The sequence below is a fragment of the Camellia sinensis genome, chromosome 14, assembly GCF_055761805.1.
Source record: "Camellia sinensis isolate YWXY chromosome 14, ASM5576180v1, whole genome shotgun sequence".
Lineage (NCBI taxonomy): Eukaryota > Viridiplantae > Streptophyta > Magnoliopsida > Ericales > Theaceae > Camellia > Camellia sinensis.
The window spans coordinates 2,797,649-2,869,737 of record NC_138974.1 but is presented as its reverse complement, the minus strand read 5'-3'; the positions used below and the strand labels follow the sequence as shown (position 1 = coordinate 2,869,737).

The following is a 72,089-nucleotide window of genomic DNA, read 5'->3' as shown; positions in this document are numbered from 1 at the left end:
AATGGAGGCTTACATCGACGATATGGTGGTCAAAAGCAAGGATGAGAATGACCATCTTAAAGATCTAGGCGAGATGTTCCAGATCCTGAAGAAACACAAGTTGCGCCTCAATGCGTCCAAATGCGCATTCGGAGTTGGATCTGGCAAATTCTTGGGCTTCTTGGTGACCAACCGAGGTATAGAAGCAGACCCCTCTCAGATTAAAGCAATCCAGGAGTTGGAGAGACCAAACTCAGTCAAAGAAGTGCAGCATCTCACTGGCATGGCGGCTGCACTCAACTGGTTCATAAGCAGGTCGTCAGACAGACTACGACCATTCTTCCAAGCCTTAAAAACCAAGTTTGAGTGGGATGAAGAATGCGACCGAGCTCTGGAAAGCTTGAAGGAGTACATGTCTTCCCCACCACTACTTGTTACTCCAGTGCCTGGTGAAGAACTCTTTTTGTACCTAGCAGTCTCTCAGCACGCAGTAAGCGCAGTGTTGGTTCGTGCAGAAGGAATACAACACTTGCCCATCTTTTATGTCAGCAAGACATTGCTGGGAGCCGAAACAAGGTACTTGCCCTTAGAAAAACTAGCATTAGCATTAATGATGGCATCCAGAAAATTGGCACACTACTTTCATGCCCACACCATAGTCGTCCTCACAGCCTTTCCACTGAAAGCTCTGTTTGAAAGGGCGAACTTTAGTGGGCGAATTTTGAAATGGGCAGTAGAGTTGGGAAAATTCGACATCAAGTTCCAACCCAAGACCGCAATAAAAGCCCAATCCTTGGCAGACTTCGTCGCAGAATTTACTCCTGGAAGTCATCATATCTGCCCAGTCGACCTAACTGACACAACCGAACTAGGGACGGACGTTGACGCCGGAATAGCGCAACCCCTAGTAGAAGGCAGTCAATCAAGCACCAAGGCAGACCATACTAAGGACAACAAGAAAGAGACAAACAAAGGCTCATCAACAGTTCAAACAGAGGACGAAGGACAGATAGCCAACATGGACCTTGAAGAAAACACCATCCTTGACCCCACGGCATCATCTGATCCTTCCACCTGCTGGAAGTTATTCGTTGGAGAGATGTGGAAGCTCTTTGTGGATGGAGCATCCAACCGACATGGTGCAGGACTTGGCATAGTCCTCATCTCTCCAGACGGCCTGGTTGTAGAGCAAGCAATCAACCTTGGCTTCCCAGCATCCAACAATGAAGCGGAGTATGAGGCGCTTCTCGCAGGACTCAAGTCGGCACACTTCATGAAAACAACCGAACTAATGGTATACAGTGACTCTCTGCTGGTGGTCAACCAAATTTCTGGCGAATACAAAGCAAAGGACGACAGAATGGCCAAGTACCAAGAGTTGGTCAGAACAGAAATCAAGAAGTTTGATGTGGTAAGGATAGAACAAATTGGCAGGGAGGAAAACAGCCGAGCGGATGAGCTAGCAGGCCTGGCCTCAATGGCAGATACATCAATCCCTCATCCATTACTCATCGACTTCTTACCAAGACCAAGCATAGAAGACCCCGAAGCAGAAGAAGTATGTTGCACAGAATTAGGCCCTTCTTGGATGGATCCCATCATCCTGTTCCTGAAAGACGGCATCCTACCAGAAGAGAAAAAAGAAGCCAACAAAATAAGGGCAAAGTCGCAGCGATTTTGGCTATCTCCATCTTTGGCATTATACAAAAAGTCATTCTCAGGGCCTTACCTCAAGTGCGTTCATCCCAGCAAAGTAGAAGCATTCCTGTTCGAAATACACGAAGGGGTATGTGGAAGTCATCAAGGGGGAAGATCGCTCGCTTACAGGGCTATTTCACAAGGATATTGGTGGCCATATATGCAAGCAGACTCAGAGAAATATGTGAAGAAGTGTGAAAAATGCCAGAAATTCGCGCACCAAATACATCAACCAGCAAGAGAACTCCTACCCTTAACTAGCCCATGGCCTTTCGCAATGTGGGGCTTGGACATAGTAGGACCACTTCCAACAGCACCCGGGGGCAGAAAATTCTTTCTCGCAGCAACAGACTACTTTACAAAGTGGGTGGAAGCCGAAGCATTGGCATCAATCAAAGAAAAAGACGTAAAGAAGTTTGTTTGGCAGAATATCATCACTCGGTTTGGCATACCAAAAGCATTGATCTCAGACAATGGTACTCAGTTCGACGGCAGAATTTTCAGAAGCTTTTGTGAAGAATACAAGATAGAGTTCTACAATTCCACACCGGCATATCCTCAAGCAAATGGGCAGGCCGAAGCATCAAATAAAATCGTCTTGGATGGACTAAAGAAAAGGCTAGAGAAAGCAAAAGGCAGGTGGGCAGATGAACTTCCTCATGTTTTATGGGCTTACCGCACCACACCTCGGCGCTCAACAGGAGAAACACCATTCTCCCTAGCCTATGGAATGGAGGCAGTGATCCCATTAGAAGTTGGCCTCCCCACAATTCGAAGCGAGAACTTTGATCCAGACTTAAATGGAGAAGCCATAGCATTAGAACTCGACCTTGCAGAAGAAAGAAGAGAAAGAGCACTTGTCCACATCGCCTCATACCAACGAGAGTTAATCAGAAAATACAGCAAAAAGGTGCATCCAAGACAATTCAAGATTGGGGATTGGGTACTACGCAAAGTAATGGGAAACACCTTGATCCCAGGAGACGGCAAGTTAGGCCCAAATTGGGAAGGTCCTTATAAGGTGGTTGGGTTAGCAGGCAAAGGGGCATACCACCTAGAAGACAAGGATGGCAAGGCAATCCCTAGGCCATGGAATATGGCCAATCTCAAGTTATTTTACTTTTAGCTTTTCTTTTTCAAACAGTTGTAATTTCTTTTCCCTTCAATAAAACGAGAGATTCTTTTTAGCACAAGTTGTTCCTTGTAAAAGTTAACTTTAGTATAGATTAGGAGAATTGCAAGCATATTATTCTAAGTTAGCTGGAAAAACTAACTTAGAGGTTGGCTGGAATAAACCAACACCCCTCCTAAGCCCAGGATGAAGATCCAGGCTGCAGGACATTTGGTCGGAATAACCAAAAATTATAAGTTAGCCGAAAAAACTAACTTCGATGGTTGGCTGGAATAAACCAACACTTGTTACTCTTCAGCCGAAGTAAGTGCATGGCTGAAGAGTGGTTGGCTGGAATAAACCAACTCTTGTTACTCTTTAGCCGAAGTAAGTGCATGGCTGAAGAGTGGTTGGCTGGAATAAACCAACACTTGTTACTCTTCAGCCGAAGTAAGTGCATGGCTGAAGAGTGGTTGGCTGGAATAAACCAACACTTGTTACTCTTCAGCCGAAGTAAGTGCACGGCTGAAGAGTGGTTGGCTGGAATAAACCAACTCTTGTTACTCTTCAGCCGAAGTAAGTGCATGGCTGAAGAGTGGTTGGCTGGAATAAACCAACACTTATTACTCTTCAGCCTAAGTAAGGATACGGCTGAAAAAGGAATGGTTGGCTGGATTAAACCAACACTTAATGTACTCATCAGCCGAAGTAATTATGTCGGCTAAGGAGTGGTTGGCTGGTAAGTATAGTTTAACCAGCCAAAACCGAAATAACAGTTGGAGTAATGGAAGACATTACAAAATACAGGCATACATACCACAACCGGAATAAAAGTTGCGTAAAATTTTCATTCATAGAAAAAGTCATTACAAACGAGCGTAGTTCGGTTACAAAGAAAAAGAATACAAAGTCAAGCGAAAAGATCTTCAATCTCGGCATCAAAGGCAGCATCAGTGTTAGCTGGAAGACCGGTCTCTGGCGGCAGGACTCTTTCAGTCACAATAGTGGTCTCGACCGGAGCCACAGTTTCATTTGGCTATTCAGTAGTCAGATCTTCCACTCTGGACTCCGGCCGATCTATCTGATCCACGTTTTCAACCGGAGTATCCTCAGAGGCAGAATCTTCGTCAGTATCTGAACCTTCAAGGAATTGCTGCTGCATGACATCCGCATACTCCGCAAGGGACTTCGGTATAAAGTACTCTGGAGGGTTGAAGACCTCGGTCTGTTGATCATGACCGAGCTTCTCAACAGCCGCCCTCCAGCCGCACTTGAAGAAAAGCTCCTTGGCGGCGTCGCATTGTTTGACATAGGCATCTTCAGCCTCCTTGTAACCTCGCTTGTACCCCTCCTTTTCGGCCACCTCCACACCCTCTTTTAGTTCGCTTATTTCGGCGTCTTTTCTCTTCTCAAGCTTCAACAACTCCCGCAGATATTTGTCTTTCATTGCAATGGTCGCTTTTTCCCTCTCCGCCTCAGCCGCGCTAACCAGATCGGCAAGTCGACCGTTCTTTGCTTGAAGCTCGGTTATTTTCCTTTCGGCCTCCGCTAGTTCGGCTGCCTTGGCCTCGGCTTCCGCCATTGCTTGCCTTGTGGTTTTTCTTAGTTCTTGAACTTTCTTGTATGTAACATTATTCTTTTGTAAGGCCTGGCAAAACAAAGATTTCCTTTGAGCCGGAGTAAAAGTTGGAAACTTCAAGCAAGAAAAAATGGACAAAGATACTTACCAAAATCATGGACTTGGAAGCAGACCGAATCGACTTCATTTCGGTGTTCAGTTGCTTCAGGTGATGCTCCATGTCCTTGGGGAGGCACACACTTTTGGCCAGATTAAAGGCCAATTGGTGGTCTTTTTCAGCCACGACCGAGTCAGTAGCTTTGATAGTTCGGTCGTTAAAGGTCAGCGGCGGAACCCACTTCGGAGATTCAGCTCGGTCAGTCTGCTCTGGTTGGGGGATAGGTTGAGGACTTTGAGGGACGGATTCGACCTCATCAACAAGTTGCTGTTCGGTTGACGTAGATCGGGCGCGTTTAGAAGGGCGAGATGAAGAAGGCCGTTGTGAAGGAAGGGCCACGACGGCAGGCTGCGCCTCAGTAGTTGGTGTTACTTCGGACCTGGTTGTTGCGGTCAGAAGGGCCCTAACTCTGCTTTTCTTTGCCATTTCTTCTTCAACTGTTAGTGGGACAAGTCGAATTTCGGGTAAGGTTGGGTCCGGTGCTGGTGCTTCCTCAAGAAGGAAATCGGTTACTTTTGCTTTTCGGCGACCGCTATACCGGTAGGTCGGCTCAAAGTTCAGAAGCTTAGCCCAACTCCTTTCTTGACACCGAAGTGCGGCCGCAAAATCGCAAGGTTGGGATAGCTATATAGAGAACGGAGGTGGGCAAAATCTGCAAAAAAGAGAAGTGTTAGTTCGGTCAATGGACTGAAGAACCGAAATAAAATGCAAGGAAGAAGACCGAAGTGAAATTACCAGGCTCTCCCATTTTCCAATTTATAGGTCGGCCAGGAATTTGAGCTTGAAAATCCTCAAAGTTCCCAGAGACCCAAAAGAAATCATCATCATTAAGATCTTTGTCCGGAGTGTGTTTAATTATCTTCTCTCGGCGGCGGCGAATTCTAAGGTAATAGACCCACCCAGCATTCTTTGAGCCAATGGAGTATTGATGAAAGATTTCGGCCAGACCAAGGTTTAGTCCGGTTTGATGGTTCAGTGCGGCTATTCCCATAATAATGTGGTATGTATTGGTGGACAGTTGAGTGGGGCATAACCTAGTCTGCCTAAGAAATTCGCAGATTAGCGGTTGGACAGGAAACCGTAGTCCGGTTTCTATTATGGACTGAAGGGTAAAAGGGACGAAGCCTTCATTGTTCCAGGGAGTAACATCTTTTTCGGCCAACGCCAGATGGACGTCGTCAGGAATTTGGTAATCTTTCCTAAATTCGGCCATACCACCAGGGGTCTCAACTAGATACCTATACTTACCCATCTGGTGTATAATTTACTTATAAATTATATCGGTTCAAAAATCGTGCTCAGTAGCTCGGTCGAGCGCACGCAGGAGTGCCTGGATAGCCTAAGTCTGCAAGGTAGAAAAAGACGGGGTTAAAGCACTGATCAATGGACCGTGCTACAATTTAAAAGCAAGGTATAAGAGCCCTATTTCGGCCTCAAAAGACTATTCCTATCTCGGTTCGTCAAAGGGCTTGGTAGCTCGGCTTGAACTGTTTACTCGGAAGACCGGTTCGATATCTAGGGGCAGCTTTCTGAGTTCGGTCTAAAAAACTAAGAAAGCTGGTTTAGCCCCAGGGCCTAAATCGGTTGAGCTATGTGTCCTGTTACTCCGGTTAAGCCTCTAGGGCCAGCTTTCTGAGATCGGTTTAGAAACTAAGAAAGCTGGCTTGGCCCCAAAGGCTTAGCTCGGTCATTGACTAAAAGTTCCTGGTTTAGTGAGTTCAGACGTCGTTCGGTGATCTTATTTCGGCTAAGGTTGGATTGGAAGTTTATTTTTCAAAACTACAGTCATCCTACAAGTTCTAGTCCGGCCAGTTATCTAAGATGATCTACCGCTAAAGCACAAAAGCAGTTTCCTAGTTCGGTTGGGGCAAGATTTTGGATCAGAAACTAATTTTCTACAATATAGTTCATACACACATGAAGCTCTACTGGTTTTTTCATGAAAGTACGAAAGCAAAGCAACAAATAGAAGAAAGTGTTTGCAAAAAGCATACAAAACAAGATATACAGTTGCATAAAACGAATGTGGAAGCAAAAACAAGAAGGGAAAGTGGATTTGCTCACCTGGTTAAAAGAAGGAAGCTTGGAAATGAAGGCAGTAGCGGCGTTGGAGGCACGAACACGGCAAGAACACAGAAAGAGAAGATGAAGAAATGGCAAAGGTAAAGGGACCTAGCCTCAGGAATGGTTTTTGCCCAAAATTTGGGCGGGACTGTTCAAAATGCACGAAGCACGAAGACGGCGTGACAGCCGTCCTTAGCCAACCAAAACATGCCACGTGTCATAAGAATGGGAAGCGTTACAGTCGCTGTGATTGAAGAGACGTTTTGACCGGATATAGTGGAGCCCGAAGTAAAATTAGCTCGGCTGGAGAGCCCGAGGGTTTTTTTTTTGCTCGGCTGGAGAGGCTAAAGGGTTTTTGGCTCGGCTGGAAAGGCTTAATAAACTCTAGCTCGGCCAGTATGATAATCCCAATCATGTTGCGCAGATGGAATTAAGGGGCAATTGAGAGGGTAATTTTTGGGAAAAATTGGGCCGAACTGCGAGTTGGGCTTTGAGGCCCAAAAACGCGAAGGACTAAGTAAAAAGGCCGTAATGGTTACTCCGGCCCAGGAGAGCAAGGTTACTCCGGCCTAGGAGAGACAAAGTTACTCCGGCCCAGGAAGGTAGATTACTTCGGCTCATAAATGGTGTAAAGCTATTCCGGTCGGGAGGCAGCTTGATGTTAGTCCGGCCTTACGGCTAGTTCATACTTGAGTTAGTCCGGTCTCAAAGTTAGTCCGGTCACAGTGTATTGTTGTTAGATCGGTCAGAACTTGCTACTTGGAAGCTTGGTCTAAACACACCATGGTTGAACAGGAGAAAGCCGAGGTAAGAAATAGGAGAAAACCGAGCTAAGGATAGTTTGGCCTTCTCTGTGGCTCAGCATAGCCAGTGTTATTTCGGTCATGTGGAAGTTCGGCCAAAGGGAAAACCATCCCACTTGGTTTAAGCAGTGGGGGAGGGTGTAAAAGGATAAGCATTATCCTTAGGAGTATGAATCCTAGGAGGACTCTGCCTGGAGAAATACAAGTCCTACCAGGATTGTGCCACGGGAAACTTATAAAAGCCCACAAGTACCACCTTGGAGGAGGTAATTGAACATAAATCTTTTCTGAGAACATAGAGCTTTGTCTATTTGTCAATTTTTCTGACTTAGGCATCGGAGAGGTTTCCGGCACACACCCGCCGGCTAGCTCACGTTTGTGTTTTCAGGTGATAAAGCGACGTCGTACGGAGGAGCGTGGACTTGGTCAACAGGATTATACGAGGAGAATTATTTCCTCCCCGTACAGTAGAGTATAAGTTTATAAATTAGGACTTGTGCGTAAATGTTTTTTTTTAAATATTATAATAATTAAATTATAATTATATATATAAAAAATAAATATTTCTCAAATAGAATCCATATAAAATTGATTATTATAATTGAAATTGAGTTTGTATAAAACTTTATATATAAATAAAAAATACATATTGATGTGGCTTTTTTTTTTTTTAAAAAAAAAAAAAAAGTCTTTAGCATATGTCACATAAAACTATCTTCAATCCTTCATCAGATTTTTTATCAAATTTAAATTTGATGAAAAATTAATAAAAACTGTGCTCTAACATTAATATCAAACCAATATCAAAACTTCATCAAATTAAGAATGCCTAAATCTTTCATCAAATTATTGTAGATAGCCATTGACTTTATAGTTACGCATGAGCATCGAACGACTAGCCAGATGTCCAATTGGTTCTCCTCGGGTCAACCATCTCCTTGCAAAATTTGTTTTAGGATTTTTAAAAATTTACACTAGTCAGTCGACCGACCTGATATCCCCGGTCGTCCTCCTGATCTACTAATAGTTTGATGAAATCCTAAATTACTCCGTTGGAACGCGTGATATCAGATGAGATTTTTATGCAAATTTAATAAAAAAAAAAAAGGGAGTAACTTGAAGATGCTAAAAAAAAAAAAAAATACCTATCTATCTATCTATCTATCTATTATATAAGGAAAAGAGGGTTTTGAGTGAGGGGCCTTGTGAGAGATTTAATATCTCATACTAATTTTCTTGATTTTTTTTTAATTTTAAATAATTAAGAAAATCTCCATTGGCTAGTTTTTATTTGATAATCCCACATCTGGAAAAAAAAGGAAAAAAATGAGTTGTTTTACTCATATAAAATGAATCTTATACCCTCATCCCATTTAATTTAGTGAGGAGTCATGTGAGAGCTTCAATGTCTCATACTAATTTTCTAGATTTTCTTAATTTTAAACAATTAAGAAAATCTCCATTTGCTAGCTTTTATTTGATAATCTCACATCGAGAAAAGAAGGAAAACAATGAGTTATTTTACTCATATAAAATGAATCTTATATTTCCATCTCATTTAATATTGTAGTGTTGTGCATGCTTCAATTTAATATAATTTAAATTTTAAAAGTTTTAATTAATTAATTATGACCTAACCGATTAGGCTAAATGATTTTTAATTTGATTGGTTCGTTGGTTTAACCACGATTTTAGCGGTTTTATCAAAATGTATTGATTAGATTTGTTTGATTCAAAATAAATTAAAGATTGATCTGATTAAAGATTAAAAGACTGAGATTGCTTAATTATAAATAAACTTTCCGTCCAAATAATTGTTAACTTTTATTTTATAATCCCACATCAGAAAAAAAAAAAGTGAGTTGTTTCACTTATATAAAGTGAATCTTAATAGTGTAGTATCTTGTATACTTCAATTCAAGACAGTTTAAATTTTAAAATTAAAATAACATTTAAAAGTTTTAATTAATTAATATTTGTATAAATTGGTTGGTCATTTGACCTAACCGATTAGGCTAAACCATTTTGAGTTTGACCGATTCGCCGGTTTAATCGTGATTTCTCATACTGATTTTATTAATTTTAAACAATTAAAAAAAATTCTATTGGCTAACTTCTACTTAACTATATAAAAATAAAACTCTAATTAGTCTATATTTATTTTATAATCCCACATTAGGAGAAGAAGAAAAATCAAAGTTTATTTTACTATCTATCTATTTATTATATAAGGAAAATGAGATTTTAGGGAGAAGCCTTTTAGGAGCTCCAAACCCTGATTCTAAAATTATTGATTTTTTTTTTTTAATTTTAAACAATTAATAAAATTCTCATTGGTTAGCTTCCATTTATCTTTTATTTTACAATCTCATATCGAAAACAGAAAGAAAAAGTGAATTGTTTCACTTACCTAAATTGAATCTTATGCTCCCATTTATGTAAGCAAAATGAGATTTTTAGTGAGAAGCCCTATGATCAATATCTCATACTCATTTTTTTTTTCTTAATTTTAAACAATTAAAAAAATTCTCATTGGTTAGCTTCCATTTAACTTTTATTTTACAATCCCACATAGACGTTTCGATTTTAAAAATAATTTTGTATGAGATTTTGAAACTCTTATAATATTTAACTTTATAATAATTACAATCCCACATTGAGGAAAAAAAAAAGTGAATTGTTTCACTTATATAAAATGTTACAATCACACATCGAAAAAGAAAGAAAAAATGAGTTGTTTTACTTTTATAAAGTAAATCTTATAAAGGGGAATTTGAGGGAGAAGCCTTCTACAAGCTCCAAACTCTCATTTTAAAATTAATTTTAAACAATTAAGAAAATTTTCATTAGTTAACTTCCATTTACTTTTTATTTTATAATCTCATATCAAGAAAAAAAGAAAAAAATGAATTGTTTCATTTACATAAAGTGAATCTTATTCTCTAATTTATATAAATCATTGAATTTTCTTAATTTAAAACAATTAAGAAAATCCCCATTGGCTAGCTTCTATTTAATTTTTATTTTACAATCCCAAATCGGGAAAAAAAAAGCAAAAAGTGAATTGTTTCACTTATATAAAATGAATCTTATGCTCCAATTTATATAAGCAAAAGGAGATTTTTAGTGAGAAGCCCTATAATCAATACCAATTTTTTTTTATTTTTTAATTTTTTTAATTTTAAACAATTAAGAAAATCTCCATTGGTTAGCTTCAATTTAGCTTTTATTTTTTTTTTGAAACAGCCAAAGCAACCTTTATTAATGATCAACAAACAGAGAAGATACAAAGGAAAACATCAACAAAGTCCAAAGAAGCAAAAGAAGAGGAAGAAAACAACACAGCAACAGGAGGGAGAAGATAAACACAGCAACAAGACAGAACCAATAGAAGAGGAAGAAAAAAGACACAACAACAAGGCAGAGCCACCTTATGGTTGGAGAGATACCAACCAAAAGGAAAAAGAAAGAGACAAGCATAGCAGCAAGATAGAACCAGACAAAAAGAGTTACATACTCCTCCCTCTAATGCAACATCTCACTTGCCTAAGATTAACTAGAAAATCCTGCACTGAAAAGTGGTGCTTAGAATACCTTGGTTTCAGCCATAATGTAATTCTCACCTTAATCACTTCACACAGCTTCGCCAAGTTTGGAACAGATGCATTAAACACTATAGCATTCCTGTGTTCCCAGAGAGACCACAGCACAACCAGAGGCACTCCTCTCCAAATATTCCTCTCTTGACTCCTAAAACATTGTCTTTTCCATCATAATAGAATTCCTTCAACAGATTCAAGTAAAGCCCCCACAACATCCCACCAAAACAACATTGCAGACCACACCTTCCAAGCGAATGGGCAGGAAACCAACACATGATTCACAGTTTCGAATTCAGCATTACAGAAGACACACAAAGTTGAAGCAGAACTATGAAGGACACCAATTCTTTGTAGGTAAACTGCAGTCTTAATTCTATTTTTCCAAGCTATCCAAGTAAAGAATTGAACTTTTGGTGGCATGTAATGAATCCACACTAATTTAGTAGACCTTAACAAAGGGCCTGCTGAAGCCAACAAACCTGTATAAGCAGAGCAGACAGAGAACACTCCGGAGGATGTCGCATTCCACACTGGACAATCTGTTTGATCTGGAACAGGACTTGGTGTTGCTGCAAGGAAGTCTCTAAGTCTGAAAACCTCACTAACCTTCCACTCATACAACTTTCTTCTGAACTGACATACCCAATTTCCTTCAGCAACCTTTTGGTCATGCATTGATCGAAGTGATTCCTCTTTATTCACCACCAAACCACACAGACCCGGAAATTCCTCTGTAAGACTTGTCCTATTCCATCATTTGTTCACCCAGAATCGAACATTATTCTCATCCCCAATCTTAAGCTGAAAGTTATTCATGGAGGTCATACATTATTCTCATCCCCATTTAGCTTTTATTTTACAATCCCACATGGAGGTTTTGATTTTAAAAATAATTTTGTATGAGATTTTGAAACTCTCATAATATTTAATTTTAAAATAATTACAATCTTATATCGAGAAAAGAAAAAAAAAGAGTTGTTTCACTTATATAAATGGAATATTTTATTCTCAATTTAATATTATAGTATTATGTATATTTCAGTTCAAGATGGTTTAAAATTTAAAAGTTTTAATTAATTAATTTTGTTATAAATTGGTTGGTCTTTTGATTTACCAGATCAGGCTGAATTATTTTTGGTTTAACTGATTCACTAATTTAATCGCGGTTTTAATTGTTTTATCAAATATATTGTTTAGATTTGTTTGGCTTGAAATAAATTAAGATTGACTTTATTAAAAATTGAACGACTGAGATTGTTTGATTAGAAATGAACTTCCCGTCCAAACAACTGTTAACTTTTATTTTATAATCCCACGTCAGGAAAAGGAGAGGAAAAAAAGTTGTTTCACTATACAAACCTTATGCTCCCATTTGATATTTTAATGTTGTGTATGTTTCAATTCAAGACAGTTTAAATTTTAAAATTAAAATAAAATTTAAAAGTTTTAATTAATTAATTTTTTGTATAAGTTGGTTGGTCCTTTGACCTAGCTGATAGGGTGAATTGTTTTCGGTTTGACTGATTTACTAGTTTTACTGCGATTTTAGCGTTTTTATCAAAAAATATTGGTTAAATTTGTTTGATTCGAAATAAATTAAAGCTAATTAAATATTAAACTGCTAAGATTGCTTGATTTGAAATAAACTTTATACCCAAACAATTGTTAACTTTTAAACAATTAAGAAAATTCTCATTGGCTAGCTTCCATTTAACTTTTATTTTATAATCTCACATCAAGAAAAGAAGGAAAAAGTGAATTGTTTCATTTACATAAAGTGAATCTTATGCTCCTATTTATATAAGCAAAATGAAATTTTTAGTGAGAAACATTATGTTCAATATCTCATACTAATTTTTTTGATTTTCTTAATTTTAAACAATTAAAAAAATCTCAATTGCCTAGTTTCCATTTAACTTTTATTTTACAATCTCACATAGAGGTTTTGATTTTAAAAATAATTTTGTATGAGATTTTCAAACTCTCATAATATCTCTCTTTAAAAGTATTCTTTTATAAAATATATAAATATATCGATAATCTCAACGCCACTCTTACTGCTCGTTAATACAAAAATTATGAGATAATTATTATAATTTTAAATTTATATTGTGTCGATTTTAAATTTAAATTAATAGATTATTTTCTATATTTAGTGACAGTTTAAATTTTAATAAAATAAAATTTAAAAATTTTAATTAATTAATTTTTGTGTAAATTATTTGGTTTTTTGACCTAATTGATTAAGTTAAACTATTTTTGATTTGAATGATTTGCTGGTTTAACTGTGATTTTAGCGATTTTGTATGTTACGATTATTTTTTCTTACTCATTAAGTTTTTAAATTTTTTTTAATTATTTCCCTTTCAAAAACCAATATGATAATTTTTTAAAATTCATATATTTTTATTCTAAAATAGTAAAGTATTATAACTATATAATTTTTTATAACAAAACATAATTTTAATTATTAATATTCAATACAACAATTTTAATTTATATATACTATATATTATCGTAGAAGAACATTTAAAATAAAATCCTTAAACTTATATATAAAATTTTATTTATAAGAGACAAAATATAAAAAAAAAAATTAAATATAATTATTATATTTTTAATAAATAATATATTATTTTATCTCGTACATGATGCTAGTCACTTTTATATATATATATATATATGATAAGATAAGATGGTCATTCTATTCAACAAAATTGATAAATTTTTTAATAACATACCTGTAATTGGAGTTATATTTCCAGGTCTATTGCACTAATCTCATGGCCTCACTATTTATCCCGCTAATCTCAGTGTGTGGACAAGAGAGAGGATGATATACTTGCGGGGATCGAACAGTGCGCCTTTGTCTACGGTGTTGAGAGAGAAGTCCTGTTCATCGAAATCGCAGAGTCAAGCCCACTTCATCCAGGTAAATGCTTTTATTCAAACCATTAGGAAATAAGTTCTAATAGTTGGGCCACCTCTACAAACCATTAAGAAATTTAGAGTTAAGAGACAAAATAACAATTCTAATTATCGGCCTCTAGAGGTGCTAAATGCTTCATGTGCATCAACTCTATTAGCTACAACAAATGTTAAATAAGGAGAGTGCATCTGCAGCTCAAAATATTCCTTAAATGCATTGCTTGTAACCATCCGAATGGCCAAGCCTGCTCTGAAAGGAGAAGTTGATTTCTGTTTGGGAAGTGGGTTGGCTTTTTGACTTTTTGACTATTTTAGCCTAGGGCTAAAAAGTCTCATTTATGATAGGTTTTTTTGATTTTTGTAAGAAAAAGAATGTAATGATTATCGATTGGATGTGATATTTTGTCTTATTGAGTTAAAAAACTTCTTTTTGTTTTTTTGTGACTATTTTAACCAAAAGAAACCCCAAACCTAACTTTCCAAACAAGCACTTATTCGCCAAAAATCTTCTAAATTCAAATAGAACACTCAGCCTCCGTTTGGGAAGTGAGTTGGCTTTTTGACTTTTTGGCTTTTTTGGCTATTTTAGCCTGGACTTAAAAGCTTGGTTTGGGAAGGGCTTTTTGGCTTTTTGACTTTTTTGAGTTTTTTTGTGAGAGAAGAATGTAATGATTATGGGTTGGATGTGATGTTTTGTTTGTTATGGCTAAAATAGCCTATTTTGTCTTTTGTGGCTAAAATAGCCTAAAAAACCTAAGAACCAACTTGCCAAACAGAGGCTCAGTATTCCTACACCATCTTGCAGCCACGATATGATGATGAAGCCATTCTCAAGTTACTTTCAGTCATTGTTTTCTAATACATGAGTGAGCCGAAAATTGTAACTTTGTAAGTGGTGTTTTGAGGAGTTGGTAAAAAGTTAATTTTTTGACTTTTTTTTAGTTTATTTTTGTTTTTTTGTAGATAAAAAATATGAAAAGTGATGTGACTCAAAATGAGTAAAAAGTTAAAAGCTAACTTTTTATTGACTTTCCAAAATTGTTAGACATAACCAACAATTAAATAACCCAAAAGAAAAGACCCATAATGTTGCCAATCTGGCAGATCTAAAGCCTTTATTTAGACAAGTGAACACACAAGCATAATCCAAAAGATCCATTATATATTGCTTGTAAATTGCAATGTGTTATTCAGGATGCTGCTATCTTATCCAATGTTAAGAAGGGCCTAAATAGCTTATTTAGACAGAACCAATCCCACAAACTCCAACTAACATACAAAAGATAGAGATAAGAGTGAGAGAGAGAGAACCCAAAGTAGCCGACCAATTTTCGTGACTCTGCCAATTTGACAACTTTGTTCCCATTGGGATGGGTTTTTATCTTTATTTCCATTGTAGATGTGGAAGTTTGGAAGATATCAATGTGGGTTAGGGTTAAGATTCTGTGAATTCAAATGTTGATTGGTTGTATTATTGAGTTATTTCTGACAAGATTTTACACAATGGGTGTTTTTTTTGTTTTTTTTTGCTGGATTTCAAATTGGTGGCTTCATCTCTAGAATCATACATAGTGCAAAGTTTTGATTAGAACTACACTCCTTTTCCATTGTGCGAGCTTTGCAAAGTCTAAAATTTTGGTTAGAGCAGTGTTTTTACATTTGCACTGGGCAGCATAAAAAAGTTTAATATGATACGTAAACGTAATTGCTGGTCTTACTCAGTTTTCTGAGTTTATTTGTTTATTTATTTGCGACAAGACTTACATCAAATTTGTAATAAGTTGATTTTCTTATGGTAAGAATACAAGAACCATATAGATTTGATCTTAGATCCGTACCCGTAAATTAACCTGTTCAGAGATGCATAGCATACCCAATCGAAAAGCTTTCTCTAATTCTAAATTTCTAACGAATGAAGAAGAAGAGTCTCATGCTCAAGTGAGTCTCTCAATTAACCAGTCAACCCAAATATTCAGAGACTAGAGAGAGAGAGAGAGAGAGAGAGAGAGAGAATGCTGTGACGACATTGATGGGCGTAGAGTTTAGGGTTTCTGATTCTTCACACTGATACATTCCTCTTCGCCCATGGCTTCCAAGCTCTTCTATATCCTTCTATGCTTCCTCGCTCTCCTTCGCACCTCTCTTTCAGGTGAGACTCACCTGTCTTTGGATCGCTTTTTCTACATTTTGTCTTCTAATTTGATCCTTCCGTTTGGTTCCGGAGAAAATCAAATGCTCAGTCAGTCCACCGCATTCCTGTATTGTTTGTGTACGTGGGTGTATTGAACACAATTTAATCATGGTGTCCCGTATTTACTATCAATTAGTTTTAAAGAATTATTTTTTCGTTTTTCTTAACTTGGCAACTGAATGGAGCATGAATTGGGATTGTCATATGAAAAGGGCTTATCGGATAACTTATCAATTCCATGTTGAATCACAGAGCGTCACACATTTCTGATTAGCTTGTTAAAATAATGGTTAGGAGGAATGTCTGTTTTGTGATATAATTCATTGACTGCTCAAATTTCCAGGGCTTTAGTATTAGTAGGGCACTCCAGCAAATCCAAATCCAAATAAAGAAAAAGACGAAGGACAAATTTCTAGGGTTTTTACCCAGACTGATTAGCTGGAGTTTGGCTTATTTTTATCTTATTTTGAGTTTATGATGTGTGGTCAATACAGAAATGTGAACTTTATATGAGAGAAGCTTGAGAGCCCATTCTTAGTGGTCACTTCTTCACACACACACACAGACTAAAGCAACAACTTCATTTTGGAGAAATTATTGAATTCCCAATCACTCTAGCAGTGCATCAAGTGTCAACTTTAAGTCATTACCTAGGTGTCTTAGTCATGAATGAAGTAACTAAACATATGCAAGATAACATCCCATGGTGTATATTGTTTGTTAATGATATCGTTCCAGTAAATGAAACTAAAAAAGAAATAAAAAATTAGAAATATGAAGAGCATAAATTGAGTCAAAAGAGTTTAAAATAAATAGAAATAAAACTGAATATATGAAATGTAACTTTAGCAATAATAGAAGTTAAAATAGTGTAGAAGTGAACTTGAAGCTATTGCTTCACTCACTAGATTGATGCTAACCTTATTTAGTTATCCAAACAATAAACTTGAAGCTTTTTCTTCTTCTTTAAGATTCCCCCTTAATAATTTTCCTAATTTTTTTTTTGTTCTTTTTGGTAAATTGTAAGAAACATATTTTAGCCAACGTTCTTTGTAGAAGTTTAGGGCATGATTTGATTGTTCTTGGAATTTCAATTTGATTGTGTTTCTTTGCACCAATTTTGGGACTTTAAATCCGCGAGAATTTTTAAATTATACAATTTAAACAATTCTCAACTTTTTATAAGAAACATGTGATTCATCACATCTTGCTCTTGCTCTAGTACTTAGTTTTAGTATATTCTATACAATTGTAATCAATAATAAATAACATCATAAATATAAATTGATTGAGGTTGAATTGTCTTTAACTCTGGATCGTTTCAAATTGTTTTGTTCTTTTTTAAAATAACATTGCATCTCAATGAAATTATTTATTGCTTATTTAAAATTATTTTAGAGTATTTGGAAAATACAAAATATAGAGGTTGGGTGTGATTTGGGTTGATGAGATTTGAGAGAAAACTTATTAAATTCAAATATGTCTATCTACATGGCAATTTTTTACCAGTTTAATTTAAATATACACAGGTTTATTGAGGTAGAGATTTAACTAAATTTATTTGACTGGAATGAACTATTTGAAAATCAGATTATACCCCATATTTAACTGAATTTTAATCAAGTTATCATTTTCTTAATAATTTGAATTTTCATTTATAAAAAATTTAATAGGTGAAGTTTAAAGATTTCTTTTTAGAATTTTAAATGCAATATGTATCTTAATTCCATGGTGAGGGTTTTTAATTTGAATTCCATATTTGTTGCATATTATGGTTTGGGGTCCACCAAATTTCTTAATAGACTAGTCAAATATAGGATAATAATTATTACTCACTTTTATTGTATGCTCTGGAAATTGTAGTGTAATTGTAGTGTTTACTTTCTTACGATATTTATATGTTGGTAAACAATTAATGTCTGAGAAATGTTTATCAAATTGTTAAAATTATTATTGAAAGTAATTATGTTAGAAGAAAAATTAAATAGATTTACCATAATATTAATTGAGAAGGATATTAAAAAAATATAAAAATTAATTTTGCATCTTAACAAGTAAACAAATAAATTTGAAGTAAAAGAATAAAAGTTATAATGTTCAAATTTATAAATGGCCTATTTACAATTTTCATCTTACGCCACTAATATGCTTGAGCTGCTTCTAAGAAGCACAACGGCTATGTGGCAGTGCTTCCTCTTTTTTCCTCCACAGTAGTGAGTAGTACCCCCTCCTCCTATGCAGATTGGTCACGCTTTGAATGAGTGCCAAATGTTATAAATGGCTTTTTCTCCGGTGAGTTATCCAACTAGATAGGGGTTATTAGATTCGTTGGATCATTCTAGGTTCATCTTGATAAGTAAAATTATTAATTTTCTTAGGTCTGTTGGGAAGATAATATAAAAAATTAAGTTGATTAAGTAAATATTTGTCTTAGTCAACTTATTTTCTTATTTGTATTTTTCTCGATAAACATTACAAAATAAATAGTTCGAATTATTCAAATAGATTTCAGATGAGCCTTTGTACCTAAGAGTTGTTTGGTAAATGTTGTACACAGACAAAGAATCAGATACCTTCGTGAGCAAAAAAATGAAAAAATAATGTTAATAATAATAATAATATAGAAATGTGAATATATAATGTAAAAATAAGAGAACTAGGTGGTAGCAATCGAAGATAACCTTAATGTAAGGGGTCCAAAATAAAATCAACCCATATTTCCTTTTTAAGTATTTCCAATTTCATATTTTAATCCTGGATTAACTATTATGTAAAAAAATCCTGGATTAACTAACACATAATAATCAAATTAAAATCCGAATAGAATCAAAATTTGAGATAATATATGCAAGCTACATGTCAATTTTCTATCTATTTATGTAATAAATTATTAGTCGAAGATTTATATTGATACAAATTGATAGTTTTATGTAACAAAGTGTGATAGTTTAAGCAGGTGAAGTGTAATTTGCTTATAGCTGAAAGGGTATTTTCATTATTAAAGTTCAAATTGAAAAGAAAAAAAAAATTAATAGATAAGAGGAGAGGGAGGGGGAAGGGGAGTGTTATTATTTTAAGTTCAATGGGAAAAAAGTGATATGAAGTGTAATTTGGCTAAAGATCATTATGTTACAAAGGTAGGAAGTAAACTTCTTAAAAATTGACTAACAAAATTTGTAATGATAAGTTATTTTAGAGACAATGACAAAAAATATTTTACTTTGTTTTAATTTAACCAAATAATAAAAAATATGTAATTATTTTAAAAAATTATTTTATGTCAAAACAAACCAACATTCTTTATGTGTTGATTTTGATCCCAACTAATAAATTATCTTTTATTTGATTTTCTCGTTTGGCAATTTCATTTTTTAGTTAAAAAGTCAAAAAATTATTAAAAAAAATAAAAAAAGCCAACAAATTATACAAAAAAGTCAAAGATTCTATTTTTTCCCTACTTTTTATAAGTTTTTTTCTTAAAAAGTCAAAAAATATCCAAAACATAATAATTTTTTAACTCATATTTTAATTAAAAAATCAATAATGATTGTTGGATTACAATTAATGATTACTTAAATAAAGTTCTTGACTCACAAGCAATTGTAATTGAATGAGTTAAAATCCATATAATTCTTTTAGAAGTAAAATGCAATATAAGTATATTGTTAATATTTTAAGTTTTTTGTTTCATTGAAGCGAGTGTATGGAGAGTGTTTCAATTATCTTCTACTGGGAAGGAATCATAATTTGGGATCCCGATGAAGGTATGTTATATGATACTGAGCCGAAAGGGATATAGAGGGTGCAACTTGGCACCACGCTTAATAATTTGGAGGAGATGTTCATGTCCAAAGTGGCAAGTTACGGCGAAAGTGTCCAATTGAACTTCAAATGTAGATATTCTTATTGTCAGTAGAAAGCAATCATTAAGTACCAGTGCAAGTTTCCAACCACCAAATTATTTGGAAGTGTACATTGATAAAGAGGTTGTACGCAATGTCCCGAATATGAGACAGATGGATTCTCGTCCCTTCATTACATTGCTTACATATGGGATTGACACGACTACGTTTCAGTCTCCTATGTATGCATCATATCAACGTTATTTAGTGGTCTACACACAACAGACATTTGAGGGCCATGGTGTGGAATCAAGTTCGCGTGGTGGATATGATTATGAATTTCACAATAACACAGAAGATGTGCCCACCTGTAGCCATCATACCACTCCAGTTGAAGTTGATGGGAGTATGGCGAAAACGGTGAACTATGTGCAGCTTGCTGACACTATTGCTGACAATGACATGTATGGTCCTGATGCCCTAGACGATGATGAAAATGAGATGTTTGATGAAGAAAATTTATTGGCCGGATCAGATAATGATGATGAAGAAGATGATGCTGACGGCCCCGTTGACCCTAAAAATGTCCCCATCCCACTTAGACTTGAAATTCCTTTCTATGAGAACATTCACATGGGTGGTGATTTTGACATAAGTAGCCGTGATGTCGTTCCCCGTAACCGGATCTGAAGCGCTAAAAATGCAGAGTTGGACAAAGGAATGGTTTTCGTCGATAAGAAGCAACTTGTATATGCTGTGAAATTGTACCACGCAAGAAATAATCGAGAGTATAAGGTCGTAACCTCCAAGCGAGACCTTTGGGTATCTGCTTGCAAGCACGATTGCAGTTGGTGGTTGCGTGCATCTTTTAATAAGAAACATGGTCTTTTTGAAATAAAACAGTATAGGGGTCTTCACCATTGTTTATACCCAAAGATGAATAGGGACCACATTAATATTGACTCCAGTTACATTACTTCTCATCTTTTGGGACAAGTTTGTTTATAGTTGCCACACCCAAATAATCCAACCCATATTTGATTGTCGTATGCAGAATGAACCTCGTATGCCAATTAAGAATGTCATCGAAGATATCAAAAAGACCATGAACTACAATATATCATACAAGAAGGCGTGGCATGCAAGGTCAAAGGCAATTAGAATGGTATTCGGAGATTGGGATGAATCGTATAGGCAGTTGTCTAAATTCATGCATGCATTACAGACATCTAATCCTGGCACCATCATTAAATGGAAGCATAGATATACCGGAGGTACAACCATCATGCCCGCTTTCTACTTTGTTTTCTGGTCTTTCAAACTCGTCATTGATGGATTCAAATATTGTAGACCTGTTATAACCATAGATGATACATTCTTATACGGCAAATACACTAGTGTGTTGCTTGTAGCAACGATCGTCACTGCCAATGGCAAAGTATTACCGCTTGCATTTGTTGTTGTCGACACGGAGAGTTTGGAGTCTTGTTCGTTCTTTATTTCAAATATCAGGGAACATATTGTCATAGACCGACAAGGAGTGACTTTGATATCTGATCGAACTGAGAGTCTTTTAGCTGCTGTGAGGGCATTTGCTGAATCCTTCGTTCCAATTTGTTGGATATCATCGGCACTGCCTTCGATATATTTGTAGTAACTTCAACACAAAGTTTAAAAATAAGGAGCTGAAACAACTTCTATGGAAAGTAGGGAGTGTTCATCAACGACGAAAGTGTAATGCCTACTTAAAATATATACAGGCCATTAACCAAGATGCCATCGATTAGGTCCACAAAATGAATCCTGTGGAGTGGGCTCTTGCATATGACGACGGATATCGGTGGGGGGTATTAACCAGCAATGACGCAGACTGCTTCAACAGTGTCTTGAAAGGTGCAAGGAACCTACCTATCTCAGCTATTGTTGAGTTTACATTTCGACGGCTCATAAAATATTTTGATGAGATGGGAGTCCAAGTAGAAATAGATGTACGAAATGAGTTTCAATACCCTAGAGAGATGTAAAAAACTATCGAGAAAGGCATTGCAAGGGGAAATACTTTCCAGTAGATATCATACGACAGGTTAGTTTGTAATGTAAATTAAATTGTGTTTATTATGTTATGAAGTTAATTACAGCTATAAACATGACAATTAGTTTGCATCAATAATGTCTGATAGGCCCTGTCACGTCTTTGAGGTGCAAATATCTTTTCGCCATGGACGAGGTCGCAATACACAGATTGTGCACATGAATCAACCCACGTGCAGTTGTGGCAAATACAAGATAAGACACTATCCATGTTCCCATATGCTCACTGTTATGTCTGAATGCGGTGACAATCCATTCGAATACATTGATCGAGTATGTAGGCTTCCTGTACACATGAGGGTTTGGGAAACATTCAACTCAATACCGCATTAAGATTATTGGGATGATCCTTAGTAGACCTTAATGCCTAATGCACTTCGTCTGCGAGAAGTAAAACGGGGTTATAAATCTATGTCCCGTATTTCGAATGAGATGGATATATCAGATAGGCGTTTGACTACTCGTTGCAGTGAGTACCAACAGACAGGTTATGATAGGCAAACATGTCTAGTGAGGCTTGGTCGATGAACATTATGTAATGCTTACCTGAGTTTCGTGAATTGTGAAATTAAAAAATGGTCGCCCTTTTTAATTGTGAGATTGTAATTGGACAGCCCATGTGAATTCTTAGCTTGTAATGCAAATGATTCCATGTTAAACTATTAATTAATTATATTTACTAATGTTTTAGAGATTAAACCAATTGAACATTTTGCAAACCCTAAAGCCATGTTCTTAATTTGAACTCTAAATAGATGGTTTTTAATTTTTAATTTTTTTATATATTTTAATTGTTTTATATTAAAAAAAATTTACAACTAATATACTAAACAAATAAATAAAATTTAACTGTAGCACATAGGCCTAAGTTTTTTATTGTGTATTTGATTGAAAATGTGTATTAAAAAATTCTATATTTAATCAAATAGTTCTTCTACCATTTGAAAATTTAATATTTTCAAATACTCCAAGCATTTTTTACATTTAAAATTTATGAATAAATTTATGTAATTTAAAAAATTTATACTTTATTGAAACTTTTAGCATTACAAAATTAATAATTAAGTTTTGTCAAATATGCTATAAATCTAATCATCAACTTTTTTTTTATTTTTTAAATTTCTCATTCAAAATTTTGGCAAATATTTATGTAGGAAAACTATCTACATGTTACTGCACTATGTTCATGGTCATTATTAAGCTTATGTAACTTAGGCCCTAAAATAATTTTGAAAATGATTTCTATATTAGTTATAGCATAGATAACATGACCATTTGAAACGTTTTTTTTTTTTTTTTTTTTTTTTTTTTTTTTTTTTTTATAAATTTTAGATTATGTTGAATTGTTTATCATATTTAAAGGACTGGAGGACTTTAAATATGATAAACAACTATATAAAGGACTGAAGGAGTGATGGTAAATACACAACATTTCCACTCAGTTTGCCCTAGGAAACTATTGTTCATTTATTGAGAAAAAAATCAAATGGAGTATAGATTCACAGCAGGGGGTAAGAATCACAGAGGTGAGAGTTCATGACGAGGAAGAGGAACAGAAGAGGACTCGCAGGGGATAGGAACTTCGAAAGAGGTGAGAGTTCACGCCGAGGAAGAGGAACGGGAAGGGGAAGTGACGATGCTGAAGATGAAACACCATTTGCTTTGTTAGATACCTCTTGTGCTTATCATGATAGGTTTGGGAAGCGACATTTTGTCATGCCCAAGTACTATCGAGATCCATGTGGTTTCGTGGAGGATCTATCTGATAATCAAATAGGATATGGTTTAGCAGACGCTACATTTCTGAAGTGGCCCGCACTATTTTATAGAGCGAGTGCAAATGGAAAGATTATGTCGGGAAAATCGACTGAAGTTGCCGAAAGCACGTTCAGTTGAGATCCAAAAAGAAGATCCAGATAATGTTGATCGACTATATGAAAAACTTCGACGTGAGATTTCTCAAATGTGTCGTAGGTTAGCCCACGATATGAAACTATCTATACTTAAGTCGGATGCCAAAAAGAAAGGAACAATACCAAATGCTGAGGCTATCAAGGCTGTCAAGGAAGATTCTGCACTTCTCTCTGACCCTGAGCTCTCAGATTGTTAGGACTCTGAGACTGCCGATTTAAGCGAGGATTAGGCGTCTATCTGTCTACTAAATTATATGTTGTTATCCATAATTTCGTACTGTCTGTGTTAAAATAACTCTACTGACAATGAATTTGTGAAAGGTTTGTCTAAGAATGTCATCTATATAACTGTTAAGTATTGTACTCATCGTTTTATTTTATATATTGTGTTATGTTGAACGTTTCTACAAATTATTTTTGTGGGATACTTATGTTTGAACTAGTTACGTCGTTCTGAAGTGTGTTATAGTCATACCTTTATTTTGTTTTCCTGTTCATAGTAGTAATTAGCAAATTAGATACTTTGGATATGTTGTGTGAAGTTTTATTTAAATATTTCTTGGCAACAAATATTTAAGGGAACAAACAAGATCTCTGAACTCATTCAGCTGTTCAACAGTGATAACCAAAAAAGTGCTTACCCTCCTTCGCTGTGCACTCTCTTCGTCTCTCTTCCTCTCTCTTCGGCTTTGTCTGTGTGTGTTGGACTGGGGAGCAAGGCAAAAACGTGTATTCAACCAAAACCAACACTGACAAACCAAAAAAACAAACATTTTTTTAAAAACGGCTTAGATAAAGCTGTATTGTAAAATGGTTTTCCTATAACCATTTTATGTTTGAAATATATTTTCAGTGTAAATATTTATCTTCAAAATTAAGAATTTAAAAACAAAAAATATTTGGCACAAAATAGGTTTAGCAAAACCGTTTTAAATTAACGAGAAATAATTATAAATTAAGTAAAAACGGCTTTTCAAAAGTCGGTTTTATGGAAAAAAAAATTTAATCTTTTTTTATTCAACAAAAAGGGCACTGGAAAAGTCGTTTCACCTAAGAATGAGAATAAAGATAGACACCCACTCTAGAGTGGGAATAAAGTTTTGAAAATGACATAGTCATGGAAATTCGCTAGGCCAGTTCATGTGAAAAGCATGGGTCATAATAATCAAATCACTCTGTTTGATTTGATTATTATGTAATATTATAAACTATTGTTACATATATTTGATATTGGTCTATAAAAAATAACAATCACTCTATTTGGTTCGATTATCTTTAAAATGAGACTAATAATTTAAAAAAATATATATTTAAAAAATATAACCAAACTAAACAGCGTAATTATTATTATATATTTTTAATATTGGTCTCATTTTAAAAATATGATTGATATCTTTTTATTGGTATTAATTTTATAAAAATAAAAAATTTTTATATTAAAAATTAAATATGTTTTATTAAAATAAATATAATGAATAAAATTAATTATTTTTATTTTTATTTTTGTATTATAAGTGTGTGTGGATGTGTGTGAAAGAGAGAAAGTGGAGTGATGTGGGTGTAAGTGTGTAAGAGAGAGAGAGAAAGAGAAAGAAAAGAGTGTGAGTGTGTGTGATGTCTGACGCTAAGCCTTATCTTTTTTTTTTGGGCCACGGGGTCACTGTTGTGACCCCTATTGTGTTTTTTATTGTGCTTAAAACGACACAATTTTATCTTCTTCTTTTTTATGTTCTCATTATATTTTTTGGCATCATAAATTACACTTTGCCCTAACTCTTAAATCCAAAATCCTAAAATAAAAATAAATAAATTTTAAGAATTAAACCCTAAACCCTGAATTAAACCCTAAATCCTCGACCTTAAAATAAAATTAAAAAAATTAAGAATTAAAGTAAAAAAGTGATCATTTTATATAATTATTTTTTTATTGAGAGCATGTTTTCAAAACACGTTTTCATGTTATGCATTTTTCAATTGCGTTTTATTAATTGACGGGATAATTAGTAAACGCGCGATTTGTAACCGCGTGACCTTAACTAAAAGCGCGTTTTGTAAACACGTTTTCATGATTTTGTTTATTTTGTGTGTCTGGACCACAAAAATGCTGAAAGCGTGTTTTATAAACACGTTTCAGCTTAGTTTGAGAAATTTGGCTAAATTATATTTAGTTTGGAAAATAAATTAGTATATGGGCTTAGTTTGAGAAAAGTCTCGAGTAAAACGGCTTTACCGATGCCGTTTTATGAAAAACGGCTTTACCAATATTTATATTAAAAGTATTTTTGGCAAACAATATTTATGTTAAAAATATAAATTGAAAAAAAAAATATTTACCAAAAAAAGGGTTTTTCCAAAATCATTTTTAATTAATTTAAAAATAATTACACGCTAAGCAAAAATTGCTTTTGAAGAGCAGGTTATGTGTAGGGAAATATTATTTTTTTTATACACAAAAACAGGGCATTGGTAACGCTATTTTACCCTATAATGGAATAAAGAAAAAACCCACCCTATGGGAATAAAGTTGGAGGAAAAGCGCCCAAAGTAGCCATAAATACATCCAATGATGATATATTGTGCTAAAGCAAATTAGCCACAAACACATCCAATGATGGTATATTGTGCTAAAGCTCTTATCCAAACAAACATTTGAAAAAAAAAAAAAAAAAAAAAAAAAAGCCTTAGAATTTACACTTAGGGAGTATTTGTTTGAACTTTTTTGAGTCAATTTCAAATTTTTAGCTTTGGAAAATTTATTTTAGACTGTTTGGTTAAACTTATTTTAAACAACTTCTGATTTTAACAACTTATTTTCACTAAAAAAAGTTGATTTTGAAAAGCTGCTCACCCTTTACTTTTCTAATTATCAGTTTCTGCTGTGAATATATTAATTTATGATTATACTCTTAAATTTTTTTTATTTTTTATTTTTTTTTAAATAGAAAAAGTCTCAAATGGGTTATAGATTATTATTATTATTTTTTATGAGAAATATAAACAAGTAATGAATAACAAAAAATAAAAGTTACTTGAAAAAACCACTTCACAGCTTATTTAACAAACACTACTCAACAACTTAAATCTATAATCCAACAACTACACCAAACAGATTAGCAGCTTCTAATTAAAGTCATAATCCATAATTTGTTAAGCTATAATCTATAATCTATTTTAACAGCTACACCAAACGAGGCCTTACTGCGGCAACTTCCCGGATCGGAAAATTGCAAAGTTTGAAGACTCTAAGTAAGGCAGACGAAGCTTCACTTCCACCTCCATTTGATTTCTAAAGTTAGGGTTTTGGTGGGAAGACTAGGACTAGGAGAGGCCGATGCGGTGGGATTTCAAAGAAGAAGAAATGGGGTGGTCTTTCGAGGACCGCTCAAAGTGTTGGAGGAGAGTGGCAACGCCGGTGGCGGACGCTGCGACGGAGCCCTTGCGGGCTTCTTCCACCTCTTCTTTGTCTTCAACTTTGACTTTGATTTTGCTAAGCTTTTCTTCTCAGCATCTCTCTCTGTCTCTCTTAATTTCTTAGTTTTCTCTACATTTCTCTCTATAGGAATTTTTTTTTTGTTGCTAAAATAGTTCAAAAAAAAAAAATAGACTTTTTAAGTAGTAAGACAAAATATCACATCTAACTTATAATTACACTCTTTCTCTAAAAAAAATCAAAAAAATAAAAAAATCCTTCCCAAACCAAATTTTTTAACCCCAAACTAAAATAATCAAAAAAAAATCAAAAAATCAAAAAACTAACAACAATGATAGAGACCACTAATTTTAGAGCTCTAAAAAGACCACTAATGACATGGCACTCAATAAAAAAAGAAAAAAAAATACAACACCAAGACCAAAACATTAAATCATTCATGGTGGGACCTACTGCCACATCATTAGTGATAGCACTAACTAGTGCTCCCACTCATTTTCCAAAAACTAACCTCATTTCCAAACCAACTCATAGTCAGTGATTCAGTCACTCATCAGTCACAGTTCCCTCGGACCAAAATCCATACAGCCCATTTCATAACTTGTGGTTTGTTTGATGTCAGGCATGACAATAATAATTCTATGGGCAAAAATTGCACTAAGGTGAAGGACCACGATAATAACAATTGATATATCCCAGATTCAAAAGGAATAATTTTAGAAAACGATAGTAAATAGGTTATTGTTAATCAAATTAAGAACCTACAAATTCTCATAAATTATAAATCCCAACCCTCGAGAAAAATAATCATACTTAAATTATTTTATAAAAGTTTCTTGTTTCTAAATTTGGCACTCTATTAGAGTTTGATTTTTCAATGTTATCAACAAAAATATATAGGTATTTGACATGATGAAGAGATAGATTCTAACAATTTAGATAACAACACTTCACAAACAATAATAAAATAGTATAATATATTAATTAAGTTAAAAGAAGATCTTGACGAAAATTTTAAAAACAATCAATTAGAAATTTAAAAATACTTCATTCCCTAAATAAAGGATTTGGGGTGGCTGTTGTGCGGGAATGCACAACAGTCATTGTTAAACAGCCAAATGGGCCCATTTCGGGGCCCATTTCTATAATTTAAACCGTTCACATTTTAGAATACATAGAATATACCTGCAAAAAATTAAATTAATCGGATATCATTTACCTTTTCATCCACTTATATTTGTATATTTTAATATTTTAAATCGCAATTGTTATTTATTTTTGTATCTACAAATGTGAGAGAATGAATGGGTAAACAATATCCGATTAATTTAATTTTTTGTAGACATGTTTTACTTAATGTATTCTAAAATGTGAACAGTTCGGATTATTTAAATGGGTGTGTTTGGTTTGTGTTTGTAGAGTAGTTTTTGAGATAAAAAGTACAAAAACTTGTTTGGTTTGCCTTTTTTAGAAATGGTTTTGGAAAATTATTTTGGGAAGAAAGTTTTAAAAAAAGTGATTGATTTGATGTTGATGAAAATATAATACTATATACACAGCGAAAAATAATATGGATTCAGACAAACCTTGTTGATAAACAGATTGCACAATAAATCCAGTTTAGAAGGTGAATCACGTACTATTGAATAATCTCCACAGCAATGGAGTAAAACTACTAGAGTTTTACCCACACCAATCACAGTACAAAGGCAGAATAGTTTATGGGAAGAGAGAACGTATGTTTCTTTTTGTTATATCATAAACAAAATTCAAGATCTGTTTATATGGGAGAGTTAGGAGACCCATTAGATAGATATATTATCCCAGATAATATCTATCCCATATCTATAATATCTGATCAATAATTATCATATATTATATTAACAATTATCCCATATCAAGATTATCCCATATCTTGATATATGTATATAATCTGTTACGGATATTTAGATCTGTTCTAATTGGGTCATGCCACCATGGGCGACCCAATTGAGTTTGGGTTCTAAACCCAACCCAATTTCCAACATCTCCCACTCGAACATGCGCTGGCATGACACCGCGCCTTTTATATCTCAATCTACCCAATAAACACAATTATACTTAGCCAATGGACCGTGCGACCGCTGAGGATACTTGCATGTGGGAGCTCTATACTAGGAACTCATCACGAGCCAGTATAGAGGCATCAACCTAAAGATAGTATCTCATATGCCCTAGATCCATCTAGTTACACCGAGTCAAGCATCTCTGATCCCTCAATGAGCAAGCTTTACTCTTCCAATCATGCTATGTATTCACACCCAATCCGCGTCCCATATAGAGCGATGTGAGTTGTCGACAGTGAATATAGAACAGATGTGTAATTCTAGACAATCTTCCTTTCGCCTTCATGTCACTTAGTTTGAAGTTAATTGCTTTCCTGAACATGTTCCTCAAAGTCGAATCATACATGACCATGGGCAACATACCAAAGTAGCTAACATTGACTTCTTACTTTATGACATAGTCTAAAAGTTGCTAAGGGTATAGTATAAATGTCAAAATTTAAAGCATATTTTTTGACGTATTTAGACTCACACGATGAGGAAAAATTGGGATCCTTTCTCTCACCTCACTAATTGGTTGCCAAGCACATGTAGTATGAATACATGCTACGGTGGAGTTATTCTTCTAAAGAGTGATGCTATCCTCAAAACGCCATACAGATCTTAGTTCAGTCATTAACTAGCGCACATGTCACTTTTCAAGCGCCTAACTCGAGTTCTTTATTCAGCCACTATCCAGGCGCTAAAATGAGATCTCGCATCTGGCCATCATCTATAGGGACAACATGGAAAGTACAAATTCTTATCCATGGTCGATCAAGTAACATGACCTCATCTTGGTAAACCAAGGCGACTTTAGTTGTGGATGATCTAAGTTGGAAGCAACTCCCACTATGATCTAACAACCATATATCTCATTTTTGCTCGCTCCATCGAGCGCCAAAAGTAATTGCTCGTATGAGTGAGCCAATCTTGCCTATTAACATCAATCAACAAATCTGTATGTGCTCTTTCACAAGTCATATCCAAACATAGAAAAATGAATAGAACAAGCATAAATACTGATTACATAAATAATATCCCAAACATTGCAAAGTACATAAGTAATCATCCAAGTTAAAAAAAAACACATAAGCATCACTACCATCTATGTAAACCCAAAGACCTAACATGAGTACAATGAGCATGTCTCGAAATAGGTTTGGTCAGTGGGTTCGCAACCATGCGACTAGTAGAAATGTGTTTTAAGACAACTTGCTTCTGCACCACTATTTCTCTGATGAAGTTAAACTTTATGTCTATATGTTTGGTTCTTCCATGATACTTAGGATCTTTGGCATAGGCGAGTGCAGCCATGCTGTCACAATGAATAGTGACAGGGTCTGTGGCTTCTGAGACTACTCCCAAATGCTGTAAGAACCTTCGTAACCAAACAGCCTCTTGTACGGTAGCTGAGCATGCCACAAACTTTGCCTCCATGGTAGATAGGGAAATACATGATTGCTTCTTACTGCTCCAGGTAATGGCTCCACCACCGAGCATGAAAGCATATCTAGATGTGGACTTTCGCTCATCTATATCACCGCCCCAATCAGCATTACTGTAGCCAACTAGGCATAAATTCGTACTCTGGTAACAAAGCACATAATCTGCAGTCCCTTTGAGGTAACACAATATCCTCTTGACTACATTCCAATGAGCAGGTCCTGGATCAGACTGGTAACGACTTACCAATCCCACTACATAACATATATCTGGCCGAGTACACATCATAGCATGCATCAAGCTTCCAACTGCATTAGCATAGGGTACTTGGGCCATCCTTTCTTTTTCTTCTAGAGTCTTTGGTCTCATATTAAGGCTTAGGCTCTCACCTTTAGCTAAAGGAGTGTCAACAGATTTGCAGCTTTGCATTTGGAATCGCTTTAAGATATTCTTAATGTAAGTCTCTTGAGACAAACCAAGAAGTCTCTTAGAGCGATCTTTCAGGATCTTAAACCCAAGTACATAGCTAGCTTCACCCATGTCCTTCATCTCGAAGGTTGAGGACAACCACCCTTTGGTGGCGCCAATCATCTCCTTATCATTTCCGGCCAATAGTATATCATCAATACATAATGACAAAATCAAAAAACTATCCTTGGATTGTTTAACATACACACAATGGTCTTCATCGATCATGGTAAACCCATCGGTGATAATTGCTCGATGAAATCTCAGGTACCACTGTCTAGATGATTGCTTTAAACCATAAATAGATCTTTGAAGCTTGCAAACTTTGCGCTTCATTCTAGTTGCTATAAAGCCCTTTAGCTGATCCATATAGATTTCTTTATCCAGTTCTCCATTGAGAAATGCAGTTTTAACATCCATTTGATATAGCTCAAGGTCCAACCGAGCTACTATTGCCAGAATAAGGCGAATGGAGGCAAACCTTACTATTGGAGAAAAAGTTTCCTCATAGTCTATACCCTCTAATTGGGTGTAACCTTTTGCCACTAGACGAGCTTTATGCCTTTCCATGGAACCATCTGCCTTGCGTTTGATCTTGAAAACCCATTTGTTCCCAATGGTCTTGCGCCCAGGTGGCAGATCAACCAAGTCCCACACATGGTTCTTTCTCATAAACTCCATCTCATCAAGCATCGCAACTTTCCACTCATTATTCGTAAGAGATGCTAAAGCCTCTTTTATTGTTTTTGGCTCAACAATGTCACATGGAGCAATCATAAATGCTTCCCTCTCAATCTCAAAACGACGACGAGGGATCGATCCACGCTCGCTTTTTCGACGTTGAGGTTCTTGAGAATCCACATTTGCTGGACCTAGTCCATCAATGTCGCTCCCACTATACCTAGGAGCTTAAGGGAATTCCTCATTCTCAACTAAGCTACTTGGTGCGCCATGTTGTGGTTCCTCTATCTCATAGAGATCTACATCTCTACTAACCTCACATCTCCTAGGAAAATCTCCTTTAGGAAATCCACATCACGCGACTCAATTTCAGTCACACTCCCGTCCGGCTGCTCTCCAATGAACATATAGCCCTTAGAATGCTCACAATAGCGAATGAAGATACACTTCTTTCCTCTAGGGCCTAACTTTCCATACTTATGAGAAGTGTTGTGTATGAAAGCTGCTAAACCCCATGGCTGCAATTTGTCCAAATTTGGTTTTTCGCCGGTCCATAATTCATAAGGGGTGGAAGGTACTGATTTAGAAGGCACACGATTAAGGATGTAGGCTGCAGTTAGCAAAGCATCTCCCTAATAGGAAATAGAAAGATTGGCTTGCGCCATCATTGACCTAACCATATCCAGTAGTGTTCGATTCATTCTCTCCGCTACACCATTTTGTTGCGGAGTGCCAGGTATTGTCAACTGTCTGATTATTCCTTTCTCTTCACAAAGCTTTTTGAATAGCTTAGATAGATATTCGCGGCCTCGGTCTGTCCTTAAAGCCTTAATGCTTTTGTTTAATTGATTGTCGACTTCTAAAACATAACGTCGAAAGCAATCCAATGCTTCTAACTTATGAGAGATCAAATAGACATAACCAAAACGCGTACAGTCATCTATAAATGTGATAAAGTAAGGAGATCCATTTCTTGCCTTAACATTCATTGGTCCACATATGTCAAAGTGAATTAGTTGTAATAGAAAAGATGCCCTTTTGGCTTTTCCAAATGGTTTTCTGGTTGCCTTGCCAGCAAGGCAATGCTCACAAATGGGTAGATTGACCCTAGCGAGTGGGCTTAAAAGGCCTTCTCTAGCTAACTTGATCATTTTGTCTTTCCCAATGTGGCCTAATCTAGCATGCCATTTAATAGAATCATTATCAATATCACAATTAGACGTAATATATGAAATAGAGTCATTGGCATTATTCAAACTAGAATTATTAACATCCAGAACTAAAAAACCATCTAAAATAAAACCACTACCATAATAAATTGTACCAAAAAAAATGCTAACTTGTCCACTCTCAAACTGAAAATTAAAACCAAGACTCATCATGCTAATAACTGATAATAAGTTTCGTCGAATCTCTGGAGCATAGAGTAAATCATGAAGATATAGAGTGCACCTATGTCGCATTTCCAGCTTGTAAGTGCCAATCCCAAGCACCTGCACGCTAGATTCATTCCCCATGTATACTTGTTTGCTACCAGTTGGAACTCGACGATACTCAACAAACCCAACTCTGTCCCTCGCTACGTGGCAGGTTGCTTCTGAGTCTACAACCCACAAATGAGGAGAATGAGCAACTAAAACTTGACTAGAAACATAACAATCAAAGCGAGAGAATAAGTTAGGGAGTACCTTCTTCGTGTCACGGCCCCAAACCGCCCCTAGTAGGATGGTGCCGTGATGGCCAGTAATCCGAGATTACCGAAGGCTAATTTTCAAAATCCACACACAACAGAGTATAAATATATGGGGCTCACAAGTACGGAAGCAATACATACAAATCAGATTAGTCCGTGAGAGCTGTGCGTAAGTCAAATGAAATGGCAAATATCTTCACATGGGTTACAACTTAGTACAATGAAGTAAAGTACTTATTGCATCTTGATCAAAAGGCTTCTCAATCCGACATGTGCAAAATACAAGTATTACAAGTCGAGAACCATAATTTTCAAGACTGCCGACGTGAACACAAGTCAAGCCGACATAACAAAAAATCCAAAACAAGCTAGCGAATCACATTTAGGCGTCACCGCCTTCTTGCTCATCACCTACATATATATAGAGAGGGTGAACTTGGATACTCAGTGAATAATATAAATAATAAAGGGTTTGCATGAATAATAGCCGAAGTCTTTTCAAAACGATACATATCAAAACTTTATATAACAAGGGATGGACCTCGTCCACCTAGCAAATCTTTAAAGTTTCAAGGGATGCTTACTAGCATCAACATATTACAAATGATGACATTCCAGACAAACAAACCCACGCGGTAAACCGTTAGTGGCAAAACAAGACAAAGCAAGGAAGATATCTCAAACAATGGTGCAGTTGCATTATAGTCCCCTGGCACTAAGGACTTTCCAAGAATGTCATCAAAACAAGATAATGCTTGATATACAAAATAGGGACAATCATTCATGCTTAACAAATACTTTTCAAAACAAAGCAAAGCAAAGATCATCAAAACATTGATAACATAGCTTTATTAAAAATACCACTCACTTAGTTCTTCAACGTCGAGGTCAAGGCAAAAGTTTGAGTCCTACAAACACATTACAAGGTCTATTGAACGTACTTTCAAACAAGATTCACATGCAAACGGATGATCTCGACATTCATCAAAACTAAGTTAAATCAAAACAAAACACTGTTTCTCATCTCGGGAGAACGTGCGGGCACCAACCAGGTCTAGGCTGAGGTCCCACACCATCTCGCCGAGGTGCGGTCTCGACGGCTACATACAAAAGCGAAGTCGGGAAAATCTGGGTTTCCCTTGGAGGAACATGAAGAACATGAAGATGAAGAAAATGAAGAACATGCATGCTAAAATCATAACTTGTTATTACAAGGTCTGAGATTTCGTGCTATGAGTTTGAAAACATGGACCTGGGCACCCTTATTCAAAGATCTTGTGAGAACAAACACAAAAACATGGTTCTAGATGCAAACTTTCGGATCAAAACAAGACTTTTCTTCAAGAACACAAGAACACTATTTTCTCTTACTAAAACCGACTTTAAATCAATGCATGGCATGCAAAACAGATTCGATCATGCAATGCAGCTAAATGATCAATAAGAACAACAAGAGTAGATTAAGATTCTAACCTCAAAACTAGGATCTAACGGTTCAAACTCCAACAATCAAGCTTGGAAGTCTACTCTCTCACTCAAAACTTTTCCCTCTCCTTCCTAGAGTTTCTCTCTCTAAAAGACAAGATTTGATACAAAATGATATGTTTTTCTCGACAGTCACTGACTTAACCCTCTGCTGGGACACGTGGCATTGGCGGATTGGCTCTACTAAAAAAGGTGACTGACTGACAAGACAAGACCATGACAAAGTGTGTTCAACAAGCTAGACGGCAAGAGCACTCCGGCAAGTGATGATCTCGGCTAAGGGCAAAGCTTCGGCAAGTAGGGTAACAATGACATCGGCTTGGAAGGACAACACTTGACTAAGCTGTGCCACACCTTGGCCTAGATGTGCCACACCTCGGTCTAGGTCATACCAATCCAGGAACAAAATCACTAGGTGCAAGGATAAACATCTCGGCCTAGATGATGCACATCTCGGCCTTGGTGCTGCACACCTCGGCCTAGATAGCGATATCTCGGCAAATATGCCAGGGTAGAGATGGAGGTCAACAGAAGTGGTTCCAAGATAGTTCTAAGTGTGGAAAGGTTCCAAGGTGTCTAGGCTTTAGAAGATCTCGGCAACACACCAGGCAAGAACAAAGCATGCAGCAACACTCAAGCAAAACAAGACAGGGTTTGCAAATGCACACAACAAAACAAGATCATACATAAATGTATGCAAGTATGACTAAGTTGAAGTGAGGGTTGTTACACTTCGTCTCAGGGCAATCCCGAGCGAAGTGTCCTTCCTTTTTGCAGTTAAAGCACGCCATGTTAGCCTTAGCTTTCTTGCCAGCCCTCTTACCTCTTTTGCGCTTAAAAGTGCTAGTGCGCTTTGGCCCAAGGTCAACCCCATCTTTCTTTTTAGGAGCCCGCTTAGCTCCTCCGTGCCTAGGGCCAAATGCCCGGCGCGAGTTAGACTCAGCAACAAAAGCAGTGCCATCAGGTTTAGCCGCCTCTAGGTGCTCAGCTTCAAGCTCCAAATGACGTGATATGTCCTCAAATGTTTTAACATTATTATTGTGCATCATATGACGCTTCATTTCTTTCCAAAAATGAGGAAGGGAGCGAATCACTGCTTGAACTTGTTGCTCTTGTGTCAGATTATGACCTGCTGCCGCCAACTCACGTATCATAGTTGACATCACTCTCAGATGCTGCTTCATTGAATGATGTGCCTTTTTTTGATAGGAATCAAATTTCATGGTCAACCCGCGCAACTTAGTCAAAGAGGTGATGCCGAATTTCTGTTTGAGAGCCTCCCACATTTCAAAAGCAGTCAAGGAACCTTCAAACTCTGCTATCAAGTCGTTATGCATGTTGCTCAACATCGTAAAGCGCGCACATCGATCTTTGTTGCGCCATTTTTGATAGCCCTCAAGATCACGACGATGCTGAGCTGTAGTGCCTTGCTCAGGCTCAGTCATCACTTGCTCAAGAGTCTCTAAGACCTCTTGCTCATTCAAAAGATACTAGATCTTACGGCGCCAAATATCATAGTTATCGCCATCCAGCTTTTCTCCCTTAGTCAAATCAATTACTATGCCTTTTGCTGCCATAGTTAACTATATCCAGAGAAAAAAAATGCGCAAGGGATAAAATTTTAGCACAATACAGAATAAATTTTGCTGCATAAATTCAAATTAAATTTTAATAAAAAAATACACATGTCACAAAATTGAAAATTTGCTAAGCTCATAATCATCTCTTGCGCCTCTAGTGATTCTTATCAAACATTCAATTTAATTTAATACGCAAAATAAATGAACAAATTTATTTAAAAGAATAATCCTCCAGTTCATATGACATGTAATAAGCATGATTTGGAAAAAATTCACATATAAGCATCTCAATATGATAATACAATCGAAAAAATGATAAACATTATTTATCATAAAATTCGAATTAATATTAATCATGCTTTGGGGATAACATGAGTTTCTAACATAAAAAAAAAAAAAAAAATCATGATGTTCCTAATCATTCAGAATATTCTTAAACGCCGGAAAATAATTTTCAGAATTTTTCTAGAATTTTCTGGAATTTTCCGTGATTTCTTTAATAAAATAATACACAAAAAATATAAATAAATATTTTAGAAACTGAAACAGTATAAATCTTATACCAACAAATAGCATATGATTTCAGTATATCTCCGTAAAATATTCAAGTCCAGAAAATTAATTATGCATGTACAAAAGCATTTTAACGTAAAAACTATTGAATTAATAGCTCAGAAAAATATTTTTTTGTTTCAAAAAATCTGAAATCTAAACAGATTGTAGGTAAAGTTATTATAAGACTAACCATACAAGTCATGCTGAAAACAGGATTATTGCGAATATTTTATGAGCAATTAATGTAGTTTTTTATTTTATTTTAAGTAAAGCAACCAAACAGAGCCTTATCAAAACTAATCCCACACACACCTGCGTGTGTATCATCTGCGTGTGTATCAGCGCATGTGCTGACGCTCATGTCGGCATACGCAGTGCAGCAGCAGTCTCGTGCTGCGCCATTATCAGTTTCCTTTTTCTATTTTTTTATTTTAATACCGATTTCTCATGCCAATATCTGATAATTTGAAATATAAAATTACCAATAATGATTTATCATCTATTAATATAATTTTACAGATATTATATACATGTGAATGTTAACAAAAAATATATATATAATCAGAATAAAAAAAAAGTGATAAATTTTTTTTTGACCAAACATCAATATTTTATGCAAACAAAAATAATATACGTATATTAGTATAAAATATTAATTTCATAGATATTTAATAGGATGAAAACACCTTAATAATGGCTCTGATACCAATGATAAAAATATAATACTATATACGCAGCGGAAAATAATATGGATTCAGACAAACCTTGTTGGTAAACAAATTGCACAATGAATCTAGCTTAGAAGGTGAATCACGTACTATTGAATAATCTCTACAGGAGTAAAACTACTAGAGTTTTACCCACACCAATCACAGTACAAAGACAGAATAGTTTATGGGAAGAGAGGACGTATGTTTCTTTTTGTTATATCAAAAACAAAATTCAAGATCTGTTTATATGGGAGAGTTAGGACACCCATAAGATAGATATATTATCCCAGATAATATATATTCCATATCTATAATATTTGATCAATAATTATCATATATTATATTAACAATTATCCTATATCAAGATTATCCCATATCTTGATATATATATATATATATATAATCTGTTACTGATATTTGGATCTCTTCTAATTGCGTCATGCCACCATGGGCGACCCAATTAAGTCTGGATTCTAAACCCAACCCAATTTCCAACAGATGTGTACGAGAGAGAGAGTAATTTTAGAAAGTAGATAACCAAACAAAATTTTGAGATTTTTTTTTAAAAAATTTATTTGATTTAATTACTTTTGAAAAAATTTTTATAGAGAATTTTTTAAAATTTTTTTTTCTAAAAAACAAACCAAACAATGACAAGAAGTCTTCTCCTTTGTCTCACCCTCCTTTCTTCTCAACCTCTTGCTAAAACCCACATCTCTCTCTTTCACTCAAACCCTTTTCTCGACAGCTAACGACGACGCCATCGTGATGATGAGATCCGCGGTGATGAAATCAATATTTTACAAAATACTCATTGAAGATTTGAAAATTTACAACTCAATTTCAAAGTAAAATATTGATGCAAATCATAATTAATATTATATTTTTTATTTTAGTATTTTTGTATTTGATTAGAATTATTACTTGAGACTAGGATTTTTAATTTTGTATTTATTTAAGTTTCTTATTTCGTTTGTTTTCTTATTTTACAAGAATAAAATTGTTTGCTTTACAAAAATTACTTTTATTTCTTAATATTGTATTTTTTAAAGAAATTATTCTTGACTAGCAAAAATATATATTTTTCCTTTTAGATTTTCTTGATTAGCATCAATTATTTTAGTATAAAAGAATATGTAAGCCTTATGACAATACATATTATTTGCTTTTAGAGAGAGTGTCTCTAGTTCAATATTAACAACAATTTCAATTCTCAAAGGGTTTCTAATTAATTATGTGACACATTATAATAATCACAAATTTTTTATTCTTGCCAAATTATTTTTGCATATCTTTTCTAGCAAAACTTATGAAGGTGCATTATCAGTAATACAATAAATTTAAAATTTATTCAAGAAACATTAATAGGTGTCTCAAATATACACAATCATTTTCGATGAATCATTATTCATTAAAATAATACTCCACACTATTTATCATTTGGCATTTGCCAATTTATCTTCTAAAAACTTAACAAAAAAAATATTAAGTTTCATTATTTTAATTAATCAATATCAAATTAGACGCTACACGTGTATGTAAATCACATTTACAAATATGATGTCTGACATAAAATCAAAATTGAGTTAACTTTAATTAACGTAATGGTATTGTCTATTATATATGTGTTACAAAATAATAATATTAATTTTAATTTAAAATAAAATTTAAATTTTTATTATTTATTTTAATAATCTTAGTCTCATCGTCCTATAAAAATGTTACTTGAATACTTATATATAATAAATTTAGTTAAATTATTTGTTAATTTTGATCATTTTATCTCTTGTGCTATAAAAGTGTAATTATCGTATAATGATTTTATATGATATATATTAAATTATAAGATAGTAAAATAAATACTTCTTTTGATATTAAAAATAATAGTTAAATTAAAAAGAAAATTAATAATATAAAACTAAAAGTGATTCTAATTATTTATTTTTATTTTTATTTTTATTTTTATATTTGGAGTAAATTGGTGATAAATCCAATCTAATGAATGTATAAGGTATTAGGTCTAATGAATATTTTTTATTGGTGAAAGGTCCACCATTTGTGAAATAGTTGAGTGAGAATTCCTTTTGTTTGTTTTGAAGGACATTTTATTTTTAATTTTGCCCCTTAATTTATCTGTTGACTTTTTTTTATCAATTTACTTTCGTTGACTATCTATTCAAATTTTTTTCCTATCTATACAAATTTTCACTTATCTGTTCAAAGTTTTTCCCTATCTATTAAATTTATTTACCCTATCTGTTCAATTTTTTAGCCTATCTGTTTAATTTTTTTATCTTTTCAATTCAAATTTTCCTTATTTGTTTCAATATTTGTCTATATAAAATTCTATCTATTCAATTATTTTCCTATCAGTTCAAATCTTTTATTCTTTCTACCTCTCTCTCCCTATTTGTTGCAGTCAGTGTCCTCCTCATCCTCATCATCATATCAACAAACAACAACAAATAATAAAGAGAGAAGAAAAAAAAAAAAAAAACAAAAATAGATTCCAAATTTCTTTCCAACAAATTGGTTTGCTTTATTCCAAGCTTCTGGTACCTACAAAATAAATAAACAAAACCACAATGACCCCTCAAAAAAACAAGAAATTCGTAACAAAAATAGATTTTTTTTTTAAAATGCAAAAATTACTTACATAGTTTGAGCATCGGTGGCGAGTCTAGAGAGGCCCATGAAAAGCTTATTGTAAATCTTGTAAATTTTCTAAAAATCAATGGCAATTTACATATCTTCCACTACAGCACATCCATTGTACTCAAAGATCTGTAAATCGAGTCAAGCAATAAGAGCATGATCTACTGCACTCAGTACTCGAAGATTTGTGCCTTTCAGAATACTTTGAATAGGAATTATGGATATGTAATTCTTTAGTATAAATAAATATACTTGAGCAGTAACTCAAGTTCACAAAAGTGACAAACCATAAAAGTCAACACATACAGAGCTCTACAATTACAACAATGGTGATGACTATCACTTCTCTTTATTTCACCTCTCCAATTCCAAAACAAAACAACTTTGCAAAGCTACACACATTTTCTTTAGTTTCTTCTCACACCTCCAACTCTAAACACTTATCTCTCGTTTCTTTTCTTCCTCTCTCTCTCTCTCTCTCCGGTAGTTGCGATAGTGGTGGCTGCAACCGCTAGTGTAATCGTGGAAGTTGAGTGGCAGACGGCCATGGCTTTGATCTCCACAAATTAGAGCCTGGATACTGCTCATCTGTTTAACACAGGAATAACACACAAAATAATAATAATAATAATAACAATAATCTGTTGCAATCTATTTCATCATCAACAACAACAACAACAAATTTAACGTAGATCTAAGCTCAAATCTTTAAATAATAATAATAATAATAAGTAAAATCATCAAATTAATTTTATGGTTTTAGAATCTAAAATAAGAAGAATCAATGAAGTAAGTGGACAAAAATCTATATATACAACTGTCACGACTCAAACCCGCCCCTGTAGGTTTAGCATCGTGACCGGTCAGTAATCCGTGGATTACCAAAGGCCTCTTCTCAGATAAGCATATAATAAGGAGCTGCGGAAGCACATGTACAAAACATAGATAGTCTAATGAGCTGTGTCAATAAACATGGGACAGAATATTTCGAAACTTGTATATACGTGAGCGTGTCGGTCATAGGATATCATAATTACAAAACATTTACAAAAGTGTAATATCCAAGAACTAACTGTACAAAATAGACAGAGACTGACATAAGTACAAAAACAACCATGTAACTAGACTTCAATCGGAACCTCCTCGGGAGGCACAACGGTTGAATGACAAAAATAGAAATGAAGGCTGTCAACTCTGGCCCTGATCACGTGTCGGCTTACCTACATACATAATATAAACTGTGAGTGAAAGCTCAGTGAACAATAACAGAGTAAAGAGGTTTCAATGAATGAGTCCGTACAGATTCTTAATTCATAATTCAGTTTCGTATCAAATTCATAATTTGTCCAGATCATATACAGAAATCATAAGTCATGCGCAAGTATATGTGATACGTCCATAAGCGCTAACAGAGTAGATACAGAACAGATGCAGACACGTGAGGGTTACGAATAACCAGTTCCATAAAGGAACCTCCGAATCCAGGTAACAGAGAATAAACACGCTGAGCCCCATGATGGAGCCTCCGGTACGGGTAACAGAGTGCAAACAGATTAAGTTCCATGATGGAATCTCCGATAACGGGTAACAACCAACACATATCACATGATACTAAGGATGTCACGAATATATATCAGAAATTAGACAATCATTCATTGTACAGAACATAACATTTTAGAAAACAATTCTTATTTCATCACATGGAAAATAAATAAGGTTGAACATAGCTTTACTATGTTATTACTCACAGTTGGCTTTGAGACAGACAGAGGGAGTAGATTGGTCAAACGGTACGCGGCACGTGACCTACATGACACATAACAGATACACACTTGAAACACAAGTTCGAATTGTACATAACTTATGTCGTTTGCTCTTAATGTGTTTCTAACCTTCAATCCTCATTATGGAGTCTTAAACATGGCCTAGGAATGCCTATGATGGAATGAGGATGCAAGAATGCACTGGAAAACATTTCTTAAAACTTGCTGAAAATAAAGTCCGCGCTCGAGCGGACATGCAGACAATGAAGCTTCGCTCGAGCGTGACTTTCTCGGCTCGAGCTGACTGTAAACTCTTGAAAAAGTACTGGTTGCATGTTTTTCACGCTCGACGGACGCTCGATCTACGCTCGAGCGTGAGACTCAGACCTTCGCTCGAGCGTAGATTCCCTCGCTCGAGCGAACTGCAAAACACAAGAACTTCTGGGTATATACATCTCACGCTAGAGCGTAACTCTCGACGCTCGAGCGTAACTCTCGACGCTCGAGCGTGAAGTTCCTCGCTCGAGCATGGATCAAATTTTTGAAAATTCTAGATTCGATCACCAAGCTCAAACTCAACTTTTGAAGCATCCAAAACTCATTTTTCTGGGCCAAAACTTAAGGAAATACATGAAAACTCATAATACAACATGTTTAAAGAATTATAACAAGAAATCATGGCCCAAAGGCTTGCCAATTGTACAAAAACTCAACTTTAAACTCAAAATTAATTCATGAACATAACATGCGTATACATTTTTGAGCTAAGGTCTTCCAAAACATGATCAAATACTACTAAATAGCATGAAACTCATTGTGTTTCCAAAATTAAAGTGAACTCAACACATGCATGAAGGAATTCTTGAAAATCAATCTTCAAAATGCTATGAAACATGCATGCATGCATGGATTGATATACTTCCCTACTCCTTAAGCTTGATTCTCACATCTTATAGCTCAATTTACTTGAATTCATGCATGAACAACTTAAATCCACAATTAAAAGAATGAATTTCCTACCTTAAGTCTTGAATTCCAAGTGTGGGAGCTTAAACATGCAATTCTCCTTCAATTCCCCTAACTCTTCAAGCCAATCTCTAGATGAATTCAAATTTTTCCTTCCTACTCTCTCTCTTCCTCACGTTGGGCATCAAGGAAATGGAAGAGTGAAATGAAAACATAACCTTAGTGGGGTCAAAATGGCCTTGTAGGTAGTAATTTAACAAAACTAATCAAATGGCATTATTTTAATTAAATTTAATCGCTCTGAACCGAATTTTAACCTACCCTAAAATTCTATAAATCCTAATTAACAGCTAAATCAAGTCAATTTCTGATTTCGACGCCGATAAGGTTTTCAATTCGCAAATCGAAACTAAAACATGAACAAATCTTCCTACGCCTAACAAATATAAACACAAACAATGCAACACACATGCAGTTCAATTCAGAATTTCACCTTAATCACTAATTCGGCACAAATTAGTCACGAATTAACGTTAGTCAGAGGTCGGGGTTGTTACAACAACTTAGAAACGTAAACATATATCTGAAGTAAATCCATTATATTCTCAACCTATCTGTTCAAATCAAGTGTTAAAAAACTGAAGTAGAAGTCAAAAGAATATATATAACTCAAGTACAAAACTTTATTGACTGAAAGTCTGAATAAATAACAATTCAAAAAACAAACTTTGCTAAAAATAAGCATCAATTAATTCATAACTAACAACTTTTAAGCTTATAGGATTTTTCTAGAGAAATGATCAACAAAGAACCTATTCCCTCAAGAATCGGTCTACCACTATTATTCAGCTAGCTGAAAATAACAAACTAATATCTTAACACTCTCCTTTAAACTGAATGATGTTCATACAATCAGTTTAAAGAGCAAACTGAACAAACTCCAAGCAAATCACGCAACTTCACAAATGTAGCCAACTTGAGAGGCTTGGTAAACATATTTACAATCTGATCTGATCTTCGACAATATGTCATTTCAAAGATTCCATCCTTAGCAAGATCATGAAGGAAGTGGTACCTCACATCTATGTGTTTGCTTTTTCCATGAAAAATTGGATTCTTGGAGAGTTTGATTGTTGAACTGTTATCACAGTCAATTTGTAGAGGCCCCTACTATTTTTTGTGTAACATATCAATGATTCTTTTCAACCAAACAGCTTGACATGCACAAGAAGCTGCTGCAACAAACTCTGCTTTAGTTGTAGACAAGGTAACAACTTGCTGTTTCTTTGATGACCATGATATAGCTCCCGAACTCATCATAAAAGCATAGCTAGAAGTGCTTTTTCTCCCATCTAAATCACTTGATAATCACTATCACAGAAACCAATGAGATCTAAAGCTACTTTTTTCTTATAAAAAACTCCAAAATCAAATGTGCCTTTCAAGTAACATAACACCCTTTTTGTAACAAGAAGATGATACTCTGCTGGACATTCCATATATCTACTAATGAGACTAACAGAATACATAATGTTTGGCCTGGCTTCTGTTAAGTACATCAAACTTCCAACAATTTGCTTAAATAAGGTGTTATCAACCTTCTTCCCTTTAAGATCCTTAGTTAGCTTCAATCCTGGTTCAGTTGGGATGCCAACTTGATTGTAATTCATCATTTGAAATCTGTCCAGCATCTCCAAAGTATTCTTCTTTTGAGTAATGAGAATCCCGATTGCAGATTGCACTATTTCAATACCAAGAAAATAGTGTATCATACCTAGATCTGTCATATCAAATTTAGCCATCATGGAATGTTTAAAATCTTCAAACATGGCTTAATCATTCCCTGTGTAGATTAGATTATCTACATATAAACAAACAATAAGAAGTTTCTCTAAGAGTAAAGATTTAATGAAAAAAGTATGCTCATATGGACATTTTTGGAAGCCTGCCTTTGAAAAATAAGCATCTATAAGACTGTACCAAGCTCTAGGTGCTTGTTTCAGTCTGTATAAAGCCTTCTTTAACTTGTACACCTTCTTCTCACTACCTTGTTGCACATAACCAGGAGGCTGATCGACATATACTTGTTCATGGAGCTCACCATGAAGAAAGACAGATTTCACGTCCAATTGAAAAATAGGCCACGAGTTTTGTGCTGCCAAAGATATTACCAATCGAATTGTATCATGCCTGGCAATATGAACAAAAGACCTCCTTATAATCAACCCTAAACTCCTACTTGTAACCTTTTACGACTAATCGAGCTTTGTACTTGTCTACTTCTCACTTCTTATTCAGTTTGGTTTTATAAACCCACTTTACATCGATGGTTTTCTGCCCTTATGGAAGATCAGACAGCTCCCATGTATCATTCTTTTCAATAGCCTTTACTTCTGCATCAATGGCTTTTTGCCATATTGAGTCTTTCACTACATCTTCGAATGCAATTGAATCGCAATCTGCAAATAAGGCAAACTGAGCAATGGTATCATTACTAGACAACTTATCACTGCTTACATAGTCCATCATCCAAGCTGGCCTTTTACTTTGGCGTTGAACTTGTGGACTGAATACATTTTGTAGGTGTTTTTCATTTGAACCACTTGTAGAAGGATTAAAGAGCACTTCTGTGACAACCCTCACCTCTGATTAGTGCTAATCTATGATTGAGCATGATAAGTAACTGATTAAGCTGAAATTCTAGATTGATTGCATGAGTGTGTTATTTGAATTGCATTTCTATCTGTTTGGTCACTGAATGATCTGTCTATGTTTTGATTTCGAATTCCGAATTGAAAGCCTTATCGGCGACTGATTCAGAAATGGGTTAGCATTTTATGCTAGTTAGAATTTATGTGATTTTATGGTAGGTTTAATTGAAAGTTGATTTGGAATGATTAAACTAGATTAATTAAAAGTTGTATTACATTGGTTGGCTTTTATTTACACAATTGCCATTTAATGGGCACTTTAGGCCATTAATTGATTTTATATCATTTTGATGCATCATCTTCATCCATTTGGAGACCAAAACCGTGAGAGAGAGTGGGAGTTGGAAGAAAAGAGTTGACTCAACAAGTTTGGCTTGGAACTTAGGAGAATTTGAAAGAGAATTGAAGGAGAATTGTACATTAGGCTCCTACACCTAGAATTCAAGGCCTAAGGTAGGAAAATCATCTTCTTAATTGTGAATTCAAGTTATCTCTTGCATGTTTCATGGAAATTTGGAGTTAAAGTCAAGAATTAATTTGAAAAGTTGAATTGTGAGCTAATTCATGCATGCATGTACATATTCTTGCATTTTGAGGTTGTTTTCATGAAAACTCTTACATGCATGTTCATAATTTGGTAGAGGTCCATGAATTCACCATGACTTTGAGCTCAACATTGCATTTGATCTTGTTTTGGAACACTAGAGCTCTTGAAAACTCATGCATGTATGATTTTGCATTATTCTTCATATTTACACTTAATTTTATGTTCAATTGGCTTACTTTTGGGCTTGATTTCATAAATTGATCCTTGAAACATGTTGTACTATGAGTCTTCAAGTGTTTTCTAGAAAATTAGCCCAAAAGAATCGAGTTTGAAGCTTTAGAAGTTGAATTTTTTGCTTGAGGATCAATTTGGAAATTCCAGATTTTGGATCCATGATTGAGCAGAGGACTTCACGCTCGAGCGTACACTTTGAGTACATGCACTTCCACTCGAGCGTAGGAAGTCACGCTTGAGCGTGAAATGCATATGCCCAGATGTTCATATGTTTTGCAGTCCGCTCGAGCGAGAGAATTCACGCTCGAGCGAGGGTTTGAGTCTCACGCTCGAGCGGAGGTTGAGCGTCCGTCGAGCGTGAAAATCGTGCATCCAGTACTTTTTCATGAGTTTACAATCCGCTCGAGCGAGGGAAGTCACGCTCGAGCGGAGCTCCTTTGTTTGCATGTCTGCTCGAGTGTAGAAAGCCACGCTCGAGCGAGACCCCTGTTTTAGCAAAATTTTGAAAAGTGTTTTAAGGTACATTTTTGCATCTTCATTCCATCTTAGGCATTCCTAAGTCATGTTTAAGGTATCTTAATGAGGATAATGTTATAGAACCACACCAGTATAGTTAGGAGCTAAGTTATTAATCCCAAGTGTGTGTTCGTTCTGCAGCTGTAGGGTTGGCATCCGAGGACGCTCATTAGTTGCCTGTAGCCCAGTACTCTGTGAGTAATAATGTTGTAAAGATACGTTCAATTATAACTATTTCTAAACGATTGATTATATTACTTTCTGAAATAGTATCATTTACTGAATGAATGTTTATCTTATTTGTAAACTGTATTCGTGGCATCCATAGCAACTTACTGTTACTGTTACTGCTATTGTTACAGAGATCTCTGTCGGTTCCAATGTTGGGACCACTACTGTTTACTGTTTGATGGCCATCAACCGACTGTTCGGTCTGTCAAGACTTACTGTACTGTTTTGCTATTAGATGTACCACATATGACTATTATGGTTTCTGAATAACTGTTATGGCATGAAATATGTGCCACTAATTGAGTAACTGTTTTACTGATACAATTGACTGTTTTAATTACTGAAAGGACATTCATTCTTAACCCCTTTATGCATATGTTATTCACTGGGCTTTAGCTCATTGTTTATATTTATACGTAGGTGTCCAGGCACCGGACCGGAGCTAAGAGCGTCGGGTTAGCTTTTGTTTTGTCAAGCCAACCACTGTGCTTCACTTCGAGGTTCCAAATCTGTCAAGCCCAGGCTATTTTTGGGGTGTCTCAATTTCATCCTTCTGTCTCTGTTTGTAATGAATGTTTTAGACTTGACTGTACAGTTATGTTGAAGGGACTTGGTCCCTAACCCGGATGTCATGTGTACATGATGTATGTATATATGTTTTGTTTATCAATGTGACTTGTGCATAAAGTCATTTTGCACTTAGGTTTTCACAGCTCATTGGACATCTTTTATTTATTAATTGGCTTCCGCCAGCCCATTTACTCTGTATTACTGTCCTTACTGTTAAGTAGGCCTTTGGTAATCACGTATTACTGGCCGGTTACGATGCTAAACCCATAGGGGCGGGTTTGGGTCGTGACAACTTCATTTGGTAATTACTGCTGTTGGTTAGACTGATCAGTTCCTTTTTTGATTTCTTTACCATCAAAATTTATTAAAATTTGTTGTTGCCCTGCATCATTCCAGTCCCATACATGCTCTTCATAAAAAATGACAACATGACTTATGATTATCTTCTTAGTGACTAGATTATACAATCTGCATGCCTTAGATTCTTCACTAACCTCGAGAAAAACACATTTCACCCCTTTGTCATCAAGCCTTTTCCTTTGCACATCAGGAATATGTGCATATGCTATGCACCTAAAAATTCTAAAATGATCAACGCCTAGTTTGTGGTCATTCCAAGCTTCTTCCAGTGTCATGTTTTTGATAGCAAAAGTAGGACTTCTGTTCAGCACATATACACTCTAATTAATAGCTTCAGGCCAAAAACTCTTTGGAATTCTCTTCATGGCCAACATACTTCGTACCATGTTCAGGATTGTGCAATTCTTTCTCTCTAATACACCATTCTATTGTGGTGTGTACGCTGTTGTTTATTGTCACCAAATTCCATGCATTGTACAAAAGATGCAAATTCATAGGAATTGAATTCACCACCACGATCAGTTTAAAAGATTTTAATATCCCTCATTGACTCCTTCTCAACTAATGTTTTAAAGCTTTTAAATACACCAAAAGCTTCAATCTTTGTTTGTAAGAAATAAATCCAAGTTTTCCTGTTATAGTCATCTGTAAATGAAATAAAGTACCTTTTGTTGTTGTTTGAGGCTGGATTAATTGGACCACAGAGGTCTAAAAGAATCAATTGCAATGGATGCTTAGCTCTCCATGCTTTCCCTTTTGGAAAGGAAAAGCGATGTTGTTTACCAACAACACAATCCTCACACATTTTTAATGGAGCATTGATTTGAGGAAGACTAGTCACTATGTTCTTCTGCTCCAAAGTCTGCAAATTCTTGAAATTAAGATGGCCATAGCGTAAGTGCCATAAGAATCTTGTACTTTAGTTGTCAAGCAGGCTTGATCATTATTTTTAACAGGCGGAGGAAACAACCGATTAGCTATCATATTAAATTATTAAACCCTTCTCAGGGTGTTGAATTAAGCAACAACCCTTTTGAATGATGATCATATAACCTCTTTCTTGCAGCTGTCCCATGCTAATAAGATTTCTCTTTAAATCTAGAACATGGAAAACAGCAGGAATTTAGAAAAAATGATCTTTGACTTGCAATTGAATAGTACCTTTTCCCATGACAGTTATTCTTGAATTATTCCCAAGCTTGACATTATCTTTAAATGACTCATCTAAATCGGAAAATAAGGATTTGTTACCACAAATATGATTACTGCAACTAAAATCTAAATACCACTTGTTTGAATGAGCATCTTCCTGGTCATGGTAAGCCATTAATAATGTTTCTTCTTCTTCTTTCTCTGCAAAGTTAGACTTTTTTCCTTTGTCTAAATGAAAATTTGTAGTGCATTCAAACTTATAATGGCCATACCTGTGACAGCGGTAGCATTCAATATTGGACTTGTCAAATTTTGAATAATTAGAATTGGATGAGTATTGATTATCACATCCTCTGCCTCTACCTTTGAAATCCGTGCCTTTTCCTCTTCCTCTACCTTGTCCTCGGCCTTTTGTACGACCTTGGCCTGACCTTCTCCCTGTGGGGGAATCAATGTGAGTTGACACCTTCAAAGCTTGTTCTTGTATAGAAGGAGTAGCCATTCTCTGCACATGAACTAGCAAAGAACTTTGCAGTTCATCAATGGACAGAACATCAATGTCCTTTGATTCTTTAATTGAGCAGACCACATATGTGAATTTGGGAGGCATCGACCACAAAATCTTTTCATTACAGCAACATCTTCCAAGTTGTCACCATGAATACGCATCTTATTTGCTATCGTCAACGTTCTAGCAAAATACCTATCAACTAACTCTCCCTCTTTCATGTGAACAGTCTCAAAGTCTTTGCGAAGAGTTTCGAGTTATTGTTGTTTCGCCCTTGTTGAGACTTGATATTTTTTTTTCATGGAATGCTATATTTGTTTAGAAGTGTCCTTTTGGAGAATAGTCTCTAAAATAGCACGATTAACTGCTTGAAAGAGATAATTCTTTGCCTTGAGATCCTTTAGCTTCAGTTCGTCTAATCTTTTTTGTTGGGCTTCCGTCAATACTATTTCACTAGTTAGTTTAACAACACTAGTTTCCACGATAGTCCAATACTCCTTGGTTCTCAGAAAATTCTCCATCAACACGCTCCAATGGTCATAGTGATCATCAAAGCGAGAAATTGCAGGTTGTACATAATTGTTGTCAGATGCCATTGATTTTTATTGCTGCAAGTGAAGAGCTGCTGCTTTATTTCTACCTCAAGCCCCTCCCAGAAGGCTCTGATACCAAGTGTTGAAAAACTGAAGTAGAAGTCAAAAGAGTATGTATAACTCAAGTAAAAAACTTTATTAACTGAAAGTCCGAATAATTAACAATTCAAAAAACAAACTTTGCTAAAAATAAGCAACAACTAATCCATAACTAATAGCTCATAAGCTTATGGGATTTTCCTAGAGAAATGGTCAACAATGAACCTATTCCCTTAAGAATAGGTCTACCACTATTATTCAGCTAGCTGAAAATAACAAACTAATATCTTAACAAATCCCATATACATACATACATACATACATACATATATATAGAAAGAGTGAACTATCTAAATTCTCTCTCTCTCTCTCTCTTTTAATGTTTAAATCAATGTGATGAAATAGAGAGCTTGTGGCTTCTTATCAGTGTAAATCAAACAAGCATATATTAAAATTTTACTATTACCATTACACACAAACACACACTCATATATATATATATATATAAAGATTTTTACGCACAAGCACATACTCACTGTGCTGAGTACATCACACACATCATTATTCACAAAGATATTTGCAATCGAAGATTTAGTCATAATCACAAACATCATGTTTATTTACCCAGAAAATAGAATAAAAAATTTCAATTTAAAGTTAATATTTAAATATAGATTGTAGATTTAGAACTCAACAATTTATATATATATTTTTCTGAACAATAGACTTTTGTCAATCTAAAAATCTACTTATTGATATGAGCAACAAAAGAGTTAGGTACTCATTGACGACGACGACACCGTCAGTGAATGGAAGGACGCACAAATTTGACTATAATTCGTAGGTAGAATGTGGCAATGACACAAGACAACACTCGTTGGAGTAGCTTTCAGATGGAGGCCACACCAACAACAACGGATGAACATTTCGTAGCTCTCAGATAACGGTGATGCCATCAGCACTAATGATCAAAAGGAGAAAACGATGGGCCTATGGCGAAGATGGTGCCGTGGGCTACGACGGTGATAAAGGAGCTAGAGAGAGAGAGAAAAAAAAAAAAACAAGAGAATATAGAGGAAGAGGGAGGGATGAGGAGACGGTTTGTGTTAGTATTTGGTTTGGGAAATAATATATATATATATATACATAAGAAGCTCTTTTTGCCCATGGCTTGTCATTTCTTTTCCTATTTTGCCCTTAGCTTATTTTGAAATTGCTATTTTGTCCTTTAGTTAGTTGGTGAAACAATTTGAGTGATAGTATTTTGGAAATTATGTAAGATATTTTGGGAATGTTTGTTTTGGGTGGCCTATTTTGCCTTTAGCTTGTTTGGAAATTTTCTATTTTGTCATTTTATTTTGTACAATTTACTAATGGTATAATAATTTGAATGAAGGTTTTCTCATAAATATGCAAACATTCTGATCAATTGTAAAACATAAATCTTTTATTTTTTAACAAATTATAAGTACACCCATAATATATTTTTAAAATATGAATAGTACTATAATAATACAAATTACAACTATCGTTTGTTATAAATTTTTATTTAACTTAATAATCGGAAGAAAAAAATCAATAACTATTCTCCTACGCAATAATAAATTATCAAAATTATTCATTGAAAAATATTTCTCATATCATTAAAAACTATTAATTGACTTAATAATTTATTTATCAACAAAATGGTTAACTGAATGAATTAGAAAAAATATAATTAGTCTATCGTTTTAACATAATTATATTATTTTATTTTTAAGTAAGGGTATGTGTGAAAACATAAAGATACATTTTATTATGAAACTATGCTGTTGAGAGAGAAGTCCTGTTGATCGAAATCGCGCAGTCAAGCCCACTTCATCCGGGTACTTGTCTCATATTATTATACTGAGCTTTTTGTATACGAGATTCTTTGAAGTCCATGCTTTCATTGGAGAGTATCTGATTTTAAACTAGTTCATGTTCTAGTTTTTATGCTTGTAGAAATGTTGTTGGTTTCTTTTCTTTAGGCTTCAGATTTCAATTTTTGAGTTGGGATTTTTGTGGTTTGGGTTTAGCGCGGAGAACTGATGCTAAAATAGAAATGAATGTTTGATAACAGTGGAAATTAAAATTAAGGGCATTCACCTCTCTAATGGATTTCTTTTTAAAAATTTTGGGGGTAAAATGAAATTCATCCTTGTTTTATTGTTGTTGCAGTACTTATCTGGTAAAATCAATTTATTAATTACTGGTTTTGTTGGAATGAAATTGACCAGTCAAGTGTTGGGTCTATTTTGTCACCCTTATCCAACAATAATCACGCCATCATCAACTTAGAGAATTTCCCATTTCCATAGTGCTATTGTCATCATGCTATTAAACTTTGCCTTGTTTCAATTAATTGCGCAGGCAATGGCAATTCCAATTAGCTGAGAAAGAAACAGAGCGAGCAAGCTATGCACGATAGAGCTCTCAGTTCCTCCCTCCCATACTAGGCATTGATGGTGACTCGAATACAAGGATTCATAGTTCCAAACCCTGTTTCAGTTTCCTTGCTTCGTCACTTCCCCTATAAAATTGCCCTCAAGTTTCAAAAGGTAAATCAGTCCTTTAATTGTTTCTATGAAACCCATATTGTTGTTTTCATATACAAGACAAGCTATCATTATCATTGTTATTAATGAATAAAATTGTGGATTCTTGTTGCAGTACTTATCTGGTAGTGTACGTAGATTGAATTTTGCTTCCTTTAGTAAGGCAGCGATTGCTCAATATCTCAATGAATTCCCTGCTGAAGAACATGATGAAAGAGATGCAATCGACTTGTCGAGGTGCGTAAAGGGACTTGATTTTCTTAATTTGATGGAACAGCGTGGAATACACGCAAATCATCAGACTTACCTCTGGCTCTTACAAGGATGCGTCAATTCTGGGTCTTTAATAGATGCTCAGAAGCTTCATGGGAGGATCTTGAAGCTTGGTTTCAATGGGGAGCATGCAATTAGTAGCCGACTTATCAATGTTTATGCTGCTCTTGGTGATTTAGATGATGCAGTTAAGCTTTTTGACAATTTGTCTGATACAAGTGTATCTACCTGGAATTTATTAATCTCTGGTTTTGTTGGAATGAAATTGACCAGTCAAGTGTTGGGTCTATTTTCACGAATGCTAGAAGAAAATGTAATCCCAGATGAAATCACATTTGTACATGTTCTAAGGGCATGCATTGGTGATAAAGTTAGCTTCTGGTATGTCGACCAGATTCATGCTAAGATTATTCATCTTGGTTTTGGTTCAAGTCCCCGTGTTTGTAATCCTTTAATTGATTTATATTCGAAGAGTGGGTTAGTGGATTCTGCTAAACTTGTCTTTGAAAAATTGTCTTCGAGGGATAGTGTTTCTTGGGTTGCTATAGTATCCGGTTTATCTCAAAATGGATATGAAGAAGAAGCAATCCTCTTATTCCATGAGATGCACAGATCAGGAATAATTCCTACTCCATATATCTTCTCAAGTGTTATAAGTGCCAGCACCAAAATAGAGTTATTCAAGCTGGGAGAGCAGCTTCATGCCCTTATTAATAAATGGGCATTTGCATCTGAAACTTTTGTGTGTAATGCACTCGTCACATTGTATTCCCGCTGTGAGGACTTTATATCTGCTGAACAACTTTTCAGCAAAATGCAGTGCAAGGATGAAGTTTCATATAATTCGCTCATCTCAGGGCTTGCTCAGCATGGATTCAGCGAGAGAGCTCTCCAATTATTTGAGAAAATGCAGCTTGATTATTTGAAACCTGACTGTGTTACTGTTGCAAGCCTCGTGAGTGCTTGTGCGTCAGTAGGGGCTCTTCATAAGGGACAACTACTCCACTCGTATGCGATAAAGGCTGGAATCTCTTCAGATGTTATTGTTGAAGGTTCTCTGCTTGACCTTTATGTAAAATGTTCTGATGTAGAAACTGCCCATGAATTCTTCCTTGCAACGCAGAAGGAAAACATTGTTTTATGGAATGTGATGCTAGTGGCTTACGGGCAGATAGGCGATCTGAGGGAGTCATTTCGGATATTCTCGAAGATGCAGATTCAAGGCTTGAGACCTAATCAATACACCTATCCAAGTATATTGAGAACCTGCACATCCGTGGGAGCTTTGGATCTGGGGGAGCAGATCCATACCCAAGTCATAAAGACTGGTTTTCAGCCAAATGTATATGTTTGTAGTGTGCTTATAGATATGTATGCTAAGCATGGAAAATTGGATACTGCTAACAAGATTCTCAGACGACTCAAAGAGGAAGATGTTGTCTCTTGGACAGCTATGATTGCTGGGTACACCCAGCATGATCTGTTTGTTGAAGCCTTTAAACTTTTTGCAGAAATGGAAGACCAAGGGATCCGATCAGACAACATAGGATTTTCAAGTGCAATAAGTGCATGTGCTGGAATCCAAGCACTCAATCAAGGACAACAAATTCATGCTCAATCAATTGTCTCTGGTTATATGCTGGATCTTTCAATTGGAAATGCACTCATTTGTCTTTATGCTAGATGCGGTATGATTAAAGATGCTTACTTAGCATTTGAAAAAATTGAAGCTAAAGATAATATTTCCTGGAACGGATTGATATCAGGATTTGCGCAGAGTGGACACTGTGAGGAAGCACTCGAGGTATTCTCTCGAATGAATCAAGCTGGAGTCGAACCCAATATGTTCACGTTTGGTTCTGCAGTTAGTGCTGCTGCTAATACAGCAAATATAAAACAAGGGAAGCAGATTCATGCTAGGATTATAAAAATGGGATATGATACAGAAACTGAGGCATCCAATGTTTTAATCACATTGTATGCAAAGTGTGGGAGCCTTGATGATGCCAAGAGAGAGTTTCTTGAAATGCCTGAGAAAAATGAAGTTTCTTGGAATGCCATGATCACAGGCTATTCTCAACACGGATGTGGTAGGGATGCGATAGAACTCTTTGAGGAAATGAAACGGCTTGCTGTGATGCCAAACCATGTCACATTTGTCGGTGTTTTATCAGCCTGTAGTCATGTGGGATTGGTAGAAAAGGGGCTCGGCTACTTCAATTCCATGAGCAAAGAACATGGTCTTGTTCCAAAACCAGAACATTATGTTTGTGTTGTAGATATTCTTGGGCGGGCTGGCTTTCTGTGCCGTGCAAGAGAATTTATAAAGGCGATGCCGATTGAACCAGATGCCATGGTCTGGAGGACCCTCTTAAGTGCTTGCACGGTGCACAAGAACATGGAAATTGGAGAATTCGCTGCCTGTCATCTTCTTGAACTGGAACCTGAAGACTCAGCAACTTATGTTCTCTTGTCGAATATGTATGCAGTTACAGGGAAATGGGACTGTAAGGATCAGACGAGACAAATGATGAAAGACAGAGGTGTAAAGAAAGAGCCTGGTCGTAGTTGGATTGAGGTTAAGAATTTGATTCATGCATTCTTTGTTGGCGACAGACTCCACCCTTTAGCAGATAAGATATATGAGTTCTTAGAGGATCTGAACAAACGAGCAGCTGCAATTGGTTATGTACAGGATCGTTCTAGCCTTTTGAATGATATAGAGCAGGGGAAGAAGGACCCAACTGGGTACACACACAGTGAAAAACTGGCTATCGCTTTTGGACTCATAAACTTGTCTAATACAATACCCATACGTGTGATTAAGAATCTTCGTGTCTGTAATGATTGCCACAATTGGATTAAGTATGTGTCAAAAATCTCGAATCGGGCTATTGTAGTACGAGATGCATACCGCTTTCATCATTTTGAAGGTGGTACTTGTTCATGTAAAGATTTCTGGTAATTTGAACTTCGAGGATGTGATCATGGAGACAAATGAATCACTTGAGGGCTCCAGGGTTGAAAATACCTCTTAGCCTCCAAGGACTGTTATGGCCTCTCCCTTGGATACTTGTTCAATGGTATGTGGTATTCTTTGGCCTCCTCATTTAGTATTTATTTTTAACAGTGCTTTTGTTATATACATAATGGTATGTGGTGTGTAACTTTTTGTCTGAAGACCATTTTCTCTTTCTATACCTCTTGTGCTGTTTTATTGTGTTATCCATTTAAAAACTTACCTTTATGTAATCTTTTCCTCCCATCACTCTCCGGATTATTAAGTTACCTCAATTTTTGGAAGTATGTTTACGTGGTTGTCTTTTTATGTGCAGTGATTATAACAAAATCATTTCTCTAATAATAAGGTGAAGGTATCAAACAAACCAGGTACTCATTTGATGACTGTTTTTTGTGTGCCTGTTCTCTCTGGCTCTTCTACCAGTATCAAAATTTATCAAAATTTTATTTTTGGGGCACTCCAGTTTTGCTTTTAATGTAATTTATCTTCGTCAGACATGGTGCCTTTAAAATTATGATTGCTTTGATGTAGTAGATGGAACTTCTTGCTCTCTGGGTCCTTAAGGAGGTAATTTTATTGTAACAGTCAAACAAACACATGCACTTCTTGATGTAGTACAGCGTTGTAAGGGGCTGTTCTGGGGCTGTGAAAGCGTTGAAATTTAAGAAGGAAAGAAAAAAGAAGAAAGGTATAAGAATTACTCCTAGAATCCCATAGGCCTTACACCTAGGGTTTGATTGCATCACACAATCCATAAGAAAACTTCGAAGCTCTAAAAGTTCTCTAAAAATATCATGTCTATTAAATAAGAAGTATTAAATGACTTTCTATAGAACTAGGAGACTTCCTAAACTAACTAGAATAAAAATTGGAAACTACTAAAACTTTGACTTTCAAAATCCATCTAAGACCAAATAAGAAACATAAACAATAGCTAATTAAATTACTTAATCGACAAGACGACTCATGGGCGACACCTACAACCCATGACATTAAATATGAAAATTACCAGAATAGCTCTGATCTAAAAATCCTAGAAAACATAAAAATAATCATAAAATAAGACTCCAATAATACTAGAAACATAATTATATAAAATTCTTATCAGTTCTTGTTTGAAATCATGCCACTGTCTAAATATCATAAATTCTTTGAATTTAACCGTCCTTGAGCTTCTTATACCTGCATCACTTCTATTTTTCCTATTGGCGAAGACACTTCTTTCTTGACCTATTGGCACTCACCCTTTCTACTACCAGTCCTTTGTCTCCCACTTTGTTAAATTTACTGTTGGTGGCATAGCCAGAAAGTTAATTTAGTGGTGTAATTTGGTTAGTTATTATTGATATCATTATTTCATATCGATTGAGTAAGGATTGTGATTTTTAATCGATTGAGCAGAGAGAGAGAGAGAGAGAGAGAGAGAGAGAGAAAATGTAAACATTTAAGAATTCCATGCTCAGTAAAGGATAATTTTTAACTTATTTTTGTCTATTTGTCAATCGGTAGGAGACTAGTTACAAATATGATAACTATTACATCAAACTAGTATTACATCAAACTAGAAAATTAAAGTCCAACAATATACTAAGCTTAATAACCATAACCTGTCTAACAATACACCAAGCCCAAAATTGAGAAGAAATAAGGGGAACTTACTGATAAGTCCCATACAGAAAGTTCAAAACCCATCTAGTCTCAAAACAAAACACTTGCACTAATTAGTCCTACATATTTTTAATTGTTACCAAAAAATTCTTTTTTTAAAAAAATAAATAAATTTAAAGACGTCGTTGCATACCATAATCGCCGGACTTCTGTTAAATGGTTATCGGAGACTCGCTGGAACGTTCAACATCATCAGGAAGTCGCCGAAATATGATCAGCAATTTGCCGGAGTATTACTCGAATGTTCTGAACATCACTGAAAGTCGTCGGAATGTCTAGAATATTCGCTGGACGTCAAGAATATCGCCGGAGACTCACCGAAATGTCCAGAATATTGGCGGAATGAAAAAGAGATAAATTGAGAAATTAAAGCGAAAAACATAGCAAAACGTGTTAAATATTGATAAATTGAAAGAAGAAAAAAAACCTGAGAACAACAAATAGCAACAATGGGAAAAAACATATGTTATTTTCAATTTTTGTAGGGTTCAAACAAATAATCTCCAATATTGATCAAATTGAAAAGTAAACTTTGAAACTGTAAAATGTTGTAGTCTCAAAGTATGATTCTATTATGCATTTATCCTTATTAATCAAACTGAAAAACGTGCTATGAAACTGTAAAATTTTACAGTTCTAAAGAAAGGTATGAAACTGCAAAATTTTATAATTCTAAAAAATGATTCATTTTAGCACCAAAAAAACTGAAACTATAAAATTTTACAGTTTTTACTGCTTGACCAAAACTCGAAAATAACTTGTTCAGAACTTAAAAATTTATTTTATCCATTATAAAATAGAAGTGTGTAGTACAGAAAATGTAAAAAAATGGGAGATCGAAAAAAAGAGACAGATATAGAGAGATGCTTGTACTCCGGCGACTATTTTTTGGTTTAGCGTAGATCTAGTCGGATCTAACGTAGATATACTCAGATCTGATGTAGATCTAAGTAGATTTACATTAGATTTAAGTAGATCTACTCATCTTTTTCGTCAGAAATTCATTTCTTTCGCTATCGGTGAGCACGAAGTGAGAAGTTGGTGCTCAATGGTTGCCGATGAACCCCAATTAATGGTGGTCGCCGGTGACTGTAGATTAGAAAGAGAAAGAAAAGAAGGAAGGTGTGGTTATGGTCGTCGCCGATATCAGAGAAAGAGAGATAAAGAAAAGAAGTAAGGTGTAGGGAGGGAAAGTGGAGAAGATAAATGGGTATAGGACTTTTGGGTCTATCTAAAAGGTTTTGGGATCAAATAAAATACACACTTTCTAAAAACGATTTGTGGTAATTTGCCCAAGAAATAATCAACTACCTACAATTCCCAAGGGTATGAATAAACATCACAAACGAAATCAAATTTCTCTTCGTAAGAGTTGAAATCCGTAACTTCTTACCACAAAGTGGTGCTACATAACCATTAATCCGAAGGATCTGATTAGGATAACTCTTAGCTAAGTTTTACCTTTTTAAAAAAAGATAATGATATATAAACAAAATATTTTTATAGAATGATGTAACTTTTTTTTTTTTTTTTTGGGGGGGGGGGGGCATTATTTTATAAATCACTCACCATTACCTCGTATTTTTTAAAATATCATTGGCACATCATTTTGAATGTATTTTTTTTTTATAAACTTTTTATTTGACAGTTTTATTGGTGCCAATTTACAAAAACCTCTCAAAAAATTTACAAAATACTATATAATTTAAATAAATTAAAAATTGAAGTTGAGTGGGTTCAATTGAACCCTCTAGCTCCGCCGCTGCTTACAGTCTATGCCTCTTTCAACCATGAAGCTCTGCAGGACATTTTGAATAGAATGCCACAAGGAATGAACTTGTTCATGTTAATCCTAGGTACAGTTTAGTTGCTGAACTCTTTAGAATTTATTCTTTACTGGTCTTGCTAGAATTGTTGAAGTGTAAATGAAGTCAAGTGCGAAGCAGAGGCTTGTAACTTGGATTTATCAAAAAAGAAAAAAAGAAAAAAAAAGAGGCTTGTAACTTGGATTGAATAAACTGAGTGGTTGAATTTTCTTTTGTTTTATTTTTTCGTCCTTTTCTTGTAAATCATTTTAAAATCCTTTGATCTTCTTCTTCTTGTTGGTCGTAGTACTTGTCCCATGCCTACTTGATTAGCTCAAGAGGAATGAGCTGGAGAGTGTTGATTAGAATTGATTAAGAGTTGGGTGAAAATTCCAACAAAGCTTTAAACTAATGCCTCTGACTAGTTCAACTTTCTGTGCTTGATTTTAACCAGCAGCCCTTCTAAAGTGATCAGGAAGGAAAATTTCATTGTGCTGTGGTCCTCACTTGGATCCCAGCCCACATGCACATTGAAAGCTTTTTCTTGAGCATATGCTTAGGTGCTTTTTGTTGATTTGCATTCACGGGTTCAGTATAATATGTGATTTTAGGAATTTTTCACCCCATCTCTTCTCAAAAGTTTATGATCACCAGCCACTTTTGCTTTTCATTTTGGTTATAGCCTCCTTCAACAACCCTGTTGTAACTTTAGTTCTCTAAGAATTGACATTTATTGAAGGAAAGGTTCACAAAGAACCAGAATTCCATTGCAACTCCACACAAAGATTTTATATATGAAAGTTTGCACCAACATTCTTTGCAGTTTTTTATCTAACCTCAAGCCACTTCAAGTAGACCCTTAATATTTGATTCCCTTTTTCTTTTTTGTTTTCTTCCTTTGGTGTGATAAGTAGACCCTCGATATCTGCTATGCCTATCCTCACACTGCCTTGCTTACTTCCATCTGTCCTGTAAATATGACCCAGTTACAGGATATAGATTAGTGTTGTTTATTTCATTAATGTCTTGGTGGACAATGTATTCTTATGGTGAGGGTGGAATGAAGCAAATTGATTTAATTGGTTGCTTTTGTTTAGTTTTAAGAGTCTTGAGTAAAATTTATTTGGGGGAATTACTTAACAGTGGAGCAGAGAAAAAAAAATTACAAATACATGGGGGGTGCAAGTGAAAAGTTGTTGCACCCCTCCATGTTTGTGTATTTTTTTTTTCTTTTTTCTGTTACACTGTTAAGTAATTCCCCCAATTTGTAATGGAGATTTCATCTAGACTCAGTCAGCTTTTGTAGTGATGCAGCTTAAATCTGGATCTCTGTAGCATCTGTAGTTAGAGGTCTTCCACGTAAACTCATCCACTGAGGCAGACTCAGAGTTGCTCAATTTCAGTTCAGAATGTTCGCACTCAATGTATGTAGTTCCCGTATTACTGTTCTGCTAGCCTTCTATTTCAGTCAAGTGTTTTCATTTCATTTTATCAGAGTAACCATTTCTTCTTCGTCTTCTTCTTGTACTCATTATCCTCATTCCATTGAGGTTCATTTGGGAAGTGGTTTTTTTAGTAGCTTTTTGTTTTTTGGCTAAAATATGAGGTGAAAAAAGCTGTGTTTGGGAATAGCTTTTTGGCTTTTTACAAGAAAACGTGCAAAAAATAGATAAAATGGAAAATAATCTTTGACTTTTTTGTATGGCTTTTTTGACTTTTTAGCTTTTTAGTGGCTTTTTAGTTATATTAACCTATTGCGAAACGGGGCCTGAGTAAAGTTGCTTGCTTGTATTATGCATGCTCTACTAGGCCTTTATGTTTGATTTCTTGTTTCTTATAGTAATGTGTGTTGCAATTTTTTTTGTGCCCCCTATTTAGGCTTGGTTTGGCATAAATTAAAAAATTCAAAAAGTCACTTTCTTATTTAAGTCACATCACCTCTTTATCACACCATTTCAAACCCAACCCATACCCAACTCATATTTCATAAAAAGTCAAAAAGTGCACTTATTTAGTTTATCCCAAACAACCCCTTAGAGGGTGTTTGGCAAGGTGGATTTTAGCCTTTTTTTTGGCTAAAATCCACAAAAAGACAAAATAGGATAAAATAACTAATAAGACAAAATATCACATCAAATCCATAATCATTTTACTTTTTTTCTCTCAAATATCACGTCCAACAACAAAAAAATCCAACTATCTTTCCAAACACAAAAATTTTAGTCTACTAAAATAGCCACAAACTAAAATAGCCTACTAAAATAATAACTTCCCAAACTAAAATAATAGCCCACTTTAGTGTTCAGGAATAAAAAATGAGTAATGCTACTATCATTTAATTTCAATGTGTGCCATTTCAAATGTCAAAACTTAAAGAGTTTGCAAGAAAAGTTTGTTTGGATAGCATTTTTTTATTAGAATAAATAAATAAATAAAATGACAACAACAAAAAAAACCCCTTATTTGCCCATCAATGTGGACTACTTGGAGAGTTAGATGTGTGGATATGGAGTCACCTTTGAGGATATCAGTGATAGCTGTGTTGTCAGGATGGGATTGGATAAGGGAAGTGCTGCCAGCCTGATGCTGCCGGCCGCCAAGTGGCTTGATCACATTGTACAAGTTGCCCATGTGGCACCGGGGTGTGCTTGAGCTGCTGCATACCAAGGGGGAAAATGGTGATGCTGTCATTCAAATTCAAGGGGGGTGGCCTTTAGCCTTCCAATGTGAAAGTGATAGTGGAGTTTCATGGTTGCCAAATGCATTGCCTTGGGATACTGAGTTTGAGTCCAATTATTGCATTCTCTGCCTATCTTTTTATACTCTTTTTGCATCATATGTTTGTGTGATTACAGGTCTTATTAACTGGAATGGAAAATGGAGTTTTCTTATCATTGCCTTGTTAAATATCATATACTTAAGTTCTCTTACCAACATGTGGGGAGGTTTCAGACAGGATCTCTGCTGAACGATGTTAATTTGTTGGCAAAGTTGAAGGGGGTTGATGAAAGGTGATTATTTTCTCTTTGGGTATCTCTTACCTCCTGCATATCTGGTTGAAAGGGAATTTCTTTGAAGCAGTCACGAAGACATAATATAATTTGCAGGTTTCTCATAGATGAGCTTCATAGAAGGAAACATCCTGTTCCCTGAAAACAAAGATGCTAGTGATACAGAGGATGACGATGCTGATGATCAGGACGTTGATGATGGAGGTGATGAAGATTTCACTGGCGGAGAAGGTGCTGGGGATGATGATGATGGAGATCCCAAGGATGATCAAGATGCTAATGGTAATGGGGTAAGTAATGATGAGGACAACGACGATGACGACGACAATGGCGATGAGCATGAAGGTGATGAGGAAGAGAAAAAGGAGGAAGAGGAAGTTGAAGAGGATCGACAACCGGCTAAGAAGAGGAAGTGGAAGTAGTTGTAGGTCTTTCGGTAGTCTCTCTCTCTCTCTCTTCTTGGTTGGGAGTATGTTGTTGGATGTAGAAGGTTTAGCTTGTCTGTCTTCATAGAATAGGAAATTCGACGTCCATGCTTTGAATGAATCTCCGCCATATATTATGTTAAAAATTTTCATGATAGAGGTTCCATTTGGTGGAATTATAAATTCCTATTCTCGCTCCATTAAATCTAAGTTGCGATTTTAATGTGAGTTTTTTGAGATACAAAAAAGATTGGTTAAATGGCAATGTCTATATTTATCAGTTTTTATTGAAAGGATGCATTAATTTCCATGTGTTAGTCGGGCTTAGGATTAAAAGGTCAATTTTCATTGTTTATTCGAGAAAGCTCAATCAGGTAGGCTTCCCTTCATGCAAATATTGGCGTGATTCTGAAGAAATTTGCAACTTTTATACATACATAATGTTAGGGCTAAGAGATTATATGCTTAGCTAAATCTACAAATCTGAACTCCATGAAATTGTCAGGCATACTGGTTTACTAAACTGGAATGAATGCATTCTAATTCTTGGATGTGCCAATGCTATTCATAATTTTGATTTATTAGATACATGTTTGCACAAAAAAGTGATTTTGGCTAACACAAAAGGATTGATGAAATGAGGGCGTGTCAAAACAAAGTGTTACCTACTTGTAGGTAAATGTTTGTAAAATCTGCCATGTAAAACAGGGGATTGCGTGAGGTTCAAGGGGATAAAAACTTCTTGATTCTTAGCTTGTCTCAATGAAGAGGACTTAAAATTTCCTAATGATTTGAAAAATCAAGAAGAGAGATGGACGGAAGGAAATAAATACAAAAATATTAACTTTTATATATCCAAGTGGATACAAAAGTGCAAGAACAAATTTAAATAATAATAATAGAAGAGTCACAAATGATATCAAGTTCAATTTAAACAATAAAAAATACCACTGAAAAGTATGGATGAAAGCTCATCCCTGTTTAAGTTGGTTTGATTTTCAAAGCTCACTCACTTTTTACATATGACTATATATATATATATATATATATTTCTTTTACCTTCTAATGTTAATTGGGAGTTGATTTATTTTTTTATTTTTTTACTTTTAAAGTTCAGTTTCTTTTCATCTTTATTTAAAAATAAAAAAAAAAATTATCTCAATTATTTTTTTAAAAAAAATTTCTTAACTTTTTGGATCATTTCTTTTAAATTCTTTTGAAAAAGGTTTAGAAAAGGCAAAAACAATTTAATTTTGTAAGTTTTTTAAAATAAAATTTGGTTTATTTTCATTTTCAGTGAATTTTTTTTTTGATTTTTAAAATTGTACAATCAAAATGGACTTAAAAAATAACAAAAAAAAGAAAAAGAAAAAGAGAGAATATTTTAGCCTCATTACAAAAGAATTAATTATTTCTAACCAAACATTCCATCATTTTTTCCCCTAATTTCTATGTTAGTAGAACTATGAGATTCCAATTTTTAGTAATAGGAGAGATCCATAATATATACATATATATAAGCACATACAGAATGAAGGAGATGGATTACGAAATCAAAACAGAACTGGAATGCACATATTTAAACATTTAATTTAAACATTTAAAATAACTTACAAAAAGGCGAAAGCAGCACATACAGAATGAAGGAGATGGATTACGAAATCAAAACAGAACTGGAATGCACATATTTAAACATTTAATTTAAACATTTAAAATAACTTACAATTTAAACATTTAATTTAAACATTTAAAATAACTTACAATTACAATTGTAGCAACTGCAAGGATCTTAACTAGGTACAAAGGGAGAATTGTGAAGAGCACTCAGCACACTCTGGTTTTCTTAAGATAATGAAGGGGAAGAAAAATTGACGAATGCCTGAATGCTTACAATTGATTACAATATATAGAAATAAAAGTAGAATAGTGAGCATGTGACTTCTGAAAGCAGCTGGCAGATCATGAAGTAAAGGAGATGCTGTCGGTGGGGTGATTGCACAGCTGAACAGCCTTTAGCAAAAGTTGATTGGGTGAATAGTGACGGTGAATAGTAAAAGTGAACAGTAACTTTTACTATTCATCACTTTTGGTGGAACATGTGAATAAAGGAATCAATATAAATACAAATTGGCAGCTTTTCTCAAAAGAGTAGTGACTGAAGCTAATTTGTATTTATATGGAATCCTATGTTGATTAGGCAAACGGGTCTTGAGCATCTTGAAACTCAGGACCTGAATACTGATTAGTTGATTCTTCAGAAGAGTGTGCACTGACTGATCCTTCTTCTGAATGGTCTGAACTGGAAGTGGATTGGGCTTCAGCTTGATCTGTGATTTGTCGGGCTAACTGGAGCAGTTCTTCTCTGGATAATTTGGGCTTGACCTTTGATTGAACTTTGGGCTGAACAGGAGGAGAAATGGGCTTAGCCTTTGCTTTGGATTTTGATTTGGGCCGTGAATGGTCTTTGGGCTGAGTCGGAGCGGCAGGGGCTTTAGACTTAGCCTTGGATTTTGATTGTGCTGACTGGGCTGTTTTGAATTTGGGCTTGGAACCACTAGATGAGGGGCTTCCAAGATTGATTGGAGGAAGGCTGGGCTGACTTCCTTGACTGATTGCAGCAGTTGGGATCTGCTGGGCTTTAACCATTGCAGGGGTTGGAGCACATTGATCAGATGGAAATTCTTCGTGAACAATTTCAAATATGCGGGGCAAATTGAATTTAGCCCACCATTTAACTGAGTGATGTCGGATGATTATGTTACCATCAATCCCATAATGCCATTTGAATATCCAAGGGATTTTATACTTGGCTATAAAAATTAACAATAATGGGAATGATCTCTGATGAGTAGTAAATGGGTAAACAGTAGCAAAATAGTTGATTAATTCAAGCAGATTATCAGGGAGGATTGCTGAAATGGCACCATAGTGAGTCCACCATCTCAGAAACCAGGAAGGTAATTCAAACTTGAATTTCTGGTCAAATGAAATGAACCAAGAGTGACTAAAAGTTTCATTCTGGTACAAGAAAATCTTGAACCAAGCATCAATGTAATCATGGTAATTATACTGGATAGAATGGCCAGGTAAATCACGAAGCTGGTAGGGAGGACCCCATTCAGCTAAGGAAACAATGTTGTGAATGTAAATGGAATGGTACAGAATCTTGTAAGCATAGGTGCGATCTTGGATTGGCTTAATCAAAATTGATTGATGATGGAGCAGAATATCTTTGTAGTAGGAAAGTGTTTTCTCTGGATGTGAAAGGGTGAAATGACATCCAGGACCAAAATAGGATTTAGCAATGTCATTAATGAGTTGGCTCTTTGGGTGACTGGGTTCTTTATAGAATAAGTTAGTAATATGTGATTTGGTGTATTCAGTTTTGGATGGCCGGATTGGGTTAGCTGGGAATGGAGTGACTGAAACTGATTGGCTAGGAGCAAAAGGATCAGAAGCCAATGCAGAAGAGTAATCAGGGCGATAAAGATTACCAAGAGCTTGGTAACGGTTAACCATATCAAGTGAATAAGATGGGGTCTCTAACTCCAAAGGAGGAGGGACAATAAGTTGATTTGGTTTACTTGAAGATGGGACCAAAGCCTTGGAAGGAGGCCTTGGGCGAGACATCTGTGAAAACAAGAATTAATGATTAGCAGCCAGAAAGAAGATCTAAATAATCTTGATGGCGGTGTAAACAGTTGTAGTTGTGAGCAAGTAAATTGCGACGGGCTTGAAGTTGATGGTAATTGATATATTGGGCTCGTTTGGTAGTTGGTCGGGCTAATTTGAGGCGGTGAATACGATGGGTAAGCTGTTTAATCTGGGTTTTGAAATATGTAATGCAGGATTTGTGGTAAGAAGTAAATGGTGCAGTCATCCCTTACCCCCCTGTAAAAATTCCCGGGTAAGAAAATCAGGAAGGGAATTTTGACAACCAGGAATATAGGTAATATCAAAATCAAAATACTTAAAATAGCTTGCCATCGGGCAAAAATTTGTTTACTAGCAAGATTTTGAACATCTTTTTCAATAACATATTTAGCAGATTTGCAATCAACACGAAGTAAAAATTTTTGATTTAAAATATCATCCTGAAATTTTTTAATACATAAAACAGTGGATAAAATTTCTTTTTTAATAGTACTGTAATTTAATTGTGCTTTATTCCAGACACCAGAATGATAGCGAACAATTTGTTCAGAGGACTGAGGAGTAACTTTTTGAAGAAGAATGCCACCATAACCAATATCGGAAGCATCAGTTTGAATAATTTTGAACGAATTTTCAGTAGGAATACCAAGACAAGGAAGAGACTTGACATATTGTTTGACTTGTTTAACGATAGCTGTATGAACAGAAGACCAAGGAGGAGGATTGTCCTTTAACCTATCAAATAGAGGTTGACAAGTTTTCCTAAGATCTTTGTAGAATTCAGCAATGTAATTGAGAGATCCTAAGAACCTTTGTAATTGGGTTTTATCAAGAATTTCATCAGGAAATTTGGATGCAAATTCAATGGATCGACTAATGGGTAAAATAGTATTATGATGAATATCATAACCTAAAAATCTGACTTTGGTTTGAAATAATTTAATTTTAGGAGCAGAAATGACAAGGCCATGACTCTTGATAGTATGAAAGAATGCAGTTAAATGTTTCCAGTGTTCATTAATTGATTTTGAAAAAATTAATATGTCATCAATATAGATGATTGAAAAATGACTAAATGGGTTGAAGATGTCATTCATTATATGTTGAAATTCACTAGGAGCATTTTTTAAACCAAATGGCATGACATTCCATTCATATTGGCCAAAGGGTGTATTAAATGCAGTTTTATATCTATCTTTCGGATGAATCTGAATTTGCCAAAATCCACTTTTTAAATCGAATTTACTGAAAATAACAGCTTGACTGAGTCGTTTAATTAAATCTTTTTTATTAGGAATAGGATACCTAATCCATTCTAGAACATCATTTAAAGGTTTATAATTGATAACCAAACGAGGGACACCGCGTTCTAATTCAACATTTTTATTAACATAAAAAGCAGAGCAAGACCATGGTGATTTACTTGGGCGAATGATTCGGTTGTATAATAAGTCATTAATTTCTTTTTTACATAGTTCAAGTAGGTCATGATTCATTTGAATTGGTCGAGATTTAGTAGGAATATGTCGTTCATCAAAATTTTTAATATAAGGCAAAGTGACTACATGTTTTTTCCTATACCAAAATGCAGTAGGCAAAGTAGAACAAACAGTTGATTCAAGTTTTAATTGGAAATCAGTGATTTGAGAAATAAGAACTGGATTCGTCAATTGTTGGTCAATGCGTTTATGATTAATTTCTTCTTTAAGAAAATTTAAATGTCGAGTTAGACGATTAATATGATGGGAAATAGAACAGTCTTTTAATTGATTTAGGTGTAATAGTTCAGGAGGAGATAAGAATTGAAATGTAACAGGTTGGCCTAAAACATGTCTAGTGATACATGTACTAGATGTAGTAAATGGATATAATAAATATATAAATGGGGAGCCTAAAATAATTTTATCAGTCATATTGGTAACTAGAACAAAAGAGGTTTTAAAACATACATTATTTTGGCAAACATGAACTTTGGGTAATTTATATTTGATATGCATTCGAGTACCATTAGCAGAGGTTAATTTCTCTTGACATTTTTCATAATATTTAGTAGGGAGTAGTCTTTCTTGTATGCAATTTAAATCAGCACCAGTATCAATTAAAGCAATTAAGTCTAATTCAAAATCATTTATAATTATTTTAATTTTTGAATACCATTTTTGAATGTAAAGCTTATTAATTAAACTTAACCGTTTTTCTTCAGGATTGTTGGATTGAGAGTGGTGTGATCGGTTGTCGAATAATAAATTATCAGGACTAGTAGGATCATGGTCGGATTCACTTGGAGATTCTTGATCATTGTTTTGGAAATTATCTAAACTTTTATTAAGTTTTAAAGTAATAATTTCATCTTCTAATTTGATATCTTTTTGTTGTAATTCTTTGATTGTTTGTTTAATCTGATTGATTTCGTGTTGGAGGTCTTGTAAGGTGACATCTTTTTGTTTATTTTTGAATTTTTCTAAAGTTTTGGATAAACTAATTATTGGTTTGTCAAACTTTGGTTTAGTATCTGAATGAATTAATAAAGATTTTAGTTTATCAATATATTTTTGTTTTAATTTTGGATCATCTAATTTACTAATCAGGTCAATAAGAGCAGATTCTTCTTGAGTGTTTTTGGTAAGAACAGTAATTTGTTTAACTGGTTTACAACAAACATCATTACATCCGATATTAATATTGTTATCAGAATCCTCACTAGGTGATTGGTAATCAGACGAAGTATTGGGGTGCTCAGAAGAAGAGGAACTACTATTAGATTGAGATTGATTTAATTGAAAGATTTCATATAATTGATTTTTGGAGTTAGCATCAATTTGAAGTTGATTAACTTTATCTTTTAGTTTTTGTTTTTCTTTACATTTATTTGAATAATGACCTTTTTGACCACAGTTATAACAAGTAATATCTTTGGTAGATTTAGATTTAGGATGTGCTTTTGATTTATAATATTTCTTTTTCGGTTTAGTATAGAATTTATCATTGGATTTGGAAGGTGAATAATTCTTTTTATGTTTACTAGAATACTTGTATGATGATTTATGTTTATGTTTGGAGTATTTGTGTGATTTCCTACGAGAGGGTGCAACAGGAGGTAAACCATATCGTTCACAGAAATTGCCTAATTCATATTTAGCTTTATGTTTATCTTTATTAGCTTTTTGAGTAAGTTTAAGATCAATACACATTTTTAAACCTTCTTTTTGAATAGTGCTAATTATATCACCATATGTTAAATTATCATATTCAATAACACCAGTAGGTTGACTAAGAACATCTCTAATTTTGTGAGCAAATAAGCTAGGTAATCCATTAATAAATTTTTCTTTCCAGAATGATTTGGTACAGTCTTCTCTTAGCATAACACGAGAGGTAAATACATCTTTATACCACCGAAAATCACTTAGGGTTGGACAGGTAAGATTACTGAGTTGATCATGTATACGGGAGTATATATTTGTAGGAGTACCAATAAAATGGCGGACTATAGTATAGATTAATTGGTTAATTCCATCAGGATGACAACATCCCAGAGTTTCATCAAAAATAGGTAGACCATTTTCATCAGTTTGATTAGCATATATAATGGAGTCACGTTGTTCCTCAGTGAGATATTTTTCCCACCAAGATTTGAGCATACCAGTAAACCCGGAGGTAATTAAAGAAACAATTTCAGGTTGAGAATATTGGGGATAATTACTGAGATAACTATTGGCTACCATAGATAAGTGATTTAATTTTTGAAGGATTTGATCTTCACTAAGACCATCAATATTCCATTCATATAACTTTTTAACAGAAACAGAAAATTGATTATTAAAATTAGTTTCTTCAAACTGGAGATCAGGTGGAGTAGGTCGTGAATACCAGTTTTTGGTAGTATGAGGATTAACTTTGGGATAATGAATTTTATTAAGATGAGAAGGTTGAAATTGTTGGGCTAATTGGTCAATTTCATTATCAGTGGTTTCGGTTTCAGTTTGATCAAAAATAGTATTAGTAATAGGCTGTTGATTTAAAACAGTAATACCCTTATCTTTGGAGGTAGAAGTATCATTGGGAGTTAATTTAGTAAATAAGTGTTCAATGGCTTTGACGGTTGATTGATCATTAGTAACCAGGCTAGTTCGTTTGGAGCGATGACTAGGAAGATTTAGTAAGGGTTGATCTAAGGGTTTAATAAGCTTTGTAGATTGTCCTTCTAAATTAGTTTCGAGTTTATCTAATTGTTTACCAATTGTTTTTAAACATTGATTGGTATAATTGTTTTGTTCAATAACCTTTTTGATTTCAGGGTCAGTGCCAGGTAATTTAAAAGGAGAGGCTGGAATTTCAGAACCTTGGTGATCAATGATTATGTTTTCTAACGGAGGATGATTAGAACTAACAGAAGTGTTAAGAGAAGTTTTCCATTTATGTTTTGTGATGGTGTTAATCTTTTTGTAATATTGATCCATATAATCAAAGAAAGATAATTCAAAACCATATTGAACCATGAAATCATACCATTTTCTAGTTAGACGGGATTGTTGAGTAAAGTCATATTTAGCACGATAAGCATGTCTTTTAGTTCTATTTTCTTTAGATCTAAAGTCAATAAGTAATTTATCTAAATCAGGAGTAAAATCTTTTTTGATTGTCATGAGTTGAGGATTGACTGGTGGTATAAATTCTTCAAAGTCAGTTTGGGTTGGAGAAGTATTTGAAGTTATTTCTT

At 34.8% G+C, this 72,089-nt stretch overlaps 3 protein-coding genes across 6 annotated transcripts; 2 read left to right on the top strand and 1 right to left on the bottom strand.

The window, feature by feature from the left end:
- Positions 1-11,161: 11,161 nt before the first annotated feature.
- Positions 11,162-11,668, bottom strand: LOC145807886 (uncharacterized). Its single transcript, XM_082906871.1, has one exon. The coding sequence runs from the start codon at positions 11,666-11,668 to the stop codon at positions 11,162-11,164; it is 507 nt and encodes a 168-aa protein (XP_082762997.1).
- Positions 11,669-13,870: 2,202 nt separating this feature from the next.
- LOC145788613 (pentatricopeptide repeat-containing protein At4g13650-like) lies at positions 13,871-59,283 on the top strand. Of its 4 annotated transcripts, none has more exons than XR_014351501.1 (4): positions 13,871-13,925; positions 53,327-53,514; positions 53,627-56,867; positions 57,120-59,283. XR_014351501.1 is itself a non-coding variant. In XM_082907374.1 (3 exons), exons 2-3 carry the CDS (start codon positions 53,419-53,421, stop codon positions 56,747-56,749), a joined length of 3,219 nt encoding a protein of 1,072 aa, XP_082763500.1. In that variant the 5' UTR covers positions 13,871-13,925; positions 53,327-53,418; the 3' UTR covers positions 56,750-57,087. The 4 variants fall into 4 exon arrangements, 2 of the variants coding, with proteins under 2 accessions (XP_082763500.1, XP_082763499.1); XR_014351500.1 differs by lacking the exon at positions 13,871-13,925 and adding an exon at positions 52,714-52,800; XM_082907374.1 differs by lacking the exon at positions 57,120-59,283 and having other exon boundaries at positions 53,627-57,087.
- Positions 59,284-61,531: 2,248 nt separating this feature from the next.
- LOC145808026 (uncharacterized) lies at positions 61,532-64,008 on the top strand. The gene is made up of 3 exons (XM_082907375.1): positions 61,532-61,703; positions 63,135-63,290; positions 63,387-64,008. The coding sequence occupies exon 3, from the start codon at positions 63,398-63,400 to the stop codon at positions 63,710-63,712; it is 315 nt and encodes a 104-aa protein (XP_082763501.1). The 5' UTR covers positions 61,532-61,703; positions 63,135-63,290; positions 63,387-63,397; the 3' UTR covers positions 63,713-64,008.
- Positions 64,009-72,089: the final 8,081 nt, after the last annotated feature.

Bases quoted from the DNA above. Each gene is read 5' to 3' on its own strand.
- LOC145788613 (XM_082907374.1), top strand. From the start codon at position 53,419: ATGGTGACTCGAATACAAGGATTCATAGTTCCAAACCCTGTTTCAGTT. The intron at 53,515-53,626 runs GTAAATCAGTCC...TTCTTGTTGCAG, and splicing joins TTGCCCTCAAGTTTCAAAAG to TACTTATCTGGTAGTGTACG.
- LOC145807886 (XM_082906871.1), bottom strand. From the start codon at position 11,668: ATGCATGACCAAAAGGTTGCTGAAGGAAATTGGGTATGTCAGTTCAGA.
- LOC145808026 (XM_082907375.1), top strand. From the start codon at position 63,398: ATGAGCTTCATAGAAGGAAACATCCTGTTCCCTGAAAACAAAGATGCT.